Source organism: Glycine soja, chromosome 17 (genome assembly GCF_004193775.1).
Source record: "Glycine soja cultivar W05 chromosome 17, ASM419377v2, whole genome shotgun sequence".
Classification (NCBI taxonomy): domain Eukaryota; kingdom Viridiplantae; phylum Streptophyta; class Magnoliopsida; order Fabales; family Fabaceae; genus Glycine; species Glycine soja.
Genome location: NC_041018.1, coordinates 35,618,886 through 35,690,974, shown reverse-complemented (window position 1 = coordinate 35,690,974; position 72,089 = coordinate 35,618,886). Strand labels below are relative to the sequence as shown.

The window sequence follows — 72,089 nt, the reverse complement described above, 5'->3', positions numbered from 1 at the left end:
TCCCTAAAAAGTCTAGAAATTTGATTTTAATTCCTATAGAAATTTAACATACTTTTAGTCATTACATTTAGTGACAGTGATGTGTATCTAATCTTTCATCAAATACTAAAAAAATGTGTTTTTGATAAAATATATATACAGACTAAAAGCGTATTAATTAAACTTTTACCAGAACTAAAATTGAATTTCGATACATTTTAAATATATTTTAGCCAAAAAAGTAATAATAGCTGAACAAACGGAACACATATATGTTGTGATATATCAGTTATTATTAAATGTAGCTAAATGGTTTCATCTAAAAGGTAAGCTAATTGTACATAGTAATTGCATTTGTTGCCATGATTCATGCATGTAATGAATATTAATATTAAGTTATTAACCTGGGCATTTGCATCTCCAGATACAAGAATATTTGAAGAATATGAGAAGGCTATAGCAGTAACTCTTGTAGAGTGACCCTCAAGCTTGAATTGAACCTGACATAAATGTATACTATAGAAATAAAAACAAGTTTTAGTACCCTTAATTTAAACATGTGATGGTACATGCCTTTCTAGAAGGAATGAAAAGACATACGTTAGCATGACGGACATGGTATATAAGTATAGTGGAGTCATCAAAGCCAATACCAAATATGTTGTTATCTTTGGGATAGTAGGCAAGAGATGTTACCATAGGTGGTGGAGACATTATAGTTGTCAGAGTCTGCGTAAGGCAAATATGTGAGATGCATTGAACTAAATATAAAAATAGCATCATTATTTAAGAATAACATTAGGTTAAATATAAAAATAACATCATATTTTAGCAATAACATTAGGTTAAATATAATAACAAAAACATCATTGTAAGTAGCAAAATAAAAGCAACAAGCGGGATCTCAATTGAAAGATTAAAGAAAGAAAAGCATACGACGTGGAAACAAAATAAAAAAAATATATTCTCCAACTAGCGTGTTAAATGACATCATATGATTGATTTCTGTAAGGCTAATATTAATTTTTATGAATGTTTAGATGAAAGGAACTCCAACTGCTTGAAAGCATTGAACATATCCGCATTAAACAATTTCATGGCAATGAAATCTGGAATGTTTAGTAAAGCATAAATGTAGCTATTAAGATTACCTTAAATGTCACAGTATTAAACAAGGAAACCTTCCCCCCTGATGTTGAAATGATATATCCATTTGAATAAGCAAAACAAGAATTTACACATTTGATACTTAAAAGTTCATTGATCATGAATTGCAGGCCGTCCTTTGGGTGCCACAATTGAGAGCAAAATTGTGCACTAGCCTACAATCAATAATTACATTATTATGACAACCAAATCTCTAAAATTAAACTTAAATGGTTAATAATGACAAACCAAAAGAGAGGCTAGGGGAATAAAAAAATAGGAAGAAAAGAAAATTATATCAAAAGAAAGTGAATACAACACTATCTTGCCATCCAAGTTAAAGCCATTACGTGGCCAGCGCCAAACTAGATGGATACCATTGGATGCTAATGCCAAAATGGAATCTCCCATATTACTGTAAGCCAATCTTAATATCTGCTTCATGTACAGTTAGTTAATGATCAATTCTTTGTTGTATGAATCTAATAGTCGAATTAGTATGTCTTATCTTATATAGTTTGCACACAATTTTTTTCTTCATAATATTGGTATAAGTAGTTGATGTGGTTGCAATATGCTAGCATGTTGTTTATTATCAATATGTTACTAAAACAATCTACAATTAACAACTTGTGAAGGTTTTAAGGGATCATAGCATGTTTGTTCATGGTTTTAATACTTTAGCCTGTTAGAAAATAAATAATCCCAATAAATCATATAAATGCCACACCTTTGTTGCTTCGGGACGCATAGGGAGCTTCAAGAACTGGCACTGAGATGGTGTGCAAATCTCAAATAGATTTCTCTGGAATAAATGTTGACATGTTAGTTCTAGTTGTCGAGTATTAACATAAGACACCCCCTCCAAAAATAAAATCAAGAAAATAAAGCCAAAGACTTACCATCTAAAAACATTCAGTATATTGCCTAGAATAAAATCAGAATTGTTGGGTGAACCATAACTCTGTCTAAATCTGTCTGAATCAATAGGCTTATAGAAATGATTCTAGTCTCTTTTTTAAAACGTCTTTATGGATATTCTAGTTTTGTGATTTTTGGAATGAGTCTTGATTTTTTTATATCCATATATCATGTATATCTAGCAACCTTATTTTTTCTCTATTAACAAGAGGGATTTCCACTCAGAAAATTACAAGACCTCACTTCTACTTATTAACAAGAGGGATTTCCACTCAGGAAATTACAAGACCTCACTTCTACTTATGACAGGATTACAACACAAGATCAAATGCAGAAGTGGGTCACTCTTACTTGAGGTGTTGAAGCAACAATGCTAGATTCTCATACAAAGATGCAGCTCAAGTTTTCTCTTACTAGAATAGCTTTAATAGTCTTCAATGTGCTCCTTCAAGTCCTCTTAAACCTTTAAAGATAGTCATTGGAGTGGAGCCCACACGACTTACATATGTCCAGAGAAAGTTTGAAAAAGGTGGCAATTGTCAAGACATGACAGTTATGCAAAACTATTTTGAGGTTTCCATTTGGAGGAACCTTTCTGATGAACATTCTGAAGACATATTAGAATGGTGATTCCAATGTTTGCTGGATATGTTCTGAGGTAGATCTTTATGCTAAAGCAGAACTGATACGACTTTTTGAGGACATCTTTATCAAAATTAACACATCTTCACGGCACAAAATTTTTTGAAGTAGACCGCTTCATAGATCAAATGTGAAGATACATTTGCTAATGTGTTAATGTACTATCCAAGGTTTAAACTGTACAATGACTTAAGTGTCCATTCTGGTGTTGCACATCAGATCTTCTCATGGACATTGCTTTAACTTTCAACTTGATTGCATCTTATCATGCCTTAAACATTTTTCTCTTGATGAACCCTCCATGAATCTGGCTTATATGAAAAATGAGATGTCTTCAACTTCTGTCTTCTGATGAGTCAGTTTCCTTTAGGGACTACATCTGGATGACGATACATTGTCGTTAAGGTTCAGTGATGAACAATTATGAACTTCCATTTTAAAGTTCACTTCTCATAGTCTCATACTTCGTCATTTTGATGTAAACTATGGTGCAACTTCATTCTGATGTTGGATGTTCTTTGTAGCCTTTTATATATCTTCTATGTAAGGGCCATGTCTTGCACTTTTCCAAGTTCAATTACTCAAAGGGAAGAACTATTCTTCGTCATGTGGATGGGCTTCAAGTAATCTTTTAAGGCTTACTCTTGACAATATTTTTTAGATAACCTTTTTGAGCTTATTTTGAGATCCTTAGAATGCATGCACATATGCGTTTCAAGGATGTTTAACTTAGAAAAAACTTAAGCAAAAATGATAGTTATAACACAAATCCATCAAACTTTACGATTTTCATGGCTAATGGTTTGTCATAATTAAAATTAGGGATGTTGATTGTGACACCCTCTACCCCACATATATATGTACTAATAATAAAAGAAATAATTTAAAAAAATAAACTTAATTCAAGTTTTTAAAACATATTTAAATACAAGCCTTTCAAGAGGGTAGCAGGCTCACATTCACCTTTCTAACATCATCATAAAACTTTTCTAAATAAATAATAAATTCACTTCGGCTCAAACAAGGTCGTCTATAAAACCCTATACCCCAATGCCACATCCTATCAGAGTGTTATGTCCCGACGTCCTTCAGCACATGGTTCCTTAAAGCAATTCACCTAGTCATCTGCTCCCCCGAACACAAAGTTCAAGATCATCACAGGATCCAAACACAAACAACACACGGGGAGTGAGTTATCACATTCCTAACTAATAGAGAAATAAGACACCTAGATATACATATCATATAAATCAAATAAAACTTAGTTACACGTAATTCACGTAATTCCACCACTTTGTCATTCAAGGTTCACTTTTTAATCATCAACCACATTACACAAGAATCACACGCTCTGATCAAGACATAATAACACATCAATTTCATAATAAATAATTAGCAAGCGCATGAGACAGTCATGCTAAGACTCAAGCCTACATACAATGTGGTACCATGTCAGTGAAAAACCACCTTGGGGCGCTTAGGAATACATAACAAGACACACCAAACAATGGGTTTGTCAGGTCACTCTCACTAAGTAAGATCATAGGGAGACCAGTCAGGGTCACGATGTTTTGTGAGAATGCTCCAACCATATGAGATCAGCATAGGCTTAAACACTACTAAAAAAAAAGCTTTCAACATCGCCCAATTAACATTGGTTATAGCTAAAACCGATGTTAACGAAAGCGCGGTGGCATTTTTGTAAATAAGTAGACTTAGTTAACATCGGTTTTGGAAAAACCGATGTTAGTATGCCTTTGTTAACATCGGTTTTGTAAAAACCGATGTTATCGAGTCGATGTTAACATCGGTTTTATTATAACCGATGTTACGTAGTTGATGTTAACATCGGTTATTTTTAAAAAACCGATGTTGTTATCATTATATATTAAAGTTCTGAAATTGCACAACCCGCGCGCTTGAACCCTATCGTTCTTCTTCTTTCTCCTTGCGCTTGAACCCTATTGTTCTTCTTCTTTCTCCTTGTGTCAAAGTCGCCTGTGCTTTTGTGATTGCAACCACATTGTGGAGATCGTGTTTGTGGAGATCGTCTTATCCATTGAGGTACGTCCTTTCATTTTAACATTAGGCGTTCGTCGTTTTAACATTTGCTCACTTTCGCAGGTCGAAGAAAAGTAGGAAAGGAAAGAGTCTCGGAAAGGGTACTCCCAGGGTGTGTTTCTCCTTCTTCCTGAGTTCGTGTTTGTCGCAAACTGGGCCGCGCTTCCGTCACTGCAACCACATTGTCGAGTTGGCGTTTGTGGAGTTCGTGTCTGCGCTTCCATCGAAGGTATGTCTCTGTTGTATGTTAATGATGAAAATCCATTGTTCAATGGTCTATCTCTGTTGTGATGTTTCGAAACCCTAGTTAGGCATAAAGGGTTAATCGTAACTGAATCTGTAGTGATTTAGGACTATATGTAACTGCCTTAAGCAGTTATGGCAAAATAAATTATGGAGTAACAACAGGGGGGGTTAGGCAATTTTTAGTGGGTTTTCAGGAAAGGAGAGACGAGGCTGTCAAATTTACATATAGGGTTTCAGGGACAAAGCTTTGATTTACATAGAGGGTTTCAGGGACAAAGCTTTGATTTACATTTTGAATTTCATCCAAATTTTTGACAAGTCATTGTTACTTCCATCAATATTGATATTATATCATGCTTAATTATATGCATTTGCTTATTCTTATCATTGTGTGTTGTGTGATTATTTCTTCCATGCAGGTACATGATTCCTATTTGTTGTGAGAGTGAAATGATGGGCAGCAGCACCAACTGAGGTGAGTGTATATTTCCTTTTTTTTTGTCTTTATCTTTGTTAGTTTGTTATATATTTTTTATTTTATATGTTTGAGTTTTAAATGTGTAAAAAATAGAAATAGAAAGGTTTGCTATCATTCTTTGAATGCCATCATCTACCTTTAATGATTGACATCTAAATTGGTCCCTGTTTAATTGAATTAATTAGTTATTGCTTTAGTTTGACTGGATAGAAGTATGATATGTTTTTTTAAGGCAAATTATATATATGTATTAATATAGTCAAAAACAGTACAAGAGATACTGAAAAAAGATGTTACAAAGCACCTCTGGTGCTGCCCTCTAAAAACCCACCACAGGAAAATGATCCACTGGAGAAGCTGGGAGAGTTCCCTGAGCCTGTACCCATGTCATCGACTCCCACCACATGCCTACTATCCTCTTACAGTTAAAAAATAGATGGCCCACCTCCTCCTGTTCTAGGCCATAGAGGGGACAAACAGTGTCCTGGATGATCACATTTCCTCTTATGAGATTAGATCTAGTAGGGAGCCTGTCTTTAAGAAGCCTCCAAGTGAAAACTGCAGCTTTTGGGGGAATTTTCAATTTCCATAGTAATGTTGAGGATCTCAGTTCAGAGGCTGGAGTAGAGGGGGTTATCATTAATTTGTAGGCTGACTTTATGGAATAAACACCACTAGGATCAGCTTTCCAAGTCATGATGTCCTTAACATGCCTCTGAATATGTATAGAGCTTATTTCTTCCATAAAATTGACAGCTAGATCACTTTCATGATCAAACAGATTCCTCCTCCATTTCAAGTCCCATCTCCAGTTATCTTGAGAGAAATTTCCCATCATTGAAATAAGGTCGGGTTGCTGTCTATTAATGAGAAACAACTGATTGTATTTCTGTTGAAGAGTAGGACCTTCCCCTAACCATTTATCTTTCCAAAAGCTGACTTTATCCCTACACCCAACCTTCCAGCTCATGCATTGTTGAAAAATGCTTTGATCAGACTGGTGATAAAGCTTTCTTAGGTCCTTCCACCAGCATGAATGCCCCCCTTGAACACGAGCTGAATGAAAATCAGACTTGGCTCCATACTTGGAATTGATAATCCTGGCCCAAGGTTGTTGCAGATGAGAAGCTAAGGCCCATATCCACTTTCCCAGCAAACCTATATTAAATTTAGAGATATCTTTAATCCCTAGACCCCCCTCAGACTTGGGCAGGCATACAGTCTCCCATTTTACCCAAGAAATTTTCCTATGGTCTTGGTCCCCCCCCCCCCCCCCCCCCGCATAGAAAGTTCCTTTGCAAGGCTACCAGTTTATTTACTACCCTTTGTGGAATCTTGAAGAAGGATAATAAATAAATTGGTACAACATTGAGAACAGAATTGATTAGAGTTATCTTTCCTCCCAGTGATATGTTTTTCTGGGCCCACTTAGATAGTTTAGACTCACATTTTTTGATTAAAGGCTCCCACACAACACTGCTGGAAGGTTTAGCCCCAATTGGAATACCCAAGTAGGTGAATGGGGTTTCCAATTGTCTACAATTTAGGGTTTGAGCTGCTTCATTGGTCCAAGTAGCAACACCCCCTATAACACAAAACTGACTCTTAGCATAGTTAATCTTCAAGCCCGAGACCATTTCATAACCTCTTAGACCATTTCATAACCTCTTAGCATGTCCTTCAACACCAAGACATTGTCCCATGTAGCCTCACCCACAAAAACAGTATCATCTGCATACTGCAGAATGTTTGTGGGTTCATTTTTCATTCCAACCCTGTAGCTACTATAAAAATTCTTCCGGACTGCTTCCCTCATTAGGCCTGTGATGCCTTCCCCAACTATGTTAAAGAGTCAATGTATGATATGTATTCTTAAAAAATTGTCCATGAGCTATTTGATAGAATGACTGAAAAAGGCTTTAAATACACTCTCAGTATAATATCTTTTGAGAGTCAATGTATCACCATGAAGTGACAGTCATATTGTTGATAAAAGGCTTTAAACACACTGTGGCTAATTTCTGTATGGTTTTTTTTAGGGCTATCATTTACTACTGCTAATTGGCGTTGCTGTGGAAGCGCTTTGATTATATCTTTGAAGCCTCAAAGTCAGGTATTTATATCTTTGATTCGAAAACTAATTTGAAATTGTTGTTGTATACATTACTGGTATATTTGTAACTTATGCTATGGCTGTCTACATGACCTTTCTTTCATTGGACTGATATGTTCATGCCTCTCTACATGACCTTTCTTTCATTGGACTGATATTTTTGAAGTATTTACTGTGATTTAAACTCTCAGAACTTGTTCATTGTTAGTGTTGAATGTTTTTGTAATTTTATCTGTTGCCCTTCTCTATATATATGTTGTGACTGCCACTGCCCTTCTCTCTCTCTTGTATTATCTTTTTTTCTTATTAGCAAAATTATAATTTGTATTAATAACTGTGAGTACCAGAGGTACTAAATATACAAGGTAGAAACCAACAGACTAGCAGAACCATAGGTCCTACGAATCACGTGCCAATCTAAATAGAATACAATAACCCTGCACTGCTACCCTAATCAAAAAATGTTGTTGATAAATAGAATTATGGTACACTTTGTTGATAAAACTGAATTAATGAGAGTGATTCTGCCCCCTATAGATAGACTTCTTTGTTTCCATTTTGCAAACTTGGCTTCAAACTTCCTTATAATAGGCTGCCAAACACTCCATCTCTTAGAAGACACCCGTACCTTGCAAGTATTTTGTTAAATAATGTGATTGAAGTAAATTTTTTATTAGATTTAATTAAATAAATGTTTAGTATTTTGTTCTTTCCTATTAGTCTGTTGATAGCTAACTGGAATAAAAGAAAAGCTAAGGTCGGACCAGTTGATAGCTAACTGGAATAAAAGAAAAGCTAAATTGCAGGGAATAATTCTCATATCTTTTTATTTCATCATTACCCCTTTTTATAGCCATTTCATACAAGATATTTTGCTAAGTTGTTATAACAAAATTTTGAAATTGCATAACCACACAGGTATCAAGTAAAACGTGGAAAAAGCTTTATAGCCATTTCACTGAGGTACTTGGGCCTGTGTGTGTTGCGTTTTGGTCTGTTATTGCCTCCGCTATTTGTAGTCATGATTTCCTCTTGGTTGGAATTATTGTCTGATGCTGTTATCTGTGTGATATCTGGTACTGCTGTTAGTGTGTTGCTATCATCTGCATGGTTTTTTTTTATCGGCAAAAATATATAAATATTTCATTATGTAAATAGTGATGAAGTACCAGAGGTACTGATGGAAGCTTGCTTGTGGGGCTTTTATGGAGGCTGGATCTTTGAGCTTCAATGAGGTCCTTCAATGGTGATTTTCCACCATGGAGATGCAGCGGAAGACAAAGGAGAATAGGTGAGAGGAGGCGCCATCCACTAGGGAATAAGCCATGGAAGAAGGAGCTTCGCCACCAAGATGAGCCTTAGATAAGAAGCTTGGAGAGGATGCTTCAATGGAGGAAAAGAAAGAGGGAGAGAAAGAGAGAGGGGGGAGCACGAAATTGAAGGAATAAAAGAGGGAGAGAAGTGGAACTTTGAAGTATGTCTCACAAGACTCTCATTCATCAAAGTTACAACAAGTGTTACACATGCTTCTATTTATAGACTAGGTAGCTTCCTTGAGAAGCTTTCTTGAGAAAACTTCCTTGAGAAGCTTCTTTGAGAAAACTTCCTTGAGAAGCTAGAGCTTAGCTACACACACCCCCTCATAACTAAGCTCACCTCCTTGAGAAACTTCCTTAAGAAGATTCCTAAAGCAGCTAGAGCTTAGCTACACACACATCTCTAGTAGCTAAGCTCACCTCCTTGAGATGAGAAGCTAGAGCTTAGCTACACACCCCCTATAATAGCTAAGCTCACCCCCATAACAAAATACATGAAAATACAAAAAATTCCCTACTACAAAGACTACTCAAAATACCTCAAAATACAAGGCAAAAACCCTATAATACTAGAATGACCAAAATACAAGGCCCAAACGAAGGAAAAATCTATTCTAATATTTACAAAGATAAGCGGGCTCATACTTAGCCCATGGGCTAAAAAATCTACCCTAAGGATCATGAGAACCCTAGGGCCTTCCTTTGGATCTCTGGCCCAATCTGCTTGGAGTCTTCTATCCAATGCCCTTGCGTGGTAGGATTGCATCAGGTACTTTGTACATAGATAGGATCCCATACATATGGTTCCTTAGAAAAAACTAATACAGTTTAATTAGGAACCATATTATGGCTAATACATTTGCTAAAGCCTCAATAAAAATCTACCCTCTAGTGATACAAAAAGCCTTGTTCATGTAGCATTCGATCTGCTATGATGCATGAAGTGGTCTTTCGGTTCTTTTGGGAAAGCACCCACTGATTTGACCCATGAGACTGTCTCCCACCACAAGGGAAGTACCTTGTTGCAGTTGAAGAAAAGGTGCGCTGCATCTTCATCCAAATTGTTCTAGAATGGGCACAATGGATCAGCTATCTCCACTTGTCTTCCTCTTAAATTCATGTTCGTTGGTAAACGGTCTTTGATGAGCCTCCATGTAAATACCTTTGCCTTAGGTGGTATTTTAAGTCTCCACAGAAGCGAGAAAGTCCCATCCTCTGATTCCCCCCTTATTTCCCCCAGCAGAAACTTATTTGCAGTTCTGGTCGAATAGATTCCACTCGAGTCTTGCTTCCAAACCCATCAGTCTGCTCCTTGTTGCTGTACTGCTAGCCCTACTGTTTCCTCTAGGAATTCAGCAGCCATTGTAGCTTCATTATCAAATAAGTTTCCCCTCCATTTAAAGTTCAATTCCCACCATTCCTCCTTATGACTTCCCAAGAGGATGATAGGTTGCTGTTATTGGTTAGAGATTTGATATAGCGTAGGGAAAATAATGTTGTATTGCAGAAAATAATGTTGTTCCTATGCTTCCAAATCGAGTAAGTAAGAGCAAACCACCACCACTGCCATCTTTTTCCCTGCAACCCTGCAGAAGCACCATAAATATGTTGAATAAACTGCAAGTGACAATATTAGAAACACTATTAATAATTATAGCAATCATTGTTACTGCACAATATTTTGGTCTACTTTGATGATATTATTTTTACAGGGAACTCTCCTATTTTAATTCAACAATTGATCAGTCAATTGAAATCAGTCTTGGCCCTAAAACAGCTTGACCATCTTCATTACTTTTTAGGCATTGAAGTAAAGCATCTTTCTGATGGTTCTCTACTTGTGCCTTAGAGCCAATATATTTACAATCTTCTTGCTAAATCCAATACGACTAATTCTAACAGCATCTCATGTCCTATGATTGGAGATAAAAAAAACTCCCAAGACAGGGTGCATAATATGTTTCTGATCCTACTCTATATTGTTCAGCTATCAGCACCTTAGAATATTCAACCATCTCTCTGAGGGTTTTGTTGTTTGTCTCCCCCCCCCCTTTCCAATTCTATTCTGCCTCCCTCAGTTAGTCATATTCTTTGCCTTGCCTTGCTTACTAGTGTGACACCCTCTACCCCTCATCTATATACTAACAAAGGAATGAAAATTCAAATATTAATTAAAAGCATTTTTTTAAAACATTTTTAAATACAAACCTTTCAAAGGGATAAAAGGTTCACAATCACTTCCTTCTACATCATTTTTAAACTTGTCCAAATAAATAATAAAGTCATCGACTCAAACAAGACCGTCTGAGACTTCATAGAATTAATATAAAACCCTATACCCCGATGTCACATCCTATCAGAGCGTTGTGTCTCGATGTCCTTCAGCACAATATTCCTTAACGCAGTTCACCTAGTCATCTGCTCCCCCGAACACAAAGTTCAAGATCATCACAGGATCCAAACACAAACAACAAACCGGGAGTGAGTTATCACATTCCTAACTAATAGAGAAACAAGACAACTAGATATACATATCATATAAACCAAATAAAACTTACTTACACGTAATTCATGTAATTCCACCACTTTTTCATTCACGGTTCACTTTTCATCCATCAATCACACTTTTCAATCATCAATCACATTACACAAGAATCACACACTCTGATCAAGACATAATAACACCTCAATTTCATAATAAACAATTAGCAAGCGCATGGGACAGTTATGCTAAGACTCAAGCCTATATGCAATGTGATACCATGTCAGTGAAAAACCACCCTGGGGCGCTTAGGAGTATATAACAAGACACACCACACAATGGGTTTGCCAGGTCACTCTCACTAAGTAAAATCATAGGGAGACCAGTCAGGGTCACGATGTTTTGCGAGAATGCTCCAACCATATGGGATCAGCATAGGCTTAAAGGAGCACTCAAACCCGGTGACCCCCAAGGCCTACACTCCGAAGAGTCCGTCAGGGCCTCTCCCTCCTGATTCAGGTCCAACCCCTAAAATCATTTTAGCACACAGACACTGCTAGCGAATTATACAATACCCACGATCTCACACTCGTGTCTTAAACACATACAACATATTGCGCTACAATTTAACACTGGTTCCTAAATAGGAAACCTGCACTTTCTCTTTAACATTGGTTCCTAAATAGGAAACCTACACTTTCTCTTTAACACTGCGCATTTACACTTTTCTCAAGATAACACTGGTCGGGTTATTGTACAATTCACAGCTTACAACACAAATAATGTCACATCAAGAATTAATCACGCATTTATTCACAACCAAAACTCATTCATAATTTCACATCTCATAATGTCACAATTCACCATCACATATTTTCACGTATCTCACAATTCAACACCTGTTCTACTTTACACTTTTACTCAATCTCAATAACAATATTATAATCTCAAGGCAACATATTATTCCACAATTCATCACATATTTCATTTATAAGCACTGCTCATGAACTATACAATACCACGACCTCACACTCATGTTTCAAACATGTTTAACCCAATTGCGCTACAATTTAACACTGGTTCCTAACTAGGAACCTACACTTTCTCTTTAACACTGTGCATAAACATTGGTCGGGTTATTGTATAATTCATAGCTCACGATATAATTAATGTAACATCAAGTGTTAAACACATTCACTTATTTACAATCGAATATCATGTCCACACTTTAACATCTCATAACATCACATCAACCATCTCATAACATTCCTAATGATATTCATAAGGTACAACATACACATGTTCATCAAATTTAACCATAATATTCTCAAACTCCAACACTTAATAATTTTTGGAATCATACTATAACACTCTACAATATTATTTACATAAATTATTAATATAAATAACAACCTCTATATATATATAAGCTAGCATACATCATATTGAATCACAAATTACAAAGTAAGCTTTCAATGCACAAATTCTAAATAATTATATGAACACTTTGGTCAATTTCAATTATGATATTAAATTTTTAAATTATATATAAAAACCTAAACAAGAAAAAGAGAAAATACAAAATCAATATCTCTCTCTAAATTTCTCCTTTATTTCATCAATTCATATTAATTAGAAAAAGTACTCGATTTATAGGGTTCACGCTCAACACAATAGCATATCAATTCCACAACAATTGGTCTGTCAAACATATATAATTCACTGTAATAATTATAAGGATAAAATAAAAATTGCAAAAACACTCCAAAACTCATTACAATTGATATCTCTAAGGATCCCTACACATGTTCTCACTAATTCCCAATTGTGAATAACTCATCCCTTACCTCTAAGCGGACTCACATGTCTTCAGCCAGCGATAGCAGCATCCCTAGCGGTTCTCTGAGATTCCTCCAAATTTTTTCCTCTAGCTGCTCCGATAGAATTCCTAAACGTCAAAGAGACAGAGAAGGGATTGAAGCCTCCACTTGTACTGTCACCATACGATTTATTTTTCTCCCTCCAAAAATATTATCTCCCAAATCCCAACGGTGAAAGCGTGAGAAATTTAATTTCGAACAACATATCCAAATTTCATAAAAATCCAACGGTTAACGAAACCGAGATTGTAGTTTTACCGAGACAGCTCTGGGTTTCTGTGGGAAAGAAAAATGCTACAATGCGAGGGGTATTTCTCTTAGCTCAGATATAATATCAAAATTCCCAACGGTGAAAATTCTCGTAATTGGGTTGCGAACGTGGTGCTCAAATTTCACGACAATCCAACGGTGAATGAGTCTGAGATCGTCGTTTTTCTGAGACAGGTTAGGTGGCCTGCGGGAAAAAGAGAGGGTTTTGGGAGAAGAGAGAAGAAACAACATTGTGAGGCAGAAGAGGCTGAGGAGTCAGTCTGAAAACTGACCTAACATGTTGTTATTTATAGCTAGGGGCATTTACGACCTATTTTTTACTCTATTTATTTATTTATTATTTTATAAAAACAAACTTTATTTTATTCTCTATCAGACAAATAAATAAAATACCCTTTTTATTTTCTCTCAAATCATTATTTTAATTAATAATTATATCTCCTTATTTATTTATTTATAAAATCTCATCATTTATTTTAAACTTTATTTATCTATAAATAACAATCTTTTTTAATCTAGTTTACGAAAATTGGGATGGTACAACTAGTCCTATCCAGGCATTAGGGCTAAATAATAATAAAAATAAAGAAATAAGACAAGAAAAAATAGCAGAAAAATTAAGAAATCCTAATCTAATAAAAACAAGAAATGATAATTAAGAAATCCTAATTAGCATATAATTAAGAAATCCTAATTACAGAAATAAGACACACACACAGCCACACACACAACCACACACACACACACACACACACACACACACAACCACACACACACACACACCCATGGACCCACACACACACACACAGCCACACCCACAAACACATACACATACATAACCACACACACACACACACAACCACAGACACATACACATACATAACCACACAGACACACACCCACAGACCCCCCCACACACACACACAGCCACACACACACAGACACACACACACACACCCACAAACCCACACACAGTCACACACACACACAGACCCACAAACACATACACATACTTTGGATCTGGTGGTATTGGAACCGGTGTCACCATCAAGCAATACTTTGGATCGGCTCCACGGACATCCCGCAATGCTTCCTCCCTGCCTCCTGACGAATTACACCAACTGACTCAGCAGATCAGGGACCAGCTAGAGGAGTCCATCATAGAGAAAGTGACGAGGCAGGTCATGGCATCCTTCAACCACCTTCAGTCGCAGATGCAATCTCAGGGACTTGCAGTGCCTCCTGAGCCTCTGGTTGGTCCTGGTCCCTCCGGTCCTTGAGTGAGCACAAAGGGGAGTTGTGTTGATCCCTCAGGAAGCGATCCTGAGACCGGTGACTCTGACAGGTGCGGCTTGTACATAGAAGCAGATCCTGCCCGCCTGGTTGCCATCGGGAGAGTTTATGAGCGATCCACTGTTGTTCATAACACTCCTTTGTTGCTTGGCCAAGTAAAGGTGACTGTGGAGGAGGTTAGAGATGCAGATGCTCCAGTTCCTGTACCCACTGATGAGGTTTCCTTAGTGGGCCAGGCACTTCACACCTTCCTTGCTTGGCCGACACATCTGGTCAAGTCTTTATCACAACAGGTACTTATTGTCCTTACTATATGTTTCTTCTTTTCAAATTAGGCTATTTAACTTTTTTTCATGAACAGGTAGCTGTGTCTCCGCCAAAACCACCTCCGAAGCCCGATCCGGAGGTCGATGATCCGCTTTATCTGATGACATTGACCATCCCAGAGCTTTTCTTGAGGCCTTATCAGGTTAGATGGGATGCCACCGTGTTCGGGGTCGTTAATCCAGATTTCCCCCTGTACATAAAGCACGAAGACCTCTCTGAAATCGCACACGGTGGTCAATGTCTCAGCATATCAGTGTTACAGTTGTGGATTCTGTAAGTCTTTATATAAAAGGCTTTTATTTACCTAAGTTATGGCTTTCAATTCATAAATATTTAACTTTGACTTAACATAAACAGGCATCTCACTGAAACATGTATGCGAGCGGGGAATTCTGATATCTATGGATTCCTCGAGCCTCAGTCCATTCAGAGGTCTGGACAATCGCAGTTTGAATCTGAAAGTTACATAAAGAGTTGGTTGCATAGTTCACAACGCGATGTGTATCTTGGAGCCTACCTAAATGGGTAAGTCACAATATAACAAAATTTAATTAATGTTTACTAATGTACTAACCCATTTTGGGTTCCACTATAGCGGACATTGGCAGATGGTAGTCATCCTGCCCAAGGAACACTTAGTTGTCTGGTTTTGTTCATTGCATAACAGGCCAGACAACTACCTTAAGGGGATTATTAATAAGTTAGTGTTCTTTTCAATACATTTGCATTGTAATACCTCAACGTACAACATCAATTTTTAATTGTTACTCATATGGAACAGTGCTATCAAGGGTCTTGATGATGCTCCACAGCCTAAATCAAAGGCTCCTGCTAGGTGGATTGTCGTCAAGGTACGTCATTTACATAAAACTTCCACTTATATATATTTCTTTATGTGTTTGTACACTAGTTGTTTAATTAATATCCAAATTTCATTATGTATTTAGTGTAATAGACAAAAAGGAACTACTGAGTGTGGCTACTATGTCATGCACTGGATGTCCACCATCATTTTAGGAAGTTTTAGAAATAATTGGGAAGCGGTAAGTTTATTTCAAAGAAAATCAATTTATTTATAATTTGTATTACATTATTAACTTAATATGATTTATTTAATCTTGCAGTATTTTAACGACCCTAGACCATTGGAGCCCGAGAGATTAAAAGCATTGCGGATTCAGTGGGCACAATTTTATCTCCGAGTTAGAGATCAAGCCTAGGATTTAGGGACATTTTTTAACATTTTTGACATTTTTTACATTTTCTATGTAACACGAACATTGAATTCATTTGTTGATTGTTCTTTATAATATATAAATCAATTATTTGATGTTTATTATCATTAAAACTGCTTGAAAGCAGAATAAAATGTTTATTTGTTGTGAATCGGGCCTCCTGAAATTGCATTTGACAGGTACAATTTTGGGTTTACTGTAAAAACAGAAAGTATATATAAAAAAAAATATTTGAAAACAACAGCGGTTATTAACAAAAACCGATGTTAATATCATAACCAACATCGGTTATAATAGAAAACTGATGTTAACGTTTGTATATTAACATCGGTTTTTTGTGTATAACCGATGTCAGCGTTTGTATTTTAACATCGGTTATCTGTGGATAACCGATGTCAACTATTGTACATTAACATCGGTTAATTATAAATAACCGATGTGAATATTTGAATAGTAACATCGGTTATTTATAATTAACCGATGTTATACACAAAGAACTACACCAAATAAGTGTAAGCATCATCAACGTTGACATCGGTTTTCTAGAAAAACGGATGTTAAGGGCATACATTAACATCGGTTATTCTAGAAAACCGATGTTAAACTAACATATTAACATCGGTTTTACTGGAAAACCGATGTCAATGTTCATCATGCCTACACTTTTTTTGTTGTTGTTCATTGTATGACACCCTCTACCCTTACAATTATAACTAACTAATTAAATAAATCATACAAAATTTAATTAAAAGATTATAAACACATAATAATAAAAGAAGGAGAAAAAAACATGCAAAATTAATTAATAATTTTTCTTTTTAAACACATTTAATTTAAATCAATTCAAAAGGATAAAGGTTCACATCCACTTAGTGAAAACATAATAGAATTTATTTTTTTAATAAAAGGTAAGAATATCCCGGCTCAAAACAAGGCCGTTCACTCTAAATAAATAATAGAAAGAAACTAAAGTAGAAAAGTATAACGCAATTATATCATTCAGTCAATCATAACATGTGAAAATCATAATATGCGAAGTAAAATCCTATGCCCCAATGTCACACTTATCAGAGCATATCCCTATCACAGACTAAGTCTCTTGATCTCTAGCATGTGACTCATCATATGAAGCCTCACCTGAAACAAAGTGGCAATCAGCCCAAACACAAACACACACCGGGAGTGAGTTATCACATTCGTATATAATAAAACATTAGAGCATGTGAAACATATAATACTTAAAGCTGAATGTATATAAATAACATTACTACACAAAATCGCACACCCATTCAAGTTTATACCCTCCATAAAATAACATCAACCACAATTGTTAACTCAATGAAATTCAAACACAAGCGTTATGCAACAATTATACTAAGACTCAAGCCTATATGCAATGTGATACCATGTCAGTGAAAAACAACACTGGGGCGCTTAGGAGTACATGACAAAGCATACCACACAATGGGTATACTCGGTCACTCTCACTAAGTAACATCATAAGGCGACCAGTCAGGGTTACTCTGTTTTGCGAGAATGCCCCAACCACATGGGATCAACATGGGCTTAAAGGAGCACTCAAACCGAGTATCTTTACCCCCAAGGCCTAGATTCCGAAGAATCTGTTTGGGCCTCACCTTCCTGATTCAGGTCCAACCCCTAAAATATTTTCTTTTTTTTTTGCACGCAGACACTGTTTATGAGTTATATAATATCCACGACCTCACACTTATATTTCAAACATATTTAACACATTGTGCTATAGTTTAACCCTTCAGGATCCTAACTAGGAATCCTACAATTTCCTTTAACACTGCGCATAAAAGTTCTCTTAAGGTAAACACTGGTCGGGTTACTATATAACTCATAACTCACATGACAAGTAATATCAATACAAATATCAATCACACACTCATTCAGAACCATACTTCATGTCCAGAGTTTAACATTTCACACTTTAACTAATTCCAAAATATACTCAACAATTAAATAACAATATATCATAACAATAATAACATACAATATTTAACTTCAAGGCTTATAAACAAATAACTATAAAATACACGTAAAATATATATATATATTAACGTAAACGTAAACGTACATATTATATATATATATATATATATATATATATATATATATATATATATATAACATATAAAAAGTATTAAATATATATTAATATAAAATAATCACAATAATATCAAATATATCATTAAGTAAATACAAATTATATATAACAATAAAATATATACTCTTATTGATTTCTATGAACAACATGTATACCTATATTCTAAATATATTTCAACTAAGTTATCAACATCAAGAAAATGCCTAATTACAATGTGAATACAACTTTAGTTAATTTCTTTAAATGATTTTAGCCAGTTCAATTATCCAACAATCCCTACGCATATGAATTTCATGACAATCCCTACACATATGAATTTCATGACGAGAAATCACCCACATGAAATAAAATATAAAGTTTGTAAAAAAAACAGTATCAATATATATGTACACGTATACACTGCGGTGTGAAAAAAAATAAAAAGAACAAGATTGAAAGGCCAACATATCTGGTATAAACAAAATCACCACCACACAATTTTTATGCTAATTATAAAGAATTATAATTTCTAAAGTATGCACCTAACACAGGAACACATCAATTCTACAACAAACTCACAACAGAACACCAATTTGTTCATCAAACACACTCAATCCACGATTAAACATGAAAACATAATTAAATTCATAAACACCCCAAAATAACCCAAAAATAAATCCTCTAGGGATCCCTACACATATTCATTCTAATCCCCAAGCGTGAGTAACTCATCCCTTACCTCGATGTAGTCGCTTAAATATTCTCTATTAGCAATGGTGGCGTCTCTGGTGCTCTCTAGAGCTCCTCCTCTGGTTGCTCTGTTAGGGTTCTTGTGCGTCAGAAAAGAAGAAAGGAACAAAATGTGTTTTCCAAAAAGCTGCTCTAGGTTAACATTTGACTTATATAGTGGGAATTTATGACCTAATAATTTTTATTTTATTTTTACTTATTTATTTATTTATTATTTTCTTATTTACTTATTAAAGTTACGGCTGTTACAATTCCACCCCCCTAAAAAAAAAAAGTTTCGCCCCCGAAACTTACCGGTATCGAATAAGGTAGGATATGCATCACGCATCTGACCCTCTAGTTCCTAGGTGGCATCCTCGCCCGAAGCACTTCCCCATACTACTTTGACCAAGGGAATCTCTTTCCCCCTTAGCTGCTTAACCATACGATCGTCGATCCTCAGTGGTTGTGTTTCATATGTCAAGTTCTCTTTCACTTGGACATTGTCTAATTCGATCACGTGCGACGGATCATGGACATATTTTCTGAGCTGAGAGATATGAAAGACACTGTGGAGATTTGAGAGAGATGGTGGCAAAGCCACCTGATACGCAACTGGGCCGACACGCTTTAGGATTTCAAAGGGACCAATGAATCTAGGTGTGAGCTTACGGGACTTCAATGCCCTACCAACCCCAGTCCACGAAGTGACTCTCAGAAATACATGATCACCTACAACAAATTCAAGATCCTTTCTTCTCTTATCATAGTAGCTCTTCTGCCTACTTTGGGCTGCTCTCATCCTTTCTTGGATCAACTTGACCTTTTCTGTGGTCTGCTGAACTACCTCAGGTCCTAAGGCAATGCTCTCACTGGAATCTACCCAACATAAAGGTGTCCTACATCTTCTACCATACAATGCCTCGTAAGGAGCCATACCTATACTAGAGTGAAAACTATTGTTGTATGTAAACTCTATCAAGGGTAAGAAACTATCCCAACTACCCCTCTGCTCTAACACACAGGCTCTCAAGAGGTCCTCTAAGGATTGGATGGTGCGCTCGGTTTGACCGTCAGTCTGTGGGTGGTAAGTAAAACTCAACCTAAGCTTGGTCCCCAAGGCTTTATGAAGACTCTCCCAAAATCTAGAGGTAAATCTGGGATCTCTATCAGAGACTATGCTAGAAGGAACACCGTGTAGTCTAACTATCTCACTGACGTACAAGCTAGTCAACCTCTCTAAAGAATATCTGATGTTTATTGGGATGGAGTGAGCAGATTTGGTCAACCTGTCTACAATAACCCAAATGGAATCTAAACCTTTGGGGGTTCTAGGTAACCCCACCACGAAATCCATGGAAATGTTATCCCACTTCCACTCAGGTATCTCTAAAGGTTGCAACTTCCCTGAAGGCTTTTGGTGTTCTATCTTAGCTTTCTGACACACTAGGCATGCAAGGACAAACTCATAAACTTCTTTCTTCATACTCGGCCACCAAAATATCTGCCTAAGGTCCTGGTACATCTTAGTCGCTCCCGGGTGGATACTCAGACTACTTCTATGGCCCTCTACCAAGATCGTTCTCCTAAGCTTGGGTACACTAGGAACACACACCCTATCCCGAAACCTCAAGACTCCATCAGTAACCACTCTAAAAATACTCTCTCTCCCTGCGACTATGGACTCTAACTGAGTTGACAAGAATGGGTCAGACTTCTGACCCTCGCGAATCTCGCTCAAGAGTTCGCTGGTGACTCTCAACATACCCAACTTAATGCTATTAGAGGTGATCTCACATGCCAAACTCATGTCTCTAAACTGCTCTAAGAGATCCAAGTCTCTAACCATCAAAGCAGACATTTGAAGGGATTTTCTACTTAAGGCATCAGCTACTACATTGGCTTTACCTGGATGATAGCTAAGCTCAAAATCGTAATCCTTAAGGAACTCTAACCATCTCCTCTGCCTCATGTTAAGCTCTTTTTGATCAAACAAATATCTAAGGCTCTTATGGTCACTAAACACCTCAAATTTAGATCCATAAAGGTAATGCCTCCAAAGCTTAAGAGCAAAAACTACGGCTGCTAACTCAAGATCGTGTGTAGGATAATTCCTTTCATGTATCTTAAGCTGTCGAGAAGCATAGGCCACAACCTGTCCCCGTTGCATAAGCACTCCACCCAAACCCATCTTGGACGCATCACAGTACACCACAAAAGATTCACTCGGATTAGGTAACACTAAGACTGGTGCAGTGGTCAACCTTTCCTTAAGGGTACGGAAACTACTCTCACATTGGGCATCCCACACAAAAACCTGACCCTTTCGAGTAAGCTTAGTCAAAGGTAAGGCTAGCTCAGAAAAACCCTCTATGAATCTACGGTAGTATCCTGCTAAGCCAAGAAAGCTCCTAATCTCAAACACTGACTTAGGACTCTCCCAACTCATCACTGCCTCTACCTTGGAAGGATCTACTGCTATCCCTCCCTTAGATATAACGTGCCCTAAGAAGCTCACCTCCTCTAGCCAAAAATCACACTTGGACAACTTAGCATACAGTCTATTGTCTTTAAGGGTTTGCAACACAACTCTCAAATGCTCCTCATGTTCCTTTCTCGTCTTAGAATACACTAAGATATCATCTATGAAGACCACTACAAAACTATCTAGGTAGGGGTGAAAGATCCTATTCATATAATCCATGAACACACCAGGGGCGTTGGTCACACCAAAAGGCATAACCAAGTACTCATAATGACCGTAACGGGTCCTAAAGGCAGTCTTCGGAACATCTTCAGGCTTCACTCTAATCTGGTGGTAACCTGACCTAAGATCTATCTTACTGAACACACAAGCCCCTACTAATTGGTCCATCAAGTCATCTATCCTAGGCAAAGGGTACCTATTCTTAATTGTTACCTTATTCAACTGACGATAATCTACACAGGCCTCATAGTCCCATCCTTCTTCTTAACTAACAACACCGGTGCTCCCCAGGGTGACACACTAGGCCTCACAAATTGTTTCTCTAAGAGTTCCTCTAACTGTTTCTTAAGCTCACTCAACTCTACAGGGGACATCCTATAAGGTGCTATGGATATGGGTCCAGTACCAGGCACTAGGTCTATCGAGAACTCGACCTCTCTCTCATGTGGTAATGCTGACACCTCCTCAAACACCTCTGGAAACTCTCTCACCAATGGTATATCACTCACAGGGGTTTTGGTCTCAACACTCATACTAGCTAAGATCATGTATACCTGTGCATCTTCCCTTAAAGATGCCTCAACTTGGTTAGCAGACAAAAACATATCACCTTCACTCACACCAGACTCAGGAAAGACAACAGATTTCTCAAAACAATTTAATAAGACATGATTGGAAGATAACTGGTCCATACCAAGAATAACATCAATCTGACTCAAAGGTAGAACAACTAAGTCAACAAGAAATTGTCTATCAGAAATTATGACAGGACACTGCAAACACACATCAGAAGTTAAAACAGACCCACTAGCAGGTGTATTCACAATCAAGTCAAATTTCAAGGAAGACACAGGCAAGGCAAGTTTTTCAACACAGACACGAGAAATAAATGAATGGGTCGCACCTGAATCATACAATACAACCAAGGGAACTTGACTTATGAAACACATACCTTGGATGAGTTCATCAGACTGTGCGGCATCAGCACCACTAAGAGCAAACACTCTCCCTGTGGTCCTTGGTCGTCCACTTTGGTTATTCAGACTTCCACTCCTCTTCTCCCTCCTCGGATGTGGGCAACTGGTACTGAGGTGGCCCTTACCTTGGCAGTTAAAGCAAGTCACCTCTCTACCTGTGCACTCACGAGCAATATGCCCAAGCCGACCACACTTCCCACACCTGAGTGGTGTAGTAACCATAGCAGGAGCACCACTACCACCACTACTTCTACCCGCAGACTGAGACACCCTGTTAATTGGCTGAGAACTCCCACCAACTGGTTGAAGTCTTCCACTAGTCCTCTGTCCTCCAGAATGGTTTCCATATTTCCCGGGAGGGGCAAAATATGGCTTAGCACGATTGTGAGTCACAGGCTTCTTATCTTTCCCATGACTAGCATTGGCATTCCTGTAAAAAGCAGTCTTTTCCCGCTGATCTTCATCAAAGATTCTACACATGTTGGTCAACTGTGCAAAGTTATGAATACCATGATAATTTACCATCATCTTTACTTCTGGTCGAAGGCCATGGACAAATTTCACGCATTTGGACCTCTCCCCAGCTTCCCCCTGATAATGAGGAAAATACCTTTACAAGGTTCTCAAACCTCGCCGCATACTCTGCCATCGTCATACTTTCCTGTTTCAGCTCGAGAAACTCCATCTCCTTCCTATTCTTCACATCTTCTGGAAAATACTTCTCCAGAAAAGTTTGTCTGAAAGTCTCCCATTGGACAACAACACCACCTGCTCCCTCTAAACGTGGGCGAGTGTTCTCCCACCAGTACTCCGCCTCATCTGCTAGCATGTGAGTAGCAAACAACACCTTCTGATGGTCCTGACACTCCATCACCCGGAAGATCTTCTCAATCTCCCTCAGCCAAGCCTCAGCACCCTCAGGATCATAACCCCCTTTGAAAGTAGGTGGGTTGTTCCTCTGAAAGCGATCTAACCCATGGTACATAGTTGCTCCTCCACCGCCTCCCTGATTGGTCATAACTTGCGCCAAGTTGTTCAAGGCCTCGGTAAGAAGTCGTTCTCGCTCATTTCTCGCAGCCATTACTTCCTATGTCACGCAAGAAACAAAATTTTGAAGAAAAAAAATAAAATAAAAATATACCAACACAATAGAGTACACCTCTAATCAAACAAAACAAACACAACACATCAGAGTACACAAGGAAACACAGAAAGCTCATAACACACATGGCCGAAAGGTTCGACCTGCTCTGATACCACTAAATGTGACACCCTCTACCCTTACAATTATAACTAACTAATTAAATAAATCATACAAAATTTAATTAAAAGATTATAAACACATAATAATAAAAGAAGGAGAAAAAACATGCAAAATTAATTAATAATTTTTCTTTTTAAACACATTTAATTTAAATCAATTCAAAAGGATAAAGGTTCACATCCACTTAGTGAAAATATAATAGAATTTATTTTTTTAATAAAAGGTAAGAATATCCCGGCTCAAAACAAGGCCGTTCACTCTAAATAAATAATAGAAAGAAACTAAAGTAGAAAAGTATAACGCAATTATATCATTCAGTCAATCATAACATGTGAAAATCATAATATGCGAAGTAAAATCCTATGCCCCAATGTCACACTTATCAGAGCATATCCCTATCACAGACTAAGTCTCTCGATCTCTAGCATGTGACTCATCATATGAAGCCTCACCTGAAACAAAGTGGCAATCAGCCCAAACACAAACACACACCGGGAGTGAGTTATCACATTCGTATATAATAAAACATTAGAGCATGTGAAACATATAATACTTAAAGCTGAATGTATATAAATAACATTACTACACAAAATCGCACATATTATTCACACCCATTCAAGTTTATACCCTCCATAAAATAACATCAACCACAATTGTTAACTCAATGAAATTCAAACACAAGCGTTATGCAACAATTATACTAAGACTCAAGCCTATATGCAATGTGGTACCATGTCAGTGAAAAGCAACACTGGGGCGCTTAGGAGTACATGACAAAGCACACCATACAATGGGTATACTCGGTCATTCTCACTAAGTAACATCATAAGGTGACCAGTCAGGGTTACTCTGTTTTGCGAGAATGCCCCAACCACATGGGATCAACATGGGCTTAGAAATTGTGTGATTGCACAGTTTATAGTTCACAACTTAATACACACATTTCATCTCAATACACATGTATTTTATCATCCGTCACATGTTCAATTTATCACATACTCACAGTTTGAATCATCATCTCAAAACCTCAACATAACAATTCATACAAAAGATTTTATCACAACATGGGATGTAAAACCTCTAAAATAGTTTCTCACAATTGTATCAAAATCAATTAATTAAAATCATGGGTTAAACACAAGGACATCAAGAGCACTCAAGTTTATCAATCAATTCTCATCAGGACATCAATTGGTACATAAAACACAATAATATTGCATTCATAATCATAAAGAAAAATTATAATTCAATAAACATCCCAAAGTAAACCCAAATTTAGTTCTCTAAGGATCCCTACGCATGTTCTCACTAACCTCCAATTGTGAATAACGCATCCCTTACCTCTGAGCGGACTCACGTGTCTTCCAAAAGCGATAGCAGCATCTCTAGCGGTTCCCTGAGATTCCTCAAGTTTTTCCTCCGACTGCTCCGATAGAATTCTCAAACGTCAGAGAGACGGAGAAGAGATTGAAGTGTCTACTTGTACTGTCTTCATTAGATTCCTTTTTCTTCCTCCAAGAATATTATCTCGCAAATCCCAACGGTGAAAGTGTGCGCAGTTGAATTTCAAACGACATATTCCAATTTCATGAAAATCCAACGGTTAACAAAACCGGTATCATAGTTTTACCGAGACAGTTTTGGGTTTCTGCGGGAAAATAAAAGGCTACAATGCGAAGGGTTTTCCTCTAAGCTCAGACATGATTTTACAATTCCCAACGGTGAGAATGCTCGAAATTGGGTTTCGAACGTGGTACTCAAACTTCATGACGATCCAACGGTGAATGAGTCCGAGATCATTGTTTTTCTGAGACAGGTTTTGTGGGCTGCGGGAAAAAGATAGGGTTTTGGGAGAAGAGAGAAAAAAACGAAATTGTGAGGCTGAGGAGTCAGTCTGAAAACTGACCTAGCATGTTGCTATTTATTGCTAGGGGCATTTACGACCTATTATTCACTCTATTTATTTATTTATTATTTAATAAAAACAAACTTTACTTTATTCTCTATCAAACAAATAAATAAAATACCCTTTTTATTTTCTCTCAAATCATTATTTTAATTAATAATTATATCTCCTTATTTATTTATTTATAAAATCTCATCATTTTTTTTAAAACTCTATTTATTTATAAATAACAATCCTTTTTAATCTAGATTACAAAAATTGGGATCTTACATTGATTCAACACATCCTTAAGATATGCAACTTCAGATTCATAAGGAGGTGGTTTGCCATGGTGCCCAACCATCTTTGCAAGAATAAAATCTCTTAAGCCGTTAAGGATGCACATACTAGCGCCATAACTATTATGATCCACGGAATTTGGTGTGTCAATGTTGCACTTTAAAAAACCATCATTGTTTGTGAACAAATTTGCACATCTTGTGTAATGCTATTCTAATCTCTTTGAAAGATGCACACTTGTGCAACAAGAATCGCACCCCTATGCAACGGGACCTGTGAGATTTTTAGCTATTTTTCTGTTTTGTTTTCTTTTGGGTTGTAGTGGCTATTGGGCCATTACTTTAAATAGGAAATGTCTAACCTAGTTTAAAGGCCTGAACATTTGACATTTGAGAGAGAAAGAGATAGAGACATTCTTGACGGTTTTGGAAGATTTTCTCCATGACTATGAGTAGCTAACTTCTCTGTTTCATTGGGGTTTAATGCAATTGGTCCTACTTTCATGTAATTGCTACCTTATTTCTATTCAATAAAGTGTTATTATTGTTCTTCTTCTATGTTTAATGCTTTTATATGGCTTGATCACGTGTTTGCATGATCTTATTTATTCATTTGTAATTGGAAATTCTTTTGAATTGCAAATTGAAGAAGAAAACCACTTGTTTTTATGCCTAAGGATAGGGTAAAAAGGATTGGTCATTGTTAAAATCCTTTTTCTTAATGCATGTACCTTGGTCACACTAATTCAAGGGACTGGCAGTGGAATTAAAGGACTTAGGTTCTCTTAGTTAAAGCATTAAGGATTGAATATTTTATTAGTTGATGATAATTTAAACTTATTTGAATAATAATTTGTAGTGAAAGCATGCAAGAAAGTCCAATGAAGTTGAATATCGACGATCCTTCTCAATGATTGAAATTTTGTTTACTGTGCATGCCAAGTGTTTGATAAATTCCAAAACTCCAATGAAGTTGAATATCGGCGATCCTTCTCAACGATTGAAATTTTGTTTACTGTGCATGCCAAGTGTTTGATAAATTCCAAAACTCCAATGAAGTTGAATATCGGCGATCCTTCTCAATGATTGAAATTTTGTTTACTGTGCATGCCAAGTGTTTGATATATTCCAAAACTCAATCCTCTAGCTTTTCAATCTTTATTTTTATACAATCGTATTTAATTTGAGTTACTATCAACAAAAATCTTCAAATCAATATTTCTTTCCTTTATTTCCCTTTTTATTTCTTTCCTTAACTTTCTCTATTTAATGCATGTTGCTAATTAGATTTAGTTATACTTAGTTCCAAATTTCTATAGTCTAATTATGTTACTAAAATTATTCATTTATTACACAAGTTCCTCTGAAGATGATATCATACTCACTATGTTTCTTGAGTGATTTGGTACTTTCACCAAAATCCCAATAACAAAATTATTCCACATCTTCTCGTTTCTTATTCTCTAGAGACACCAATTAGCATTTAAAGCAAACTAAAAGAGACCTCAATGAAATTGTATGCACTAGACACTAGTACAAAAAAGGTATTCAAAGGTGATTAATTTATGCTTTCCACAATGGTAATCAACCATCTTTGAATACACCATCGTGAAAAGTATTAACTTTCCTAGACAGTTTTTAAATCCTCTTAGAATCTCGCAATCTACATCGGTTTTCTGATAAATCGTACGTCTTTAAATTTTGTTTTATATTTTAAAAATGTTAAAAAAAATTGACTATTCTAAGACGATTCCTGAGTATACTTTCTAAGATGATTTTCATAAAATCGTCTTAAATAATGTACATTCTAAGACGGTTTTGTGAAAATCATCTTAAAAAGTAGACTTTCTAAGACAGTTTTCCCAAGAACTGACTTAAAAAGTAGATATTTTTTTTTAAAAAAGGACCAAAATGAATGTATACCTGGTTAAAGTGCATGCAAAAAAAATGACAATGGTAGTATAATTGTCCCCTAAATCGTACAATTACTTTGTCATGTGTTCTTGAGAGATAGATAAAAGGGGTGAAAAAGGATTAACATGAGAAGGGGAAAAAAGAAAAATGAAGTTAAGATAGACATCACTCATACCAGTGTTCACTTAGGGTCCTACTTTCAGGCCGGTTAGGCACCATCAAAGTAACAACTCTATGCTAGTCTAAAATATCCAATATATAACAACATAGAGGTAAAACACAACCACACAAATAGTAACAGGTTAAAGCACCACACTTGCATCTTCCTTAACAAGAGGGTCAACAACTTTGTTATCTTTTCTTCCCCTGGAAATAGGGGTAATGCATCACCCAACTCATCTTCCATATCCTTGTCAATCTTGAATATGTGCGATATGAAATGAAACCATTCAGTCCACACACACTGCTTGAAAATTTTGTATATTAAACCAAATGAATTTATCATTTTAAAATATTGTAGAATCATCAACAATAAAATCAACTAAACAACTTGTAGGTATTGGACCAACAACACGCATATCCCACATGTAACATGATAGGTAAAACAAATAAACAACTTGGAGGTAATTTATAGAGCATTTTATTATTAAAAAATAATTTGTCTTTGCCAATCACACTCTTAACAAACATTAGGGTGAATACACTTAAATTCAGATGAACCAATGTGGCAAAAAAACTAGACAAATAATTGAACTTTATTAACATCAAGAATTAAAAGAAATGCATAAAACATCTCCAGCTATATTGTATGTTTCTATAATTCATACGACAACCACGTATATCATTAAATTATTATTAACCAATATAAAATCTGCAAGATGTATATTAAATAGATATTTTTGGACAATAAATTGTAATCAATATAAAATATATAAAACTTAATTTTTAATGGATTTTAATTAAGTGATTATGAATATGTGTAAGATTCATTTTATACCTTTAAGCATGCTATATAATAATCTAATACAATAACAAAAAAGTATTATTGGTCACTATATTAAGTATAGAATCCATATATAAACCAAACATAAAACATGGTCACTAGAATGCTAACAAATGCATAAAAGTATGCTCGCTAAATCCCAACATGACTTTGATAATTGGTTCATTAACACTCAAATTACACACAAAAGGCTTACGAGATAAATATGTGCAAATGTTACAATTACCTCCTGTATTTTGCTTTCCTTTAAATCATCTACATGAAATAATAACGATAAAGTGAGTAAAAGAGAAACGATGAAGACACAAAAGACATTATTATACCATTTGAGCTAATGTTATGACTCGATCATGCCAACACTTTCAACCAAATAACACCAAATTTACAGCAAACCTTCACATTAAGTTGCAGTTAATCCCATCATTTAAAAGGGCAACATAAAAGAAAGATAAACCTCTTTGTTGTGATACTAAATTATCAGTTGATTTAAAGGCTAAAAGAAAGGTAAAAAGGATACTCAATGTTGCTCGGTGGAAAGAATAAATAAATGCACTACCAGATCCTTGTATGTAGCTTCTAACATGTAAACTTCGTACCTTGATCTCTGGAAGCAAGAGGAATATCAATCAACAAAGGAAACATATTGAAAAAACATAGATCTTATGTACCTTCCCTTAAATTCATTATCTTTTTAGGTATGAAATATGTAGTAATCACTACAGAGGCTACTCGCATTCATGCCCATTCACTTCAAATGAAATCAGCTTTTAATTCAAAAACATAAGGCTGCAACTTCAGTAGGAGGTAGCACATTTAAACAAAGCAATTGGTATAGGAAGGAGCATTGACCTCCCCATTAAAGTAACAATTTGATATCTATTATCTTTAACAGCCTTGTGCATAACAAGAGTAATACAAAGTCTCGTGATGGGAGCCAAATGTATGAATAGTTGAATAGTCTTATTGAACTTGCAATAAGATAGGAATGTAGGACAATTACACCAGAAAATGATTCAACTCCCTACCCCTAGAGCTATGCTCAACATTTAGAAAACTATAGCTTCCCAAACTACAAGCCAAATGGAATAATAAAGGCATAAACCTTTTCCCTGTGGGTTAAAAAATGGCAAAGTGCTATGATAACAGTGGATCATGAGACAAAGGAATAGAGTGGACTTAAACTCAAGCATGTACATGAACTTTCCAAATTATTTCTTTTTATGTTAATACTATTAGAAATATTCTTAAATAAAAATATTATAAGATTGCAATAACAGAGATTTCTTACCATAATCATATTTACCACTTGTCCACTTGAATAGCAAGTTTAAAAATATGAATGACTTACTCAATGTCAGTGTCATTATTTCTATTATAATCGAAAAATGCCTTTAACAAATAAAAGTATTGAAAGTTCAATAGATTGGATTGAAATCAATCCATTCTGCAAACCTAGCTTTTCCCATGATAGAGATTTCCTGTCAAGTAAAACAAGATAAATATGCAGGTCCAGGTGCAATGGATTGGATAAAATCACATGTACTTACCACATCACAATTCAAAATTATTCACAAAAATAAGAACCTTTTTCTCCTCACTAGAGAGTTGGAAAGATGGATCAAATATTTAAATGTCTTAGTTCACAATTATTCACAAAAAAAAAAAATTCAATGGGAACTTGCTAGAAGTAGAATAATGCACTAATGCAACAGGCTTCCATCATGAACTAAATCAAGCTCTATTACTCAAAATTGAGGCCACAAGCATGGTGAATTATTAACCACCCTTAAAAATTATAGAAATTATAGCAGAATTTGAATATCAAATACTTAGTACAATGTGTTTCAAAGTTAGAAACCAAATCACAGATAGTAGAATCTCCCTTAAATAATGAAACACTAAAATTAAAAGGGTTAACCCTCTTGAGACAGTACACTCTGATTATATATGTCAAAAACAAAATTATTAAGACAATACAAATTATTAACCTCAAAAGTGTTATATTGTCTCGACAAAACTTTTATCTATCAATTGGTCCCAATAGGGAAGGCTAAACACGACTATAGCTAGATCATAATTGATCATTGATAATACTAACACAATCAATATCTTACCAACCTACAACATAATTCCAAAAATTTTCAGAGTAGAATGGCAAACAAAAAAGTAATATTTGATGAGAAAAATAATAAACCATGAGCAGCATGCACCAAATAACTGTTAAAAATAACAAGAGTTTTGTTTGGACAATGGGTAGTGTCAATTGATGCAAATGCTCCAAACAGTGCACCATTCCCATAGCTACCTCATTCTCATTCCCAATCTAGTTGTTTTTCTTCACTAATTGCAAGACATACATGAATGTGGTCAAAATAGAACTTTAATTGCCAGTAGATTGCACCAACGACAGAATTGTAATAAAAAGAGTGATCTCGACCGTTGAGATATGAAGCTAAGGAGCTGAAATACCATGAAGGTATCAAAGATCCCCATAACATGATTGCCAAAATTATTCCTACAAAAAGCCAAGTAATTTAGTATAAGAAAAGAAGAAAGTCTTCTCATAAGAACCTAGTAAAACCATTATTCTAAGAGTTGTTTTTTTTGTTGGAAATATAGGCATAGTAGAAAACATTGAAGTCTATTCTATATGTATCTAAAATGTGTAGAAATAACCTTTATTCCTATTCCAGTTCCCTACTTGCAACAAATTTGGCTCTATCATTATAAACACTAAAATAGAACAAACTCAAGATGGAATATTCAAATTTAAATCATGATTATTTTTTAAATACTTAAAATAGAAAATAAACTAAGCACTGAATGAGAAAAGATGCAGAAGACAAGATCGTGTAAATGAATACGCTGCCTATGAAAACTAAACAAGCATTTATAACTACCTCAAAGCTAATAGCAACATCTACCAAACTTCTAGTTACTAATCTAACACATGAAGCTCTGACTGACCATCTAGGATCCGACAAATGAAATAAGAACAAGAAAAATATATTCAATAATCAAAAAGGTGCATTTTTGCTCTTACCACATCCTAAAAAAATGGTTTAAATTCTTAATGCAAGATTAATAGACAATATAATCATGATTGGAGGAAACTTTTATCAAAGTGGATTAAATGTGACTCAAAAGCATAAGGCATTTCTGAAAACACCCATCAATATGTTTCCAGACACCCATTAGTAACAATGTCATTCCTACCAGTTGAATAAATGTGAATCAAAAGCATAAGGCATTTTCATAAAAACCACATATCAAGATTTAGAACAAAGAAATCAAATTTTCAATAACTCAAATTAAATTAGCTATTTACAATGAATCTGAGAACTCAGGCTGACATACATTCTTCAATCAACTCTACACATCATAAAGCCTAGAGAAAAATTCTCCTAAGGCGTTCTTCAATCCAATGTAGGACCTTTTGCCTCCTCCCTCCCCCTTCATAAGCCTTCATTGTTGCTGCCGTCGCGGTCAAGCGAGCGACCGCCGGAGGATCGTAGGAGGAGAAATTACTGCCATGATATTGAATTGCATTTCCTTAGCAAAACGCTCCTTGGGACTAGTGAGAAGGGCAAACATCTCATCACGCGTAAGGCCCTAGTCAAAACTGCAATGGTTGAACTCAGAAAGCATGATGTTGGTTCCCATATTCTTCTTGGGCTTGGAGATCATGACCTCCTTAAGACTGGGTAAGTTTCGGGGCTCGATTGTAGTGGCATGAGCCATAGCCTCATCAGCCTCAGCCTGTTCGAAATCGGTGGCCCAGGCTTTGATGTATCCTTGGGGTTTCAACATTTTGAGATCTCAAAAGGAAAAAGAAAATGGAGTTGTTAGTGGGAGAGGAAGCAGATGGAGGCGGTGGTGGGCGTGGGTGTGGATGCGTTCAGAGAAGGGAAAGGGTGTGAGTGTGGGAAGGATGAGAGAGCTATGTCGCGAGAGAGATTGGGAGAGCATGCGAAAATTGAGGGAATTGAAAGCGTAGATGAAAAAGGTTTTCAAAGACAAATTTTCACCGTCCTTGAAAACTTACTTTTAAAGATGATTTTTGAAAATCATCTTTTAACACTTGCTTTCAAAGACAATTTTTGCAAAATCGTCTTACAAAAATTGAACTTAATTTCAAAAATGTCACCACTTATTTTTTACATCGATTTTTTTGAAAACTGACTTCGATTCAACGATGTTAAAACATGTTTTTTTAGTAGTGAGAGAGCACTTTCATGACAATATTGTTTATAAAAAAAATAGGCACCAAACCTGCTTTGCATAGGAACAGTTATAAAACACATGCCAATCATTTTCAAAAATTTTATTGCAAAAAGGAAAGATTCTAGAAATGTTAACACCTTTCTAAACAAGATTTTGGCAAGTTTGAAGCATTCCTATAATCAACCTCCCAAGAAAAATCTTCATTTTGTGTGGAATTTTTAAATTCCAAATCAGCATCCATTCTCCGGGTACCCATAGATGATGCTTGTCAACTAAGGATCCCATAATAAAATTGTAGGCTGACTTGACAGAAAAACAACCCTATTTTTCACGCTTCCAAATTAATTTGTCCTCCACATGTAGGCTATAGTTGGTGTAGTGGAATGGATAAATAATTTTCATTTTTCGAGAATTGAATGATTGTTTTATCACAACCTGATTCCAAGTTCCATTATAAGTAGTATCAATTAAATCAAAGACCCTAAGATCTTCAAAAACCATTCATGGGCTCAATGGAAATATTACTATCAGTTTTTCTCAACCACGATGTTGTCCATACATTTACCTCCACATGTAGGCTATAGCTGGTGTAGTGGAATGGATAAATAATTTGCATCTTTCGAGAATTGAATGATTTTTTACCACAACATGATTCCAAGTTCCATTATCGGTAGTATCAATTAAATCAAAGACCCTAAGATCTTCAAAAACCATTCATGGGCTCAATGAAAATATTACTATTAGTTTTTCTCAACCACGATGTTGTCCATACATTTATTCTGAACCCATCTTCTAGACTCCATTTGGTTCCATTTTTTGCCACCATCCATCTCCTAGACTTAAAATCTCAAATTTGGTTGCTGATTTCTTTGAGTTGTGACACGATCTTATAAATGATTGTCCCTAGAGTAGTAATCAACATTAAATTTAGTATTAAAATATAAGTAAATCCTTTAATATGGGATGGTCAATAGTAAATCATTTAGAGGTTTAAATTCAAAATAGTACTATAGTGATTGAAAATTTAAAAGGCACTCAAGAGACTTGAAAGTATATCTTATATTTGGCGCTCATTAATTTTGGAGTCTCCAAAACAAATGTGAGGTTGATATGAGTGTGATGAAAAACCATTTGCACCAATTGCACCATTTATTTCTTATTTACTATGAGTGTGATTAATTTTTTTATGGTTTATTGTATTCACTTTAGGATACTTTGAATAAGGGTTCCTCCAACAAGAGTACAGTTTGTTATTTGATAATATGCAGTTTCAAAGTATAGTAGTGTACTTGAGAAAAATTTAACCTTTCACTTTTTTCTTTTCTTTTGTGTTACATTGTACCCAGTAGTTTTCAAGTACATTCATTTTTACTTGACATGTTTATGGTGCCCATGAGCAGTATAGCTTGGAGAATACTGACAATGCTCCTAAAAGATCGTATGTTATCAACCAAGTAAGTGTGAAGTCTTCGATGGAGTCAGAAGTCCACATGTTGGTGGTAAACGAAACTAATGACCACCAACATTTAGACTTTGACTCCATTGAAGATTCCACACTTACCTGGTTTATAACATATGATCTTTTAGCAGTATTGTCTTCTGCAAGCCATATTGTTTATGAGCAAAAGAAACATCACAAGTATAAATTAATGTACTTGAAAACTACTAGATACAATGTAATAACAAGAAAAAAAGTGAAAGGTTAAAATTTTCTCAATTACTCTAATATACTATGAAATTGAATATTATCAAATTAAACAAACTTGTACTCTTGTTGGAGGAACCCTTACTCAAGCTATCCTAAAATGAATACAAAAAACCATAAAAATTTCATCATACTCATAACAAATCAAAAATAAATGGTGTGAATGGTTTATCATCACACTCACAACAAATCAAACACAAGTGGTGCACAAATCAAACATGAATGGTGCAAATGGTTTTTCTTTGCAACTACTATCCACAAAGTGAGATAGAGGTTAGGGATTAAACAAATCAAAGCACAAAAGTAATAATGTTATTTGTAGTGTGAGAAAATAACAATTGAAGATTGCTAAGGCGTGGAAAAAATTCAATTACACTTCTCCAAAAATTGAGATAAAGCTTTAAAATTAAGAAAATACAAGTGAAAAATTAAAAGTAATAATGTTATCTGATGTGTGAGAAATCACAATTGAAGATTGGAAATGTGTGGAGAAAATCATGATTTAAGATTGTAGGGTGTGGAGAATATCCCAATTGAAATTTTCTATGGTGTAGAAGATTACAATGAGGATAGCTAGGGTGTGGAGAAAAGTACAATGAAGATTGTTATGCTTTGCAAAATAATGAAACACCAACAACTATTTTACCTAAGAAAATAATAATAGCTTGACAAATAAATCATCTCATAATATGAGTTATTGTTAAAATATAGCCAAAATGAGTTTTTAAATGTAGCCATAATAGTGGTTGTATTTTGGTTGGCAGTTGACATGATTCATGGAGAGAATATTAATACTAGCATGAGAATATTGAAAGTATTTGAGAAGGCAAAAATTGTACCTCTTTTAGATTATGCATATAATTGTACGGTATAGAAACTAGCTAGATGTAATAATATTTATACATGTAATAATGCATGTCTTTTCTAGAAGGAAGAAAGAGATATACCTTATCATCATCAACATGATATATTTTGATGGCAATAATTGATACATATGTTACTTCCTTTTTGCTCAGGATTTTTGTTTCCTTGTACCAAAGTATAATTTGATAGAGTAATTATTGTTTTCTTCCTTTGTGAACCTTGAAGATAGTTTTCACATCTCAGCCTCATCCCAGTTGCCATCAAAATATTTCAAGTCAAAGTATAACTTACTTTCACACCCAAACATGTAAATAATGAAAGATTGGAAGAAAAATAACATGGCAAAAGAATTAACAATCATTCTGAATGATAACAACATGGCTTTAGTTTACATTATGGAGAGAGATAGTCACATACACGCTTGCTGCTTCCTTCAAATTTTCCTCATCAGAGTATGATAAGACTAAGTAGTTGAGATCTTTGCTGAGGTTAAAGGATATGTTGGTACTGCTACCTTTGTTTTCCACTATCACGTGAGCACTATCCATATGTTTCACTAATCAAAATCAAAGTGTTTACAACATAAGGTCTGAGAAGGTATTTATAATTGAGTAATCCTATATCTTTTTCAAATTTTTGCACAAATATTTTTAATATTTATACAGAAAGTATTAAACAAAAAATAAAATACATTTAATGTTTTAAAAGCATTAAATAAAAAAAACATTTAGTAGAGAGAGAAAGGTAAAATGCATTTAATATAATGTCTTGAAAATGTTAAAAAAACATTTACTCTCTCTATCTCATAAATACTAACGTTTAATGTTTTTCATAGACCAAGAAAATAAATATAAGGAAACAATTTTACTAAAATATCGTTGTTTTCTTTCTTTAATTCAATAATGTATTAATAAGTCTTGACAACATTATTTGTTACAAGACATACTAGGTATAGATATTTTGATATCTCATTTAAAAGTGATAAAATCAATTCTTTTGGAATTTTTTTCAAAAGCTAAAACTAAATTCATTTTGGGATAAAAAGAGTAATAAAATTCACTATATTTTTTCTTACATAAAAGTGTAGGAAGAAAAAAATTCAAGAGACGGACAAGGTTGAGACATTTAAAACAAATATTTTCATATATAAAGTCTTTATAATGAAATCTAAAATATTAAATGTGGTCAAATGTTGATAAACTTAAAAATAATATTTACAATGAATAACTTATAATAAATTATAAGTTGGTTAAAATTATTTTAATTTATTAACTATTAAATTGATTTTAGCATTAAATAATAAATATATGCATTGGTTTTAACAAACCCGAATAAATTTAATATTACATATTATGTATTAAATATTGAATATATTAAGTATTAAAATTATTTTAATATATAAAATATTAAATTGACTTTAGTATTAAGTATTAAAAATATTTAATACTTAATATTTAACATTTAACTTGTCTAGAGAACATTAAACCTCATTTCATACTTAATATTAAACGTTAAGTATTAAATATTAAATATGTTTACTCATAATCTCATTAAGTTAATTTAGTATTAAATATTAATTTTATTATTTAATATATGTATTATTTTAACAAATTACTTTGGATATTGGAACGCCTACGGTCTTCGGGCCAAAGCCAACGACTACCTAGGTCATTTGGGTACCGATCAACCCAATCCAAATATTGTTGTTTGTGTTATCATGTCTTAATAATCGGATCTATATTTAGTTTTGGTGATGTGGGGGATTGATTTAATTATATATGATATTTGTGAATCATGGAGATAAAATACATTTAAGTTATATCACATTTAGTTTATTAAAACAGCTCGTGCTTGGTCTAGAGGCAAGACAAATTACACGCTTTGATGCTCTAGTTAGGTAGGTTCTAATCCTAAACGAGAAAGTTCATCCCAAAACAGATACATATGTAAAATTTAATATATCTATTCATTTTTGTAGTAAATTCAATTGAATGCATAATTTAAACATTTAAAATATGTATTAATTTTACTTTTCTATATATAATATAAATAGCATGGACAATATTTTATGTCTTCATAATTTTACATTTGCTTAATTATATCTTCAAATTTTATTTATTACTAAATTCTTACAAAATTTATGTTCGAGAAAAAAATTATTTTTACTGAAATTGACTTGTAATTTTCAACGATTGTAACTCCACTCACACCCAAGAAATCAATTGTATTGATGCCACCCATTTAAGAAAATTAAAGAGTCAACATGGTGGATGCCTTACACCACAATATTAAAAAGATTAAATACAAAAGTGCTATGGATAATCAATTTATGGTTGTTCATATTTATTTAATAAAAATGGTTATTCACTAACAATGTAAATTTTTTTACACAATCATCCAATCACAACACATTATGTGTGATAAGTTTGTGAACATTTAAAATAAGTATCTTAAAGTAATTCAGACAATGATTTTTTATTGAATGATAGTAGAAAACTATTTTAAACGGTCAATATATACACATTAAGCTCTATTTATTATACTATATTTTATTATTATTGTTATTATTATTATTATTATTCACTTTTCAATTATCTCTTATATCTATAATTAGGTTATTTCTCTTAGAAAAAATACACACAATCTTTAATGTTTCTAATCTCTCTTTAATCTTTGCTTTTTAATCATTTTAGTAATTAAAATAGCTAATTATCAAACAAATTAAATGGAAAAAACCTACCTAATGGAAAAACAATGGTAGTAAAAAAACAATGGCATTATGTGCAGTACATAAATCTAAGATTAAATTATTATTTTTCTTTATCTTACTTTTAATATCTATTTCGATTCTTTATCTTTCAAAACATTGGTTATGGTGTGCAATTTATTTCATTAAATTCACTTACATGAAAACTATGAAACTAATCGTAATTAGTTCCAAACTTCCAACCTTTCTTATGTAGCATGGCTGAATTAAAACAATAGAGATGACACAAAATCATTAAAACATTATCAAGTAGACTTAAAATGTAAAATCTATTGCGGATTTCTTTAGTAATCAACATTAAATTTAGTATAAAAAAAATAAGATAAATGTTAACAACACACTTTCTAACACACTCTTTTAATCACATTCTATGTTATTGGTTGAAATTTATTAAAAATGACAAAATTTGGAGGATCCCACATCATATTTAAACGAATTTTAAAAGGCACCCAAGAGATTTAAAGGTATATCTTATATTTGAGGCTCATTAATTTTGGAGTCTCCAAAACAAAAAAGTGAGATTGATATATAATAGGAAATGATATAAGAGTCAAATAGGTTATGTTTAAAAAAAGAAGAAGAATAAAATTATTACTATATTAAACGGTCAATATATACACATTAAGCTCTATTTATTTTACTATATTTTATTATTATTATTATTATTATTTTTCACTATTCAATTATCTCTTATATCTATAATTAGGTTATTTCTCTTAAAAAAAATACACAATCTTTAATGTCTCTAATCTCTCTTTAATCTTTGCTTTTTGACCATTTTAGTAATTAAAATAGCTAATCATCAAACAAATTAAATAGAAAAAAATTACCTAATGGAAAAACAATGATAGTAAAAAACAATGGCATTGTGTCCAGTACATAAATCTAAGATTAAATTATTATTTTTCTTTATCTTACTTTTAATATTTATTTCGATTCTTTATCTTTCAAAACATTTGTTATGGTTGTTGGACATGCGGCCTCAATAACTTAAGACAGGATAAATTAATTTCCCACTAACAAACTTTTAACCCTCCTTCCATATGATAGGCTCAGAATGCAGAAGAAGAAGCAACAATCAATTTAATAATGTTCTTTAAACATGCAAGACAAAATTGATTGGAATAAAATAAAAGAGATACGGGAAGAGAGAAATACAAACTCGATTTATATTGGTTCGGCCACTTCCCGTGCCTACGTCCAATCCTCAAGCAACCCACTTGAGATTTGTCACTCTCTTTATAAAATCCTTTTACAAAGTCTGAACCACATAGGGACAACCCTTCCCATGTGTTCATGAATCCTTACAATTTAAGAGACCCTCGGTCCCTTAATCAATCTCTTTGAATAAGAAGAGGAAGAAGAAGAATTCTCTCTTTAAGAGAAGGATATTACAATTGAAGTTCTTAGATGAACTCTTAATAGATTTGCAAGTGTTTGAGCAAGAGTTGTTGAGAGAGCATTTGGCAATGAAGTTCTCTTGGAATATCTCTCTCTTGCTTTTTGAAATCAGTCACACACATATATAGGCCCTTTGTGTCTTTTCAAAATGGTTTGAAGAGATGTGTCTTTTCAAAAAGCTTCTTTTCAAAAAGTTTTTTCTGAAATTTTTCACTGGTAATCAATTACAGGTTTCTGGTAATCAATTACACAGTTATATTTTGAAGGGTCATGACTTTTGAATTTGAATTTCAAGAGTTCCATTGCTAGTAATCGATTACAAATATCTGGTAATTGATTACAGGTTCAAAATTCAAATTCAAAACTCTTTTTAACATTACCAATGCCTTGGATGTCTTGAAAACACTTTGTTTTAAGGCTTGATCTTTAGTTAATCTTGAAGCAAGACTTTGTTTGTTGAAGCAACCTTGTATTAATCTTGAAGCAATGTTTCTCCTTTGAAGCAACCTTATTTGATTTTACTTTGGCATCATCAAAATTATGTATTCATACATTCACAATGGTGTGAAATTTGTGTCATTAAATTCACTTACATGAAAACTATGAAACTATAGTATCTTAATTAGTTCCAAACATCCAACCTTTCTTATGTAGCATGGTTGAATTAAAACAATAGAGATGACTCAAAATCATTAAAACATTATGAAGTGGACTTAAAATCTCAAATCTATTGCTGATTTCTTTGAACTGTAACATGATCTTATATGACACAAATTGATTGTCCCCATAGTAGTAATCAACATTAAATTTAGTATTAAAAAAATAAGTAAGATAAATGTTAACAACACTCTTTCTAACACACTTTTTTAATCACACTCTATGTTATTGGTTGAAATTTATTAAAAATGACAAAATTTGGAGGATCCGACATCATATTTAAACGAATTTTAAAAGGCACCCGAGATTTAAAGGTATATCTTACATTTGAGGCTCATTAATTTTGGAGTCTCCAAAACAAAACAAAAGTGAGATTGATATATAATAGGAAATGATGTAAGAGTCAAATAGGTTATTTTTAAAAAAAGAAGAAGAAGAAAATTATTACTTCTAACTTGAAGATAAGAAATCTATACAGTCAAGAAGTGAACACTTAAATTTAGTAATCTAATCTTGAAGACAAAATTCTTAAAAAGAAGAAGAGAAATGTAACACTTCAATATTTTAAAATATGACCTTGAGATTTAAGTTAGGAATTTAAAAATTTATTAATTCTTCTAATATGTATATTTTTTGTAGAGATTTGTCTTTATAACATCCTGCATTTTAAGTATAATTTGTAATAATTAGTACTATTAATAAATGACAAATACTTTGATAGTTGGTAATCGTCAAATATACTTTAATTTTACATATGATTGTAGGTGATTATGGAACATTTCTAATACATGGAGCCTTGTTTTACCTTAAGATTGGGGTGAATTTTGAATAATCACATTGGAACTCTAGAATTTTAGGTTTTTTTAGGACTTTTTTGATGTTTTTGTGGAGTTTTAGCAGGAAAAGTTATTGAAGAAACCAAGCTCTTCTCGCTTAAGTGTTGCATACTATGTGCTTAAGCAAGCCAAGTCAGAATCAAACCCAAGAAACATTGACATGCCTCACTAAAGCAAGTCATCTTGAGTGCTTGAGCGAGGGGAATTATGAAGATAATTGATGAAGTTAAGCTTGCAAAGCATGAACAAATTAAGTGAGGCTTAAGTGAGCTAAGTAAGAGAACAACCTTGGATTCACTGGGGAGCCTCGCTTAAGCAAAAACTTTAAAAGGCTTAAGCGAGGTAGGCAAGGTAAAGGTTGAACACGAAGACCTCACTTAAATGCAACATTTTGGGCGCTTAAGTAATGATAATCGGTAGCTAAACTGAGATTAATAAGAAGGGCATGCTTGAACGAGATGATTCTCACGTTTGGGGAGCCGCTCCTGTCAGGCCCAAGCCCATATCAGATTATAAAACAACAAAAGTGCAATTGAGGAGGGCATTTGGGAGCAAATTAAGCATAATACATATAAGAAATTGAACTAAGTTCATGTAATTTTCTCCTTTAATATAGTTATTCAATTTTTATTATTCCTCTTCTTCTCTTAATGCTTATTTTAGATTCATCACCTATAATTTGATCTTAGGAAACTAGAGTTTAGTCAACGTATTTTGATTCTCAAACTGAAGAGTATACCTAATTGGGATTGATTCTAGACATAGTTCAATGCCAATTAGGCTCCTTTTGATTCTTAAACGCAATGTTGATTATCTGGATTGATTTGCCAATATACTGGGAATTAATCTCTAAATAACTTAGACTTTTTCACCTAAGACATTAGGGTTAAAATACAATTGTGACAAACTAGTGACAACTTGTCTTTTCGTCATTGTTATAAATAATATTAGCCACAAAATAAAATTTAGTGATAAATAATATATTATTAGTGACAAATTTTACTTTCATCATTAAATTTTAGTCACTAAAAACGACAACATTGAATAATTTACTTGAGTTTCAATATACCAAATAGATAATGGTATTACTCTTGGCATCTATAAAATAAGCTTGTGTTTAAATCACTTCTTTGGTTTCATTTTCCTGCATTTTAAGATGAGTGTAACTCCTTGATTTCTTCTTTTTCACTAGTGTAGTATTGGAAACAAGTTTGTATAAAACAATTCAAATCATACTTCATTGATTCTTCACACTTGAAATATCTCTTCACTTATTCATTAAAAATGAGTTTCAATAATTTTTTGTGAGTTTCTAGGAATTGCTTGAAGGACAAAACCATCACCTTGTACCTGATTTGAGCATTATTGAAATTGGTGAGGTTAATTTTGTGGCTTTTGTCACATAACTATGTAATCATAGTAAGTCTTACAAGAAATATAACTTTTAGTGACATATATGCAATTAGTCAATAATTATATATCATTTGTCTCTAATTTTTAGTTTGTCACTACTATTATTTGCAATAGTGACCAAATTATAAAATGTTACTAATTTTTTTAATAGTGGCCAAATTATAAAACTTTACGAAAATTTCATTATAAGTGACCAAATAATTTGTCACTAATATAATATATTAATGAAGAACTTGTTCCTCTTATTGTAAGGTTGTAGCATATATTAAACTTAATAAATATTTTTTTTATCAGTGTACTAGCGAACAAGCATTTATTTTCAAGAATATTATAGCATATTAGTAAGTATTGCATGAATAATCACTTATTTTTATCGATTGATAAATTTTTTATCACTAATTATTTGAGATATAATTATTTATTAACTTATAATGGATATTTAATACATCTATTATAATGATGAATATAATTTCATTATAATAGAAATAATTAGAAAATAGTTATTTATTTTATATTAGTTTACAATTCCATCATATTAGTGGGGACTAATAAATAGTTCTTTACTTTTTATTACCAATGATAAATTATTCATCACTGAAGCTTTGAAATATTTGTATATATCCATCATCATCATCATCATCATCATCATCATAATAATAATAATAATAATAATAATAATAATAATAATAATAATATATTAGTTGATTTTATACTGAAAATAACTTGTAACCTTATCAAATTTCTTAATGCAAAAAACTCATAATAAATCTATTATTATTGATTAATATCTCTATTAATATTTAGAATTGTTTCAAATTAAATCTTTGATCTATAATTATATTTTATCAATTCTTTACTATAAATACATATTATTTTTAAATTTAATTCTATTTCACAATATTAAAAAATATATAAATGCCATAGTTAGAAATAAAATTAAAATACACTATGTTATCGGTCCAAATTAGCCCTTTTGTTTACAAACAATACATGCTCCCACTGTGATCACATACAATTGTATATGCAATACAACGAAAACTCATCTATATACATAGATTTACTCTTGCAAAAATAATTTTTTACATTTAAAAATATGTAGTGTTATAAGTATTTTTTAATAAATTTATATATTATAAATATATTTATAAATGTTATAGTTATTATTAAATTTGAATAAGCGAATTACATTAGTTGATTATATATACACACATAATATATATATATATATATATATATATGGCAAAAATGCATCTTTGGTCTCCCTACTTGTTTCCTATTTCAATTTTGATCCCCATTTAAAATTATTGATGCATTTAGTTCTTCACTTATGTTCAATCCTGTAAATGTGGGTCTCAAGTCCAAATTTAAACGTTGACTGCTACAAAGGAATACTGATTGTCACGTGTCACATTCTAATTGGACGATAACTGTCACATGTCATGTTCTGATTAGACGCGAATAACAACAATACATTTTCATCATCCATGGAGTCAACATCCAATCAGAACTTGACACATGACAGTCATCATTCAATCAAAATGTAACATGTGATAGTCAATATTCCTTTGTAATAGTCAACGTCTAAATCTAGACTTGGGAACCACATTTACAGGATGGAACATAATTGGAGAACTAAATGTGTCAATAATTTAAAATGGGGACCAAAACCAAAATTGGAGACAATTAGGGGACCAAAAAATGCAATTTTGCCTATATATATATAAATTATCTTATATTTTTTATGCTTGTATAGTATTTAATAATTTTGCCTATATATATAAAAATTATTTTATATTTTTAATTAGAACTTTATTTGTCTCCTCTTTATACAAATTATCTTATAAAAGTATTTTTAACTGTCATATTTATCTTTATAAAAAACTTAAATTAAATCTTTATAATCGATGTATCATTTTTTTTATTAGCAAAATGTGAAGCAAATACTAATGATCACATCCACATCAAGCTGACAAGTGACAATTAAGTCTAGTTTAAATTTAAATTTAAAATAATATGTTTTCCATTTATTTTTCCTCATTATCTCCTTACATTTTCATTTTATTTTTAAAATCAGTTTTGGTTATAAAACAATATCAATATCATGCAAAATTTAATTATTCAACAATCCTTAGTGGTGATTGCTATCTGTTAGAGGTGAGATTAGGGAAGTTGTTGATATATGATAGTACACGAGTAGTTTTTTTTTAAAGTAAGTTTCTTCTTGCTTGATTAATTGTGGGGAGAGTTAGTTATATGCAGAATGATGTCTCGAAAGTCACCATTCTCTTCTGATAACTGATCCTGGTACCCTTTTTGTTATATTAATAATATTATTTGCCTTATAAAAAATAATTAATTGTTAAGATTGTAGATACATAATTAAAAATAGTCACTCATTTGAAATGCCAAAAAATTTCAATTATGAATAATTTATGCAAGGGTTGATCATATTTTTTTCTCTATTAATTATTAGCAATCTTTAAATGTTTCATTAACCCATCATTCACCAACGATGATATATATTCTAATATGTAAATCATTTTTTGAACTCCAAAATCAAGGGTGGAGATTTTGAGTATTTCAAATATGTAAAAACATTCTTCAACTGTTGTATCTTTTAACTCTTAAGGAAGGTGGATCCATTAATATCTTTTACATATGTTCTAATAATTAAAAACTAAACTTAATAGTTAAAAGTCGAGTTGATTGAAGGAGGTCTTGTTACAGACCAAATCATGTAAGGAGTTCTTCTTCACCTTATTTTTGAAAGTATATTAAGAAACGAAATATCAAATGACCGTCTTGCGATGAAGCATTTAGAGGAGGAGCAATGACAAGGTCTAAAAAAATAAGACGTCCCAAGTGAATTTGTGGTTAGGAGAGGGGAGGAGCTTTAGTAGAGTTGGAAGTGTGTATAGACAAAAGATTAGGTGGGGAAAATTGACACTCAAAACCCTATCATTGAAGGTCAGTGAAAATCAGAACATGAATGACTCAAATGCAACATGGATTCTAGCTTCCATATGATTTGTGATACCACTAGAATTGGTTTGTGTGTTCATGATGAGCAAGGGGGATTGGTTTAAGCAATGACATTGTGGAGACAACAATGCATGGACGTTCAAGAAAGTGAAACATGGGGTTTATTAATGACTTCATTTTGTAGCTACAATAAATTTGAATCATGTAGTGTTTATATTAGATTGTAAAATGATAGCTGGCGAGATAAATACTGCATGTGGGGACAGAAAAAATTGAGAAATATTGTTGTTGAATGTAGAAATATTTTAGTTGCTCATTCATCCTATGGAATAGGATTTGTTAAGAGGTAAGCTGCTAATGGAGTTGCTCATGAGTTAGCAAGGATGACTTCATTGTTCCCTAGCCTATACTCTATTAATCATGTAATTCCTTGTATTCAGCATTGCAGAAGCAAATAACACAAGAAGAGATGTTGAATTGTGTTTTTGAAAATTTAATAACTTTTCTAAGACTGATAACACATTTATTGTTTGATGTAAATAGACCTAAAACACTTGGAGATCAGATTGTGTTAGACAATGATAAAAGCAGTTTTCTTTGTAAAAAAAAACAAGATATAAAATTTAAAAATAAATTCAAGCAAAAGAGAGAAATACACAAAGAATTATACTGGTTCGTCATAAACTTAAGACTGCTTTCAGTTCCAGGCGGTTACCAAGGTTTCACTAACTTATGAAAGTTACAAGTATTACTCACTGCCACTTCTTACGCTTGCAAGCTCTACCTCAAACTTGACTTAAACATGGTATTCTTTGTCATACCAAGCCATTGCTAACTCTAAAAAAATCAACAAGATTTGTTTACGCACTACCTAAATATGTGATCGTCTTAAAGATGAATATATCACTCAACACTTTTAGTCTTTTCTCTCAAGGTGTAGAATAATCTGTTTTATGAGCTCAGTATCTTTACAAGAATTTACAAGAAAAAATTAAAGAATAATATTGCATAGATGATTTGTGTCTTGTTTCTTCAGAAATTGTTTCATATATAACCTTCATCTCTAAGTATATGTATGTTGTCTCGATTGGATTCTTCACTCTGTTCTTCGTCTGAAATCTTAAGTCTGTTGAAAAATTTAATGCTTGCATTAAATGCACATCTTTTATTCATGCAAAGTCCATGCTGAAAAGTTAATTTGTCTTGTAATTTAGCAAATAAGTCACTTCTTTCATCAAGTAGGTCTGCAACAACAAAGCACACCTTTTAATGGGACCAACATATGGATTTCATTTATTCTTCGTAGGAGTTTGACATATCCTAAGAGAATATTTTTTGCATGAAAGAATCTCATACACAAAGTATTAAATAAATTTCTTAAATGTTATACCAGATCGTCTTATAAGTGTATTGTCTCAAACTTTAGACGTGCAAATACAAATCATAATTTAATAGCATATCTGATACAACTTTTATCATTTGTATTTATTGACATTTAATCAAAACAATTAGGAGTCTTGATTCGTCTTTAACATGTAAATGCCTTTTGACTTAACAAACATTTTGATTCATAATAAAATGAGATAAGAATTATATGGTAAAAAAATAAAGATAATTTAATTGTGATTTAATATTGCTAAAAATTTGTGATTTTGTTGGTTAATTTGTTTGTGTTTGTGTTATGAATGGCTTAGGAAGCCTAAACATGTCCTAAACCAAAATTATTAAAAGAATATATTGGTTGAACTTAGATATTTATTTTATAAATTATAGGTTTTATTTTTATTAAAATAATATAATGTTAACGTATAAATAATAATTATTTATTATTGGCATCACTTGGGACCATTTAAATGTATTGTGTTTTTCCAGTAAAAAAAAGTATTGTGTTTTTTCAGGAGGAATAAATCAATAAAGAATAAATCTTATATTAGTCGTACTTTCCATTTCTTTGAAGCTCTCTGTCACTACTAAAAAAAGGCTTTTTTACGACACACCTTCAAGGTCAGTGGCATTATAAACGTTGTAGTAGGCTGCATGGTGACATTTATGTAAATATTTAACTTCTACAACGACGTTTGATTGCTACACCGTCGTAGTTGCTTAAGCGGTGATATTTTTGTAATTAAGAACTTCGTCAACAAAGACAGTGCTAGAAAAGACTGTCTTTGAACACTGCTTTTCCACCATGTTTTTGGAAAGCACCGTCTTAGACTTGCCCGACATGAAACCAATTGGCTCGTGCCCTCACTCACTACTGGACTACGTGCACAACCTTCAACCCTCCTTGAGGTCATCGTCTCCTTTGTAGCTATCTTCTTCATCGCCTCGCCCCATCGTCGAACATCTTCGGCCAGCGTTCAGTTACCGCCGTTCAATCTACACTTTTTTCTAGATGGGGTGGTAAGTAGTTTTTTTCCTCCATTGGGTTTGGTTGGACAATGTTGTCGGTATTAAGGAGTTCTTATTGGTCGTGCCGCAGATTTAGTGTTCTTCCAGAACGGAATAATGGAGTCGTGGCTTGAGAGCAAAGGTTTGGAAGATGCAAACCAGGTGTTGGCTTATTTTGCTTTGTCCAAAATTGGAGAAACCCCTATTGATGGTAGGACTGATACCAATCTTGAAGGACTCATTGTTGCAAATTGGAGAAACCCCTATTGATTTAGTGCTCTTGCAAGGTTTCTTCTTTTTACTGTCATACATACTAGTCAGCCCCTGGATTTACTTAAATCTTCAAATTGAAATCCCTGCAGTTAACTTGGTTATGGGCTAAAATCATAGCAACCTTAGAGACTATAATTGCACGCTTATGTATGTTTAAAAGCCAGGTTCTTGACAAGGAGGTGTTTCAAAAGCAGATGTTGGAGAAACTTATATGGATTTGTTCCGTTATGCTTGTTGGAGCACCTCATGGAGGGGTTTCAGTAGGTGTCATGGACAAGGAATTCCGCAGTGAAGTAAGCTTTGCAATATACATATTCTCAAAGTTAATATGCAATTTTGTTTGGATCAACTTCTCTATAAATATTTATATAGGAGAATAAGATAACAAGCATAAAATTTTATTCTATAAGCTAAATTTAACTTGTGCATTAGTAAAATGAGCTTTTGGAGAAGTTAAAATTAGCATATTAATATTCTGTAACCTGTAGGGGATGGTTGAATTTTTTGCATCGGGTGATTGGTCTCATCTTGTATATAGGTTGGGGCACCCTTTGTGCCCTTCATATATAATACAAATAATTTGCTGAGTAAAAAAAACAAAATTGTTTGGCTTCTTCAAAAAGTTGATTTTAACTTATGGGAGAAAATTATTTCATTTTTTCTTTTCATTCTCTTCTCTTATAAGTGTTTATGGACAAACTTATCGAAACATGGTCTTAACCAATGATATTTTGTTTGATTGGAAAAATATATTACATGTACATGATTTGATTAAAATTGTGTGGTTAATAGGATGGTTGGTGATTGCATCAGTATCCTCTCTCTCATATGTATATATATGATTTCTGTAAAAATATACATACACTGATCTAAACATGCAAATAAATTTAAATAGCATATTTAGATCAAACAGCGGAAATTAAAAGGAATTACAAGCGTACCTCCAGCCATTGCAAATCGAACGAGAAGCGGCTCACACACAAACCTGAAAGACAGTTTTGTTCTTCCAGACCCTTACTCACTCTGAATAGATGGTGTATTTTTTCTGAATAGAGAAGTGGGTTTGGTGATACAAAACTGAGAGCACCCCATCCTATTTATAGAGTCTGTCCATCACAGAGCTCTCTCAACTTGTTATCAGAACGTGAGATAGGAAGTTATCAGACGTGAGATAAGAAGTTATCAGTACGTGAGATGATGGGTACGTGATTTGTTACTGAAGGTAGTTGCAAATATATTTTGCAAAGATATGGGATGAATGTGGATGGAAAATGGACCAGATTCAGAAGTAACAAATTTTTCCAAAATAATAAAATATAAAGGAATGTGCAACGTGCACATAACGTGGGCCTCTAACATTCTCCCACTTGGTCCATTTAACTCAACATCAACCATAACAAGAAACATAATATATGAGTCATGGCGATAGGTCCTCTGATGATGAGTAGTATCTTCCATGTACCACAATATATCGAGTCTCTCAACACTAGCTCTCAACTTAATGAATAAACCATATGTTTATTCTATATCTAAACTGAATGATTTTTCTCGAAATAAATAAATATGTGCACAAAACGATATGAGAAAATATCTAACTGAATAAGAGTTTCATTGAAAATAACAAATGTACGTACAATGAAATTACATCATGGAACCAAGTCCCATTCGTACTACATGATCCTTAAAATTCTTTGGTGGCATGCCTTTAGTTAAAGGATCAGCAATCATTAACTCAGTGTTAACGTGTTCAATGACCACTTTCTTTTCTTTAACACGTTCTCTTATGGCTAAGTACTTGATGTCGATGTGCTTACTTCGACTTCCACTTTTGTTGTTTTTAGCCATAAACACTGCAGCAAAGTTGTCACAATACAACTTTAATGGCCTAGAAATAGAGTCCACAACTCTAAGGCCAGATATGAAACTCTTCAACCATACACCATGCGAGGTAGCCTCAAAACAAGAAACGAACTCAGCCTCCATAGTGGAAGTAGCAGTCAAGGTTTGTTTGGCACTTCTCCAAGATACAACTCCACTGGCTAACATAAAAATATAACCAGATGTTGATCTTCGTGAATCAACGCAACCAGCAAAGTCTGAGTCGGAGTAGCCAATCACTTCCAGACAATCAGTTTGTCTGTACATGAGCATGTAATCTTTTGTTCCTTGAAGATATCTCATCACTTTCTTTGCAGCTTTCCAGTGGTCAATACCTGGATTACTTTGATATCTTCCCAAAACTCCAACAGCGAATGCAATATCAGGTCTAGTGCAAACCTGAGCATACATAAGGCTTCCGACTGCTGAAGCATATGGAATATTTTTCATGTGTTCCCGCTCAAAATCATTTTTGGGGCATTGACTCAAAGCAAGTTTGTCACCCTTCACAATGGGAGCTACACTTGGTGAACAATCTTTCATATTAAATCTCTCTAAAACTTTGTTGATATAGGTTTCTTGAGACAAGCCTAAAATGCCTCGAGATCTTTCTCTATGGATCTTTATGCCTATGACATAAGATGCCTCTCCCATATCCTTCATATCAAAGTTCTTTGAGAGAAATTGTTTCACCTCATATAGCATACCCTTATCATTAGTCGCAAGCAGAATGTCATCTACGTATAATACAAGGAAACAAATCTTACTCCCACTGACCTTCTGGTATATACAGTGATCCATGACATTCTCTTCAAAGCTAAATGAAGAAATGACCTCATGAAATTTTAAATACCATTGGCGGGAGGCTTGTTTCAATCCATAGATGGACTTATTAAGCTTGCAGACTAAGTGCTCACCAACACTAGATAAGAATCCCTCAGGTTGTTTCATGTAAACCTCTTCTTCTAGATCACCATTCAGGAACGCCGTTTTCACATCCATTTGATGCAGCTCAAGATCAAAATGAGCTACTAATGCCAGAATTACTCGAAGAGAGTCTTTCTTAGATACAGGGGAAAAGGTCTCTCTGTAATCGATTCCTTCTCTTTGAGTGAATCCTTTAGCAACAAGTCTTGCCTTATGTCTCTCAATGTTGCCTTCTGAGTCTTTCTTTGTTTTGAAGACCCATCTACATCCGATGGCTTTTACACCAACAGGCAACTCAACGAGATCCCAAACTTGGTTAGATGTCATAGAATCCATCTCATCCCTCATAGCATTATACCACAAATTTGATTCCTTAGAACTCATGGCTTGTGAAAACGTCTCAGGATCATTTTCGGCTCCAATGTTGTAGTCTGATTCTTGTAGGTACACTACATAATCACTAGGAATTGCTGTCTTTTTTATTCTAGTAGATCTTCTTAATGTTGTTTGGTCATCTTGCTGAGGAACTTGTTCAACTGGTTCTTCATCAGTTTGTTCAATATCATCATGTTGTTCCTCACAAACAACTCGATCTACATGATCACTTTCAACAGCTTGTGGAACTTCAATCACTGGTTGTCTAACACCCATTTTAACTTGAGGGGTGGGAATGACTACCAACCTATTACTTGTCCCAGAAGGTTCAGCTTCACAGTGATCCCTTTCAGAAGAAATGTTCTGAAATTGATCACTCCCACTGATCAAGTCATTTTCAAGAAACTTCGCATTCCTTGATTCCACAATCCTAGTGTTGTGGGATGGACAATAGAACCTATACCCTTTAGACCTTTCAGCATATCCAATGAAATACCCAGTAATAGTCTTAGGGTCTAGTTTCTTCTCTTGTGGATTATAGATTCTTACTTCAGACGGGCATCCCCAAACGCGTATATGTCGCAAACTTGGTTTCCAACCCTTGAATAATTCAAAAGGTGTCTTTGAGACAGCCTTGGTTGGAACTCGGTTTAATATATACGCAGCCGTCTTAAGAGCATCAATCCACAAAAATTGAGGAAGCTTTACATTACTCCTCATGCTTCTCACCATGTCTAATAAGGTTCGATTTCTTCGTTCTGCCACACCATTCTGATCCGGAGAACCAGGCATAGTGTATTGGGCAACAATCCCATGTTCTTGAAGAAATTTCGCAAATGAACCTGGTGCTTGTCCATCCTCTGTGTATCTACCATAGTACTCCCCACCTCTATCTGATCTCACGATCTTAATTTGTTTTCCACATTGTTTCTCAACTTCAGCCTTAAAAACTTTAAAGGCATCTAAAGCTTCATTCTTAGAATGAAGTAAGTAGAGATACATATATCGTGAATAATCATCTATAAAGGTTATGAAGTATTTCGGACTATTTGCATCCATGTCTGGACAACATATGTCTGTATGTATGATTTCTAATAAATTAGAACTCCTCTTTGCACCCTTTTTAGACTTGTTAGTTTGCTTACCCTTAATGCAATCTACACAAGTCTCAAAATCAGCGAAATCCAAAGTACTAAGTACTCCTTCATTTACTAATCGCTTGATTCTTTCAATAGAGATATGTCCTAATCTCCGGTGCCACAACATAGAGGATTCTTCATTCACAATACATCGTTTTAACCCAACAGAAACGTGCATAGAAGTAGCGTCATTTTGCAATTCAATCGAATAAAGACCATCAACCAATTGACCACAACCAATAATTTCAGATTTATTTAGTAAATTAAAACCAAAGTCTGTAAAATTAAAATAAAATCCCAAAGGTGCAAGTTTAGAAACAGAAATTAAGTTTTTACAGAAACTAGGAACATAAAAAACTTTCTCCAAATGTAATTTAAAGCCACTACTTAAGACTAAGACGCACGTTCCAATGGCCTCTACATGTGAGCTCATCCTACTCCCTGAGTAGATGCACTGCTCACTTCCCACTGGCTTCCTTAGGCTTTCCATACCCTGCAAGGTATTAGAAACATGGATTGTAGAACCAGAGTCAATCCACCATGTATTATGATTCACATTAATCATATTAGATTCATAACAAACAAAGGCAAATGGTGTACCTTTCTTCTCAAACCAACTTTTAAATTTGGGGCAGTCCTTCTTCATGTGTCCTTTCTTTTTACAGAAGAAACACTTTGACTCCTTTTTAATTGTTGGTTGAGTCGGAATCTTTCCTTTATTGGTGCCTACAGACTTCTTCCTATCCTTTCCAGAATTAGAAGTAGTCAAATTTACCTTCTCACCCTCTTCCATTATCAATCTCTCCTCTTCTTGAACACACATGGTCATCAATTCATTAATAGACCATTTATCCTTATGTGTGTTGTAGGAGATTTTGAAGGGTGTATACTGTTGAGGTAGGGTGCACAAAATGAAATGTACCAGGAAGGATTCAGACATGGTAACTTCCAAGGTTTTCAACTGAGCCACTATGTCCCTTAAGCGCATGATATGTTCACGCACACCTCTCGTTCCAGTAAGCTTAATGGAAGAGAATTGCATAATGAGTGTGCTAGCAAGTGACTTCTCAGAGGTTGTAAACTGTTCATCAATGGCTTTCAACAGATCTCTGACCTTATCATACTGGTCAACTGAACCCCGGATACTAGCGGATATGTTGGTTTTTATGAACATAACGGAGAGACGATTAGATCTCTCCCACTTTTCATAAAGATCAACAGCATCAGGTTCGCTAGTTTCAGTAATAGCCGGTGGCTCATCCTTCCTTATAGCATAGTCAATATCCATCCAGCCCAAATGAAGGAGAACTCTTTCCTTCCAAACCTTATAATTATCACCTTTCAAAATGGGAAGGTCACAAGAAATATTCATAGATTGTGAAACTGCAAACAAACACACATGCTCATTAAGAAAATTTGAGACTAAACAAATGTCATGTTTTGCCAATGCAAATCATGTCTCAATATATGAATCTAGTGACACAAAACTTGCCTGTGGGCTAAAGTCCTACTCAATTAGATTCATCATGCAACTTTATGATAAAACTATTAAATCATGTTCTTTTCCTTAATTCCTGTGGGTAAATTAAGAAATATAATTTAATATTTTATCCTAATTAATCACACAAATATAACAAAATTCCTGTGGGTAGATTTCATCACATTACATATGATTAATCACAATTAATATTTCTAATGTGATTATAAATTTAGTATATAATTTTACTCAATTAAAGATGCTGTGGCTATTCTCTAATTTAATAAAATTATATTAATCACTTAACATTTAAAAATAAACCTTGCATAAACATACTTAATAATGCAAATGTGCTCAATATTGAATCATAAAAATTACATGTATACCAATTCAAAATAACATTGCACGTATATTCATTCAACATGTAATAAACTTTAAAGGATTAAATCCAATGCATACCAGTATTTAACATAATATTGCATGTTCAACATAACTTAAGAGACAAACAATTTTTAAATAGTTTGTGCATAAATGATTTATCCTTCAGAAGTTATAAATACACGTGAACTGCAGTTAATAAACAATTAAGTCACAGTAGCTTAGCGGCAAAGGGAGTCCTTTCATGCTTGTAGGGTGAGGGTTCGAAACCAGCATAAGGCATTTTCGTTTCATTTATACTTCCTTTTAATTAATTAAAACGAAAATAAACAACAAAGGCAACAACGAGATTCGAACCCAGAACAATGAGGTAATACACATCACATCTACCACTAGACCAAGTCGTGCTTTGTTTAATATTGTTAATTTAAAATGTATATTAACAATTCCAACACAGTAAACAAAACCCACAAGACTTCGTCTTCAACCTCCAGCAGTGGTAAAAAAAAAAAAAAAAATATTATTACCTCAATTTCGAAAAACCCACACATTATATACATTTTAGACACCCAAAAATACGTTTTAAATCATAGAAAAATTAGAAAACTCACATCATTCCTAATTTTGATGTTATTTTGAATTAAGGAGGCTTAAAACATAACACCCATATACTCAGAAAATAAACTCCACATAGGAACGACCCAATAAGCAAGACAGAGGTACAAATAGGCTCTGATACCAAATGTAAAAATATACATACACTGATCTAAACATGCAAATAAATTTAAATAGCATATTTAGATCAAACAGCGGAAATTAAAAGGAATTACAAGCGTACCTCCAGCCATTGCAAATCGAACGAGAAGCGGCTCACACACAAACCTGAAAGACAGTTTTGTTCTTCCAGACCCTTACTCACTCTGAATAGATGGTGTATTTTTTCTGAATAGAGAAGTGGGTTTGGTGATACAAAACTGAGAGCACCCCATCCTATTTATAGAGTCTGTCCATCACAGAGCTCTCTCAACTTGTTATCAGAACGTGAGATAGGAAGTTATCAGACGTGAGATAAGAAGTTATCAGTACGTGAGATGATGGGTACGTGATTTGTTACTGAAGGTAGTTGCAAATATATTTTGCAAAGATATGGGATGAATGTGGATGGAAAATGGACCAGATTCAGAAGTAACAAATTTTTCCAAAATAATAAAATATAAAGGAATGTGCAACGTGCACATAACGTGGGCCTCTAACAATTTCTTCTTTTGGATCTTGAAGATGTGTTTACTCAGTGACCTTTCTCAATCAGTAGGTAAATGGCTATGGCTGAGTCTTGGGTGAAATCAAGTTAACATGAAATATTATCAAAGTTCAATTTATTTTTTTGTTAGATGTGGTATGCTTGAAGGGTTGATCCTAAACTAAAGGAGCTCTGTCCAAAATGGGTGACCTGACTTTGAACTTGATTTGTTGCCTTGAATGAAATCTGTGAGCTACAAATTATAGACACAAACTATGTTTGTCATGCAAATTTGGGCCATAATAAGAGAAGGAAGAAAACGTAGAGATTTTTTGACAAACATCTTGAGCTAATATTGATAATGTATTTAACACTAAAAAAAATAACACTGCAATGAGAACTGACTGATGTTTGCACTTTCAGTTGTCCAGCCTTATAACAGAACTAGAATCAGCAGCATCAAGTGAAAAGGGGTTAACATTTGAAGAAGCCATGGAAGAGTGCTTATGTGCATATTCCCGAGCCATAGCCCACTTTCCCACAGTAGTTAAGGAGGTATATGATACAATTTATTAGTGGAATCAATATTGGATTCACTAGATATCTAGATATCTCTGATATATATAAGTTCTTATCTTGGTTATACTTGCAGTTCAAATGGAGAAATGGTTGATTTTATTCTCTCTCTGATGGTATGTGGGGATTTACTTTTATTGGTTACATTTTCTTACAATTAGTCATTTACTCTTTGTTTTGAACCTCTGGAATTTTTAAATTTGTTCCTTCATATTTCATTCTTACAATTAGTCATTTACATTTTCTTACAATTAGAAATGGTTGTGCTTTCTTTTTGAAGATAGATAGCAATTTTGCAAAAAAAAACCTGACAAGGCTCTGCAGATAACCATGTGAAATTTCAGGGGTTCAAGTTAAATGCTTGTGTTCATACAGTTATGTTGCTTTCTTCAATGACTGATTTTTACATCTAGATCAGTAAGCATGGAATTTTCCTTTCATACTGTGCAATCTGGGAAATTTCAGAAATTAGTGACCATGGAATTTTCCTTACACCTCTCTTTGAGCCATTTGTCATTCCTCTGCTTCTTGAGAAACTTTCTTCTTCATTGCATTCAGCAAAGGTTGGTATTAATAGATTATTATTATATCTTTGATGCTAAATATGTGTGTAATCAATTTTATTTTTTAACTTAATCATTCATATTTTTGTGTATGTTGGTTTTCTATGCATTCATTGGCTATTATGTTTAACTGGAACTTATCTATTTTTGACCATGCAACTATTAGCTTTATTATTGAAATTAATAGTTAGGAACATAAGGCTTTTGATCCATTCTTACACATTATGTTTTGATTCTTATATTTTGATGTATGAAAATGACAAGTCCAGTCAATATGGCAAGCATAATAATTCATGAAAATTGGTGGAGATTCATGTTGCTTCAATGCTTATTTAAATTATAAGCAACTTCCTTTGCTTGTTGGGTATGTGTGTACTTATTGGATTTTGGGTAATTTTGTCCCGATTATAGAATATTTTTGAAGAAGCTTCAAGGTAAATATGCTTTCAAAATTAATTGGAATTAAGCATACTGAGCTGAGCTCATTACACTCTAGCATGTTGTTGTTCTTTTGGTTTTGTTTTCATTATATGTAGTTGCTCCTTTTCTTTGTGAAACGTACTTAAATAATTTTAGAATAAACTTTTATATAATTTAAATAATAATGAATTTCAAACCTTTTAATAAAAATTAATTAAATAAATTATTTAAGATTTATATTTTCAATCATCTTTTTCATACTCTTGAAATGATGCTCCTTTTGGGAAGCTTAATGTTCTTGTTGCAGTAATATATGAAATTTTGAGACCTGAAATAGAAATTATGGTTATTTCTCATAATGAAACAATTGTCTTGTTCCAATTGGTTATAAATTTCCTTGGTTCTCTCAAGGTGGATTACATAATGATATGATATGACCCATTAAATATGGCATACTGACTTCATTCTCATATTCACAAATAGCCTTGTTTTATGCTGCTGTACTTGCAGGGCTTCTCCATCGATTCCCTGTAAGCTTTTCTCAGGTGCAAAACTAAATGTTAATTACTTAGTAATAGTACTTTTAAAAATAGATCAAGGTGTTTAATATTTGTTTCTTTTTTGGAGTTTTAGTCTTTTAGCATCACTAAGTTGCAGATTTCGCCCTCTTTTATTGCTTGTTATGTAAATAATTGCATCAGTACTGGTTTGGATTTGCAGGGAATACTTTCAACTGAAAGAGGCCAAAGTGCTTTAGAGTCATTTGATTCATATCAGAGGTCTGTGATTGAGGTAATATTTTAATTTGGGCTGAAAAGAGTATTCATTTTCTTTTGTTAAATTTCAGTTTAAAATATATAAATAGGAATTTGGGAAATTTTTTAATATTACTTTCATGTAATCTTTATTTGTTTTTTCTACTTCTCTTTGTGTCTGCTGTTAGAGATAATATGTTGAGACTGTCAAAGTTTTAATTGTGAAATAATAATTATTTAATTTAGGAGCTACTTTATAATAAAAAAATTTTAAATAACTTTTTTTTAAATTGTCTTAGGAATTTTTAATTTGTCCACCTCTTATTTTTATTTAATATATCATTTCAATATTTATTTTTTAAATATATTTTAATATTAATATTAATTACAATCATGCTAATAAAGATTAATGTTCTTGTTGCAGTAATATATGAAATTTTGAGACCTGAAACAGAAATTATGGTTATTTCTCATAATGAAGCAATTGTCTTGTTCCAATTGGTTATAAATTTCACTACTAGGAAATAAGGTTTTTACATCGGTTATTTAAGACTTTCAACATCGGTTATTAACTGATGTTGAAAGTCCCGATGTTGAAAGTAATATCGTTAACATCGATTTTTCAAAATCGATGTTAACTAATAAATACAACATCGGTTATTTAAATAGCCGATGTTATATGATAAGAATTTTGAAGAAAGAAAGTTATAAATTTACATATCAACATCAATTTTTTAAAAAATCAATGTTAACTGGCATTATCAATATCGATTATTTAAATAACCGATGTTAACTGGCACTAACAACATCTATTATTTAAAAAACCGATGCTAACTGAAACTAACAACATCGATTATGTAAAAAACCAATGTTAACTGGCACTAACAACATCGGTTATTTAAAAAACCGATGTTGTTAGTTCCAGTTAACATCGATTATTTAAAAAACCAATGTTGTTAGTTCTAGTTAACATCGGTTTTTTAAATAACCGATGTTGTTAGTGCCAGTTAACATCGATTATTTAAATAACCAATGTTGAAATGTAAATTTATAATAAGCATCTTCAGTTGCATTATATGTTTGTTTGTTATAGTATAATGCATTCAATTTAAAGAGTCATCAGACTTATAGTTAAGCCTTAACATTTAAAACTAAAGCATAAAAGAATATAAACTTGAAGGGCAATCAAAGATCTCATTATTCAAACCACTAAGGTTGGCCAAACAGTGGGAGTTATAGTAGTTTGCATGGAATCTTAAGTACAAGCCTCATTACCACCATTATACACCCAAAAGAAATCTCATATGCATGCAGATAGTCAAATAAACTAGCATTTTATCCAACATGACAATGAGTTTACAAACATATTCATAACAAAATTTTAGTGAACTTACAGTCTTTCTTTCACTTGTTCCTTCTGGTGGCTAAATATCTTGTATCCATTCAACCTATGCAACACAATACCTGCATAAAACATTTAAAGAATAAAGTCATATTTCCATGAAAGAAAAATAGCCAGATCAACAGCTAGAGAATTCATGAAACACCCAGAGACAACTCACCCATCTTGATCCCAGGAACGAATGATACGAAATCTCCTATGACTTTTAATCTGCATGTAACAACACTTTCTTAAACATTGAACAAATTTAAAATAAAATTAAAGAAAAACCAACTCTATTTTAATAGAATCTAGGTTAAAATAGAAAATTTTTAGGAGCCTCCAAAGTATCCTAGGACCACTAACACTAGCCCAGTAGTGACAAAATAAAATAAGAAACAAACACCATTACAACTGACTTTTAGAGTGAACTTGTACAAGTTGTCAATTGTCCACAATATTCTCAAGTCCTTCTGGCAAGTGGTATTGGCTCTAGTAAAACACAACTTTTGTCCCTAAAAAATTCCACCAATTTCACATTAGTCTCTGGACTTTCTAAACCCAATGATGTTCCCAAAAGATAAATCTATTGAGAAAGTTAGTCCCTGAGTTATGTTCTGACCATTTTAATGCAGGTGTAAATTTAGCATATTAAGTAGCTAACATAGCACTGAGATGGCCACCTATAGGTATGGCATGAAATTAGCATTTGGTCAATCCTTTGCAGTAATTTCACTATTTCTGATATGGTCTTTGTTGACAATTATTTGTGGTGATGTTGGTTTTTTTTGGAACAAAAAATTAAGTCATAAACAAAAAATTTTAACATTATAAGTAGTATTTTGTTTACTATTTAAATACTACTATTGTTATCACTCAATTTATTTTTTATGATTTCTATACGCAACTTATGAGAGTGAGAATAATATTTGTTCCTTTCACTGAATTATACATCAAATATAAAAAAATTGCCTATTGGAATTGCCACAACAACTAATTCTCCATATGGGCCAAAAACTTGCTTCATGTGATCATTAGTGACATCAGGATCCAAATTTCCAACTAAAATCTACAAAAAAAATTCAAGTAACAAACAAGTATGAAAGAGAGAAGTTTCTACATTGTAAAGAAGTATGCAGAGTTGTATTATTTGGATCAATTTTGTTCTATGTGCCTTGAGAGAATTTTTATTTGATGCCTCATGTTCATGACAAAAAGTGAAGTACAAAGATGAATTATGTAAATATGGAAGTGAGCAACAATAAAAAAAACCATGAACAACGCTAAATTAGTACTCAAATTAGACTATCCCATAATTCGTCACATGAGGTGAAGAATTCTGGTTCATTAGTTTGTATTTGCAAGTTTTCAAATATAAAAAAAAGTACATGAATGAAGAATTCAAGCATTAAATAGAATGAAGAATATAAAATACAAAAACTTAAAAATTCATTCAAATTATCATGTTGTCAAGCATCAAACTATTCCTTCTAGAACCAGACTTGCCATCACGTTTTATACGGAAATACTTTGGAAAAATTGAACAACTATTTTACAAGAGCATGCATACATTAAGAATTTCAAGTAAAACTGAAACAGATAACAAAAGGAAGTCCCATATATCATTCTAAAGCAACTCTAATAAAAATTGCAACAAAGGGCTCTTTTAGCTATGATATTTTTTATTTCTTTCCTTAGTGGAATGCTTATGATCACTAGTTGATGGCTACAAAGTTACCTTCTTTACTCCGCGAATCTTCTTAGCTCTATTCTTTCTCTCCTTCATTTGCTTCCTAGACATCGTCTTAGAAAAGTTGTTTTCTAAGACGGTGCATACATGAGCACCGTCTTAGAAGGTTGTCGGTTTTCTAAGACAGTGTCTTCTTACCCGTCATTGAAAGTTAACACTTTCAACGACGTTAGCTTCTACGACGGTTAACAACCATTGTTGTATGCTGTTTTTGACCGTCGTAAAAAAATAATTTTTTTAGTAGTGTGTAACTGTGTATAACTTTAATGATAAATTGTAAGATTAGCAATAGGACAATTGATTTTAGCTGGATAACAACAATGATGAGTGAAAATAGCAAAAATCATAACCTCATATGATAATAAAAACTAAAAGGAAAAAATGTAATTTATTCTCTTATTTCTTTCTAACCTAATTCTATCTTAATTGTTTTAACAATATATAATAAAATGTGCTTAAAAGATAGAGCCTTTCTATCCTTCTTTGTTCATCCTAACAACTAATTGTCCTTTAATCTCAACTTTAAAACATGATAAAAAAATATTTAATAATAATTTATTATATATGATAAATTTATTAATTTTATGATAATTATTTTAAAAATTATATCAACGATCATCAATGATTAAAAAATAATAAAAACATTCCCATTAAACTCAAAATGAAAAACAAGATCACATAATCGGTAGACATATAATTTTCCAAAAGCAAATTGTTTCTAGTAGTAAATGGAAAGATAAAAAAGAATAGTTGCACAACTTAAAAATCTATTTTGAAAGAAACGAATCCTGAAGCGTGTCACTCCCACTCTCACTCATCGCTTCACCCCCTTCTCTTCAATTTTAGGATTTTATCGCTAACTCACACTACTAAAAAAAGGACCTTCTACATCAGTTCTAATGACCTTTCTACATCGGTTACGATGCATGGTGGTAACACAGTGTCGTTGAATACCAACATCGGTTGGAGGACCGTCTTTGAAGGACGACCTTTCTACATCAGTTGTCTAGCTCAATCAATGTAGAATGTGAGCTTTCTACATCGGTTCTAAGGTTGAAACCGATGTTGAATGATAGGATTTCTACATCGGTTATCAGTCAACCAATGTATAATGGGTAATAATGGCAAGGTTTCTACATCAGTTATAAGTCAACTGATGTAGAATTTGAAGGGTTTCTACATCGTTTATCACTCAACCGATGTAGAATAATGAATTTTTTTATTTTTTTTGCAAAATTTATAATTTCCCCTTCAAATATTGATGTGATGTTAAAGTGCATGATTGTGATTTACTAAATGTAAAAATACACATATTTGAGCCAGAAAAATCACAAACTATGTGTAAGACTAATGTGAAAAATCAAGAACATCAAGAAACAGTTTTATTGAAATGTTATTTAACAACTTCTATAAAGATTTTGCAGGGTCAAGGAAAGTACCTACTGTAGAAGCATTAATCTGCAATAGATGGTGTGAAAAACCTAAGTTATAATGCACTATCGACCCATCAACCAGCTGATAGACGAAAACAAGATTTGAATAATTAATATTCCAGAAGATAGGAATAAAGCATGACCAATCCTAAGAGAGGAGTTGGTCAGAGGGGAAAATGTCACTTTAATAAATATTTTAATTTTTTATATTTTATTTTAATGTTTATTTTCCGTTAAGCAGCTTTCAGAGGAACATGAAAGGTTATTAAGTTTGACCAAATCTTCTAATGTGCAGGGTGTGATACCACCATAAGTGAAAGTAGTTAAATTTAGAAATTTATTTAACATCTTCAAGTATAGTTTTAAAAATTGTCTAGGGACTGTGGTCATGACACTACATCACTCAATCATAAATCATTAATTGACTCGTTTGAAATAAAAAAAACTAAAAATTTTATATTTATCTTAAAACTAAGACTAGATTTGAAGTTACAAATGAATATACTAAACCAAAAAAATTAAGTGAAATAATAACTTAAAAAAAGAGAATGATATGAGAGATTGCTCTATAAAACATGAGCAATTGTTGTAGTATAATGACGAAATTGCTAATTTTCTTCTCTCAAAAATCAACCACACTCCACTTATCCATCACTGATGAACCAACCATTTTACAAATCAAAATAGTATAAATTCAATACTCGTTGCTTAACAAGAGAAAGGGGAGAAAGGGAAGGAAGGGAGGAGTGGGTGAAGAGTAACTCGAAGAATGGATGGTTTTGCCTCAAACTCTTGCCAGATATTGTGATAAGTAGTAAGATCAATCTTGAGAAACGTTGAAGCAAGATATGCAGCTCCAGCAGCAATATGATGCGGTTTATACTGAAGTCATAGAGAGCTCTGAAGCCTACAATATGATGCAGTTTATACTGAAGACGTAAGAAATTGACATTGATTCCAAGTGAGAAACACAAATTTACTAACTTTCCCTTACCAAGAACAAAAGCAGCAACTCGGAAAGAATAAGAGAATTTTTCAAATCTCCAGACCCAAATATTTCACGGGGACTCCCAAACTTTGTGAAAAACATAAAAATATGCTTAGTATTGTTATTTTATTGCACCCCTATTTTAGCTTAGGAAGGAGAAGCTAAAGTAAGGATCTTGAAGCTCCTAGGCTGTTCTTTCTTCAACTTTGGTTAACTCAATAAAAATCAAAGAAGTTCCTAAGAATATTAGGATTATATTCACTAAGACATTTTAGTTAGTTTTTAATTTTTTTTACTAGCTAAAAAAATTATTTGATTGTTCAGTAAGTAAACTTTATTTAGTAACTTCTCAATAGTTTCTAGTCATTTTTAAAATATTACTTGAAGTAGAATTATTTAAAATGTTAGCGTCGGACTTTTTATGTTTTTTCCATTTTTATTTTTGGCATATTTATTGATTTCCTTATTACCTTTTTTTAAATAAATCATTATATTACTTCTTTGTTATTTTATACTTTTCAGCTACTTCAACAATTAATTTATCCAATATTTCTAATTTAATTTTTTAACTTCTAGCTATCAACTAACTATTCAACTTTCAATTAACTTTTCAACTAATTTTACGAGCATAGCAGCCTAGAACACATAAAACACATAGAGATGCGTATTATTTTACTTGTTAGCTCATTAAATAACATAAATATAAATTTAATTCATGTTGCAGTGTAAATTAAATACTTAACATATATCGGGAAAAACCACGGTGCTACTATTACACTCAAGGGACTAGAAAATATATCTTATATTTTTATGCTATATAATATTTGAATTTTTAAAACAAAAAACAAGATTGATACAGAAATTTAAAAAGGCCGTATGTATTAGGAAATGACACAGATATTTTAGTTAAATGGGCTGAAATAAAAAAAGATTGGAAAATCATTTTCCTAATTAACTTGAACATAAGAATTGTATGTAGTCAAAAAGTGATCACATAAATTTAGTAATTGAATCTTGAGGACAAAATTCTTTAAAAAAAAGAGGGGGAAATGTAACAATTTAAAATTTTAAAAATATGACTTTTAGATTTAAGTTGATTAGTTTATAAATTTATTGATTGTTATATATATATATATATATATATATATATATATATATATATATATATATATATATATATTTGTCTTTTTTTGGTTGTCCTTGTGTCGGCTTTACATATAAGCTATAACAAAATGAAAAATTTATTACTCTTTTCAATAACATGGTCCAACTTCGGAAACAAGGAATAAAATTTAAACTAAGGTTAAAAAGGCTAGATATGAAATTTACCCCACCAGTACTGTGTCTAAACTTAGGAAGCAACCCGAAAATATGTTACGTCTCAAATGTGATACAAGGACAAACAATGCATGGTACGTATAACAAAAGAATAAAACAATTTGGCATACAAATTAGAACGAGTTTGATGATAATCAATAAGAGAAAATATTATTGGCATGGCTGTTAAACAACTACAAATCAAAGACTTCAACTAGAGTCAAAATAAAACTTACACAGATCCCTCCCAAAAACAATCAAACATCAATACTCTCAATGTACCAAACCTTCTAATATCAGGAACTAAGATAATTTCACAGTTCTGGTCCCCACCTCCTAGATGCACACAAACACTCCACTCTCAATGATTTTTGATCCAATCACCCCCAGGCATTTGAGGCTCAAACACATAAACACTCCCATCTGAGAGCCCCACAGCAAACTGGGCTGGTTTTTGTGGATGTGCAGCTACAGAAATTGGGTAGACTCCCCATCTGCAACAAACAGATTTTATATAATTTAATTTTAATGGAAATTCCATATTGTATGTAATTAATAAATATCAATTAATGCATATATATAAGATTTGAATTTCAATTAATTATCACTCCTATTTAGTTAAATTTTATATAAACTCTCTAAACAAAACTTTTTTTAACAAAGAAGTAAATTATATTTTAAATGAAAATTATTTAAATTAATGTGATTTAATTATAAGCTAACATTATTTCAATACCAAGATGCAATATTTGAGTAGAATGTACGACATTGAAAAGACTTTTATTATTGTTATTCAATCATATATTCTCATGCAAAGTAAAATTATCGATTTTTATAATAATTTAGTTTTAAAAGTATATGATTATCCAGTTGATAGTAATTTTGGAGTGAAAATGTAACAAAATTAAGCTCTATAATAATATACCTTGAAATTGTAGGAAGATAACTAGACCGATAGACCCTACAACGAATTTCAAAATTTGAAGCATCAAATATTGCCACAGCCCCATCACCAAAAATGGAATACACAGTGTGACCATCAGATGAGAATGTTGCTTGAGAGATAAGGATTGGAACTTCTGGAAGCCACTGACATGAAGGCAAAAAAAAAAAAAAAAGTCACTAATTTGTAAAGAAAAAGAAAAAGGGACTTGCATGATATATGTGAGGGTGAAAATAGAGAACCTGGTTGACACATTTTAGTTCTGTTGCTTCATAAATTGCAAGATGACTACGGTGTACAACAAGGAAGTTTATCTGATCAGGGTGAAATTGAATTTGAGTTTCACATACTGACACCTGGTTTCCTTGTATTTGTAATTGCTTATCTTTCAGCTTTTTCCACCCATCTGTATTCCATAGAATAATCTGCCAGAGAAATAAGAATTGTTACAAAGCAATTGATACAAAGAAAGAAAATAGGATAAACTGTGTTTTATCCCTAAAAAGTCTCTAGAAATTTGATTTTAATTCCTATAGAAATTTAACATACTTTTAGTCATTACATTTAGTGAGAGTGATGTGTATTTAATCTTTCATCAAATACTAAAAAAATGTGTTTTTGATAAAATATATATACAGACTAAAAGCGTATTAATTAAACTTTTACCAGAACTAAAATTGAATTTCGATACATTTTAAATATATTTTAGCCAAAAAAGTAATAATAGCTGAACAAACGAAACACATATGTTGTGATATATCAGTTATTATTAAATATAGCTAAATGGTTTCATCTAAAAGGTAAGCTAATTGTACATAGTAATTGCGTTTGTTGCCATGATTCATGCATGTAATGAATATTAATATTAAGTTATTAACCTGGGCATTTGCATCTCCAGATACAAGAATATTTGAAGAATATGAGAAGGCTATAGCAGTAACTCTTGTAGAGTGACCCTCAAGCTTGAATAGAACCTGACATAAATGTATAATATAGAAATAAAAACTAGTTTTAGTACCCTTAATTTAAACATGTGATGGTACATGCCTTTGTAGAAGGAATGAAAAGACATACCTCAGCTTGACGGACATGGTATATAAGTATAGTGGAGTCATCAAAGCCAATACCAAATATGTTGTTATCTTTGGGATAGTAGGCAAGAGATGTTACCATAGGTGGTGGTGACATTATAGTTGTCAGAGTCTGCGTAAGGCAAATGTGTAAGATGCATTGAGCTAAATATAAAAATAACATCATTTTTTAACAATAACATTAGGTTAAATATAAAAATAACATCATATTTTAATAATAACATTAGGTTAAATATAATAACAAAAACATCATTGTAAGTAGCAAAATAAAAGCAACAAGCGTGATCTCAATTGAAAGATTAAAGAAAGAAAAACATACGACGTGGAAACCAAATACAAAAATAAATATTCTCCAACTCGCGTGTTAAATGACATCACATGGTTGATTTCTGTAAGGCTAATATTAATTTTTATGAATGTTTAGATGAAAGGAACTCCAACTGCTTGAAATCATTGAACATATCCGCATTAAACAATTTCATGGCAATGAAATCTGGAATGTTTAGTAAAGCATAAATGTAACTATTAAGATTACCTTAAATGTCACAGTATTAAACAAGGAAACCATCCCTCCTGATGTTGAAATGATATATCCATTTGAATAAGCAAAACAGGAAGCTGGGTTTACACATTTGATACTTAAAAGTTCGTTGATCATGAATTGCGGGCCGTCCTTTGGGTGCCACAATTGAGAGCAAAATTGTGCACTAGCCTACAATCAATAATTACATTATTATGACAACCAATCTCTAAAATTAAACTTGAATGGTTAATAATGACAAACCAAAAGAGAGGCTAGGGGAATAAAAAAAACAGGAAGAAAAGAAAACCATATCAAAAGAAAGTGAATACAACATTACCTTGCCATCCAAGTTAAAGCCATTACGTGGCCAGCGCCAAACTAGATGGATACCATTGGATGCTAATGCCACAATGGAATCTCCCATATTACAGTAAGCCAATCTTAATATCTGCTTCATGTACAGTTAGTTAATGATCAATTCTTTGTTGTATGAATCTAATAGTCGAATTAGTATGTCTCATCTTGTAGTTAGCACACAATTTTTTTCTTCATAATATTGGTATAAGTAGTTGATGTGGTTGTAATATGCTAGCACGTTGTTTATTATCAATATGTTACTAAAACAATCTACAATTAACAACATGAGAAGGTATTAAAGGTATTAAGGGATCATAGCATGTTTGTTCGTGGTTTTAATACTTTAGCCTGTTAGAAAACAAATAATCCCAATAAATCATATAAATGCCACACCTTTGTTGCTTCGGGATGCATAGGGAGCTTCAAGAACTGACACTGAGATGGTGTGCAAATCTCAAATAGATTTCTCTGGAATAAATGTTGACATATGTTAGTTCTAGTTGTCGAGTATTAACATAAGACACCCCCTCCAAAAATAAAATCAAGAAAATAAAGCCAAGGACTTACCATCTAAAAACATTCAGTATATTGCCTAGAATAAACTCAAAATTGTTGGGTGAACCATAAATCTGTCTAAATCTGTCTGAATCAATAGGCTTATAGACATGATTCTAGTCACTTTTTTAAAACATCTTTATGGATATTCTAGTTTTGTGATTTTTGGAATGAGTCTTGATTTTTTTATATCCATATATCATGTATATCTAGTTGACAATCTTATTTTTTTTTTATTAAATCATATGACCTATTATATTTATACTTCTCTCGTTTTCTCCTAAGATGTCATAGAAATGTCTGAGCATCTTTATTCTTTTGGAATTGTGATCACATCTTGTCCACAATTGAAAATCTTACAACCAGAATTCTATGAAACTCACAAAATGACAATAGTACTATATTTTTCATTATGAAACATCAAAAGGGTTTCCAACATACAACACCAAAAAGTTATATATGTATATACTAATCATAATAAAAAGTTATAGTAAAATATTATATATATATATATATATATATATATATATATATATATATATATATATATATATATATATATATATATATAAAGATGCACAGAAAAAGAGGGTTCGGCTTTTGTTATGCAAATTCTTCAATTAGTAACTGGTATAGGTTTCGGTTTTATCCAACTAACCTCATCTAAATCCATATTAATTGGCCTTCCATTGGTTGAAGGTTTCCACTCCATAGTTGTTCCTAAAGAAAACAAGCCACATCATAAGGGCAGAACTAGGATGAATTCATATAGCAAGAGAGGTGAACAAATTAAAAATATTTCAAAATTTGCATTGAGTTTTTTTTCTCTATACAAAATTGTAGGATGTAATAACCTATGATAAACAAGCATCAAACTGATTGTCTAACAAAAATTAAAGTCTATACCTGAATTTTTTGGAGCAGATGTAGATGCTTCGGAATTACAATAGTCCATTAAAAGGTCTGGCTCTTGATTAGGATTTTGAAGCCACTGAAAGTTTAAGCTAATAAATGGAACAATCTATAAGTTTTCTGTGTAGCGGAAATATTAATGCATACCCACAAATCAAGAATAGTAGTAAAAATAATATATAAATAATTTGTGTGGTAGCACAATGTTAAAACCTAAGAACATGTGAAGGCCAGGCAAACATGATGAAGTGTAGCATATGAACTTCAAATAATGAAATTAAGAAAATAGAGTGAAACCTTTGATTGAGAAGATAGCATAGCCTATTATGGCTTTCAATGATTGGAAATTTTAGTTTTCCACGTAAAAGAGGATGATGAGTTATAATTTCCTTGAGTTCAACCATCAAATCCTTTCTTGCAGAATTTACATCTCCATATGATGGTTTAAGGTTCCTGTTTAGGTCCAACATATTAGAAAAAAAGAAAAGGATAAGCATGTGAAACAATATCTAATTGAATAAACACAGATAACTGAAATATACCTTATATTATCAACAATCAGAAAGTAACTAAGGTCCTTGAACAACGCTTCATTCCCATTGGCGAAGACTTTTAGATCCTTCAGAAGGATATCTAGGGCCTTGTGATGATCGTTACTACCAAAAAAACATAAACATTTTTAGATAAGAATACATATGTATACACCAACATGAGAATAATCAAATTCTTGAACAAACAAGAACACCCTTTATTATATCTGAGACTATATTAAAAACTTACACTTCCAAAGCCTCAAAGTATTTTTGTTTCCTCAATTCAAAGTACATTTTGATTGAGAATTTGTTATCCATGACCTTTGTGAACGCTGAAAGATAGTTCTCAGTCTCATCCCACTTTCCCTCAAGCACTATGTCCTCAAAATATTTCAAGTCAAAGTATAATCCACTTTCATGCCCAAGCCTAATGAATGATTCAAGGAAAAAACAACATTGCAAAAGAAGAATCATTATTCGTAACTTTTAAAAACCATGCAAGAAGCCTGAAGTTTGCGTTTTGTAAAGAAAGAGACACATACGTGCGTGCTGCTTCCTTCAAATTTTCTTCATTAAAGTACTGCAAGACCAAGAGAGTGAGGTCCTTGTCGAGGTGAGCCATGTTATATTACGTTTTGTTATCCAATATCGCTTGATCACTATCAATATGTTTTACTAATCAATATCAAAGTGTTTATTGCATAACACAGAAGAAAAAGATGTCAGAGATGGACATAGTTGAATCACTTAAAACAAAATAATCAGAAATCAAATTACAGAAAAAGGTTCTGCTTCGGAAATTTAAGACAAAAATATTGCAAGAGTTAGCTATTCATAAAAAATGTATGAAACAAAAATGCAAATAGTGGAAAATCTTATTAATCCATAAATCTTATTAATCCATAAATATATATGTGACGCAAAAACTAATTAAAGTGTAGAAAAATGCTCAAAAAAAACTTTAGAGTTGTCAATGTTTCTCGGTGTTTGTCTGTGTAACTAATATATGATGAGAAGAAATTTGTCAGAAAACTTACCTGAAAGAAGGTAACAAGTAACAAAAACGATGAAATGAAAATGGGACTAACAAATTTCACTTCACACAAATTGTGTATTTGAACGAAAATAAAAAGGGAGTGAGAATTACCACTGCATAATGTGCTATTTAAATATTCTGTTATCCCATCATTCACCAACTTCTATATAATATTTCTAATATGCAAACCATTTTTGATCTCCAAAACCAAGGTTGGAAATTTCGTGTATTTGAAATATGAATAAACATTCTTCAAACGTTGTATCTTTTAACTCTTAAGGAAAGTGGATCCACCAGTATCTTTTCATATGTACTAATAATTAATAGCTAACCTTAATTATCAAGAGTCGTGTTGATTGAAAAAACAAATTTAAGATTATGTTTTCTTTGGTTGTCGTTTATTGAAAAGATTGTTTGGGTAATATAGCTGATAATTAGCAGCTAGTATTTACTGTGCTTTTGTAGAAAATAATTTTAAAATATTACACATATATCTCCATATTTATATTTGGACTATACCAGATCTTTGGTGGCTTAGTAAAAATTATCATTTTCTAACCAATTTAGTTTTCACCCCTTTGAATTAGTTACGGATTGACTCATCAAATGTCTTGGTCTCATGCATAAAACCACCCTTTTCTGTTGTCTTTATGATAACTAGGAGGAGAGACACTTCATGTCTCTTTACATATTTTAAATAAAAAAATAAAAAATAGAAAGAACAAAAACTAAAAACATGATAGTAATGA

General features: G+C 33.0%; 2 long non-coding RNA genes and 1 pseudogene across 2 annotated transcripts; all 3 read left to right on the top strand.

The window, feature by feature from the left end:
* Positions 1 to 4,942: 4,942 nt before the first annotated feature.
* On the top strand, positions 4,943 to 7,587 carry LOC114393378. The gene is made up of 3 exons (XR_003662555.1): positions 4,943 to 4,978; positions 5,415 to 5,470; positions 7,513 to 7,587. It is a non-coding gene; the product is annotated as an uncharacterized LOC114393378 (long non-coding RNA).
* An 8,043-nt stretch (positions 7,588 to 15,630) lies between these two features.
* On the top strand, positions 15,631 to 15,979 carry LOC114393088. The gene is made up of 3 exons (XR_003662467.1): positions 15,631 to 15,679; positions 15,750 to 15,854; positions 15,936 to 15,979. It is a non-coding gene; the product is annotated as an uncharacterized LOC114393088 (long non-coding RNA).
* Positions 15,980 to 33,144: 17,165 nt separating this feature from the next.
* On the top strand, positions 33,145 to 56,880 carry LOC114391701 (annotated as a pseudogene).
* The last annotated feature ends 15,209 nt before the right edge of the window (positions 56,881 to 72,089 follow it).